General features: G+C 44.2%; 4 protein-coding genes and 1 pseudogene across 5 annotated transcripts in view; 4 read left to right on the top strand and 1 right to left on the bottom strand.

The window, feature by feature from the left end:
- The window catches only part of LOC100383081 (uncharacterized), an 8,266-nt gene extending 1,300 nt beyond the window's left edge, over nucleotides 1–6,966 (top strand). Inside the window, exons 2-3 of the mRNA NM_001175752.1 lie at nucleotides 413–886; nucleotides 5,837–6,966. Of these exons, the coding sequence (NP_001169223.1) occupies nucleotides 413–886; nucleotides 5,837–6,751 (1,389 nt within the window). The 3' untranslated portion in view covers nucleotides 6,752–6,966. The remainder of the gene's footprint in view (nucleotides 1–412; nucleotides 887–5,836) is intronic.
- Nucleotides 6,967–17,086: 10,120 nt separating this feature from the next.
- Nucleotides 17,087–20,225, bottom strand: LOC103630301 (beta-carotene hydroxylase 2, chloroplastic-like; annotated as a pseudogene).
- Nucleotides 20,226–21,737: 1,512 nt separating this feature from the next.
- On the top strand, nucleotides 21,738–25,439 carry LOC100283105 (acyl carrier protein). Its single transcript, NM_001156007.1, is given in 2 exon segments — nucleotides 21,738–22,050; nucleotides 25,050–25,439. Coding segments are annotated over 2 exon segments (384 nt in total). The 5' UTR covers nucleotides 21,738–21,843; the 3' UTR covers nucleotides 25,227–25,439.
- A 6,572-nt stretch (nucleotides 25,440–32,011) lies between these two features.
- On the top strand, nucleotides 32,012–33,583 carry LOC103630300 (gibberellin-regulated protein 6-like). 2 transcript variants are annotated; one of them, XM_035959825.1, is made up of 4 exons: nucleotides 32,012–32,703; nucleotides 32,851–32,973; nucleotides 33,052–33,094; nucleotides 33,212–33,583. In XM_035959825.1, exons 1-4 carry the CDS (start codon nucleotides 32,614–32,616, stop codon nucleotides 33,391–33,393), a joined length of 438 nt encoding a protein of 145 aa, XP_035815718.1. In that variant the 5' UTR covers nucleotides 32,012–32,613; the 3' UTR covers nucleotides 33,394–33,583. The 2 variants fall into 2 exon arrangements, with proteins under 2 accessions (XP_035815718.1, NP_001288532.1); NM_001301603.1 differs by having other exon boundaries at nucleotides 32,556–32,703; nucleotides 33,212–33,558.
- A 20,594-nt stretch (nucleotides 33,584–54,177) lies between these two features.
- LOC100192690 (uncharacterized) lies at nucleotides 54,178–63,244 on the top strand. Its single transcript, NM_001363270.1, has 14 exons — nucleotides 54,178–54,528; nucleotides 54,618–54,719; nucleotides 54,852–54,887; nucleotides 54,989–55,056; nucleotides 55,313–55,410; nucleotides 55,576–55,627; nucleotides 58,044–58,136; nucleotides 58,605–58,715; nucleotides 59,104–59,293; nucleotides 59,866–60,278; nucleotides 61,490–61,599; nucleotides 61,780–61,838; nucleotides 62,073–62,260; nucleotides 62,783–63,244. Exons 1-14 carry the CDS (start codon nucleotides 54,471–54,473, stop codon nucleotides 62,969–62,971), a joined length of 1,767 nt encoding a protein of 588 aa, NP_001350199.1. The 5' UTR covers nucleotides 54,178–54,470; the 3' UTR covers nucleotides 62,972–63,244.
- The last annotated feature ends 8,430 nt before the right edge of the window (nucleotides 63,245–71,674 follow it).

The raw sequence follows: 71,674 nt of genomic DNA, 5'->3' as shown, positions 1-71,674 counted from the left end.
ATGTATCAGAACACAAATAGATCTTCTCTTGTAAACACATCACATATTTTAGGCTATATGTTTGGTTAAATGAAGTAATGAACTTGAAATTTGAAGGGTACAACTTCAGCTGTTCATACCTTTCCCCCCCACCAATGTCACTATTGTCCGGCAGTTGATACTGGAACTATGCTAGTGATCCCTTGTATCAAGGTGCTTAGTATAGAATGAAATGTGCACTTGGTACCTAGTGGATACCAACAGTCTTTTCAGGCTTCCTTAGTTGTAATTTCAATGAAATGTGATTTTGTACATACAGAATTGCAGGCAATAAGACTATTGTCAATTTCTTTTTTTGCTCCTGTATATAAACAGGACTGGCGTCCCTAAAAGCTTCTGTTGTTTTAACAAAAATAAAATAAATCTTGTGCAGGAGGGTGAGCCTCTTATAACAGAGAGAGTTTGGGATGCAATTGTCAAGGCCTTTGCAAGTCAGATGAAGACTACCTTTACGGCTTCAAGCTTTGTGAAAGAAATATTTACTCTTGGGTATCCAAGACTGTTTTCGATGGTTGAAAACCTCCTTGAGAGGATTTCAAGAGATACTGATGTAAAGGGCACCCTTCCAGCTCTCACTCCTGAAGGAAAAGATCATATGATTTCAGCCATTGAGATGTTCCAGACAGCCTTTTTGGCTCTGTGTCATAGTCGGCTATCTGATTATGTCAACAGCATATTTCCAATGTCAAACCGTGGAACTATACCTTCAAAGGATCAGATCTCAAGATTGGTTTCTCGCATACAAGAAGAAATCGAAGTAGTGAGAACTCATGGGCATTTGCTTGTTCTTGTTCTACGTGAAATTGGAAAGACCTTGCTTCTTTTAGCACAGAGAGCAGAATATCAGGTATCCATTTGCTACCTTTGATGATCTAGCCAAGTTATTTGTATACGTTTTCTGTGTGGATTTTGTATGCTTTCTTCGTTAGCTATGAGTAAATGTAGTCCTTGTGGTAGGTTTAACTAGTAATTTCTGATGTAACATTATGACTTGAAATTTGTGTATACCATATTCCATTACTGTTTTTCTCTTTCTGTCAGACTAGCTTCACTGATTGTAACCAAATATTAGTTGAAGCCTGACCAATGTTTTTTTGGTGATTCTAGTTGTATCTGTTAGCTCCATATATTAAGTGGGACGATTCTTCATAATTCTTTGAGTAATTGATTTGCATTTCACGCCTAAGTCCTAATCTTAGGCATACACAGTTTTACTAGGCAATGTTTAGTTCCTTTTACATTGCAGTCTGCCTAACTTCTTAGCCACCTTGTGTCATATATTCTGATTTCTTGCCTAATTTTGCCTAACCTTAGGTGTCTATTTTGTTGCCACAAAAGTGTGGCAAGACTAAGGTTATCTGTACAAGAACAAGCAAATGCTCATGAGTTTTCAATAGGTCAAGATTGTGTGGCAACATTAGTTGGCAACCAAACATAATCTGCTGCATTAGAATCTGTCTAACCATGTGATTTTAGTTACGTTGAGTCGCTTGCAGTGGCAGTCCTGAGATTTTAGGGACCCGGGACAAGATTTAAAATAGAGGCCCTTCTAATTATTTTATATATATATATATAAATGTAACCAATATAAACCCTTAAGACACATCTAAAAATATAACATGTTTAGATATAATCGAGCTGTGGACATATTGTGACCGCCAACTCTTCGACACTTCGCTGTTGAGCTATTGTGTCATAAAATGATAGTCTGACCACTGAATATATACTATGAACTTGGGGACCTAGGGCGGCCGCCCTGCTGCCCCAACCTCAGGGCCGGCACTGGTCACTTGTTTCCTTTGTTTTCTTCTGAAGACCTTTGCTAGCACCATGCTTACTCTCCAACACCAAAAATACGCTGTGCAAATTTGGCTCAGTTCAGTGATTTTTGGACTTCACTGAGTGACACCTGTTATCCAATATGGTGTACCTAAGCTTGTGTTTTATTCTGATTTGCGTGTGATAGCAAGATAATTGCTGTCTATATTGATTGATTGATAGTACAGGCGCACATATATATAGAGGGATAGAGAGGTGGGAGATCTCAGGTTTATAGAAACAGTACCCTGAGATCTCCTGGAATGGAAGGAAACAATCACTGCCCCTAAATGGGAGGATTGAATCCATATCTTCCTATATGCGGCTGTAGCTAGAAAGGCAAGGATGCCTGCACATGTATGGTAGGGTATCCTGCGCCTATATGGTAGGAGACACAAGTCTGATATATCAGCTAACACGCCCCCGCAGTCTGATCGTCGGTACCGCAGACGTTCAGGCTGGATCTGAACTCCGTGAAGACTGTAGAGGGAAGCCCCTTGTGAAGATGTCTGCATACTGGGAGGTAGTAGGCACATGGAGAACGCGGACATCGCCGAGAGCCACCCGATCCCGAACAAAGTGCAAATCAATCTCAATGTGCTTGGTGCGCTGATGCTGGACCGGGTTTGAAGACATATAGACTGCACTGATGTTGTCACAATAGACCAACGTGGCACGACGTAACGGGTGACGAAGCTCGGCCAGAAGCTGTGTGCAGCAGGGAGGCACAGGGGGTATAGGGGCCCGGAGCTATTGCACCTGACGATCACGTTCCGAGATAGTAGATCCTTCACAGAGCAACCAGAGGGATCAAATTCAATGGAACAGTGATTATCGGTAGTAAACTGGCGAACGGAAATGAGGTTCTTAATAAGTTTAGGTGACACAAGAACATTGTTGAGATGTAAAGAATTATGTAAAGTAGTGGAGCCAGTGGAAATGACAGGAAGAAGGGAGCCGTCACCGACAATAATGGAAGAAGGTGCAGTAAGGGAGGGAGTTGAAGTGTTGGATAGAGTACCGGCGTTGGAGGTCATGTGGGAGGTAGCACCTGTGTCGAAGTACCAGTCAGTCTGCTGGGGCGGAGTCAGGGACACAGTGCTGAAAGCGGATGCAAGGGACTGAGCGTCCCAAGATGGAGTAGTTGGCGGAGCCAGCATGCCGTGGGTAGCGCCTCCCTGCAAGGGGCCGGTCTGCAGAGTGTGTTGCAGGGGGGTGCCTCCCTGTCCTTGAAGAGCACCATGAACATATTGCTGGGTCTGGTGGGCCAGCAGCGCCTGGTGAGGGGCGATGGAGACAGGAGCAGCATGAAAAACCTGCTGTTGCTGGGCCGCCGGAGGCAGCAGGGCCTGGTGCTGCGCCAGGAGACCTTGCTGCTGCTGTGGGGTTGGCGCCCGGGGGCCGGGCCACATCTGGATGGCCCCAGTCCAAGGGTTTTGGAGGGAGGGCCACAAGCCGGGACCAGTGCCAGGGAATGGAAGAATACCCTGGCGGCCTTGGCCACCCCTCTTGCTGCGACGGTTGGGGTGGCCGGAGCGAGGAGCCGAAGGCGCCTTGTTGGAAGCAGTGGGAGCCTTGTTGGAGGCCATCGAAGTCCCGCCTTGTGGAGGTTTGGTGGAGGTAAGCAGGGCGGCGGATGGAGAAGACGCACGATGGGCCATCGTGAGTTCCTCCAACAGGAGAGTGGCCCGGACGTCGTGGAACGTCGGAAAGGGGCGACCGAGGCGAAGATGACGGCCGATGTCGGAGAACCGGTCGCTGAGGCCGCGCAGAACATTGAGGACCAACGTCCGGTCGGTGACTGGTTCACCAAGATCACCAAGGGCATCTGCCATGGTTTTGAAACGGCGACAGTAATCGGAGACAGGTAGATCACCTTGGACAAAGTGTCGGAACTGAGCGTCGAGGTGGAGGGCGCGAGTTTCCCGATTCCCGAGGAACTGATTCTCGAGAGTCAGCCAAGTGGTGCGGGCAGTGGCGCCGCGTTCCATGGCCATTTCAGCAAGATCCGGGGAGATGGAGCCGGAGATCCAGGACTTGACAACGCAGTCCATGCGTGCCCAGTCGGGGAAGTGATGCGCGGGAGTGTCGTCGAGGATGTGGCTGTCCAGGGAGTATTTGCCAGTGACGAGAAGGAACTCATCACGCCAGCGAGTGTAGTTGTTGTTGGCGAGGTCGAGGACGACGTGAACGAGACTCCGGATGTTTTGCACAGCGACGGCCTGGGAGTGGAGGTTGACGATCGCAGCAGCCTCGTGAAGGAGGATGGCGTCGTGGAGGCCCTTGTCATCACCACCCGCTGGATCAGAGTGGTGGGACTGAGTATCATCGACAGGGCTGCCATCGGTGGCAGTCTGAGCAGCAAGGGCGCGCGCATGGGCTGCGCGCTCGAGAGCAGCGCGAACCCGGGCGGCAGCAACATCGCGCTCCTAGGCCGCGGTGGCCGCCTCCTGCTCTGCCTGAAGGGCTTGGGCGAGAGCAGCATCACGCCTAGCAGCAGCTTGGAGGCGAGCTTCATGCTCTGCTGCGGCCTGGGTCGCGGCGTCGTCGAGGAGGGGTGGCTGTTCCAGACCAGCCATGGCCAGGGGAGGGCGCTGCCTGGATGGCGCGCAGAGGGAAGGAGAGGGCGCAGCCAAGACGTGGCGCGCAGGGGGAGGAAGGCGGCGCAGCTAGAGGTCTGCGCGTGAGGGCAGCGGAAGGAGGATGTGAACTTGAACTCGTGATACCATGATAGCAAGATAATTGCTGTCTATATTGATTGATTGATAGAGTAGTACAGGCGCACATATATATAGAGGGATAGAGAGGTGGGAGATCTCAGGTTTATAGAAACAGTACCCTGAGATCTCTTGGAATGGAAGGAAACAATCACTGCCCCTAAATGGGAGGATTGAATCCATATCTTCCTATATGCGGCTGTAGCTAGAAAGGCAAGGATGCCTGCACATGTATGGTAGGGTATCCTGCGCCTATATGGTAGGAGACACAAGTCTGATATATCAGCTAACAGCGTGAAGGGCCTCTAGCCTAGTGGTTAAAGGTTTCCGAGTAGCACCCTCAAGTCCTAGGTTCGATCCCCTCGGGGGTGAATTTCTGGCTTGGTTAAAAAAATCCTCTCGTTGTGCCCCGCCCGCTCCCGGGTTACGTCCTGCGCCCACCCTCCGACTGGGTCGTTGCAGAGTCGGCGGTGACGGCCCGCTAGTGATGGGGGGCTAGGGTTCGGGGATTTTCTTGGCCAGGACCATGTTCCGGTCTCTTCTCAGCCATCAGTGGGTTGTGTGTGCCTTGAGTGCCGGCCAGGGGCGAAACCAAACAATAAAGTTATTGGGGTCAGTTTCACTAATCATCATTAAATGCACTAGATAACAATCTATTTGTATAGCATTTTCCAAATTTTATAGGGGTCAGCTGACCCCAATCCCAACAAAAACCCCTGGCGCCAGCCCTAGGCTTTATACCGGGAGGGCAGTCTTTCCCTCCCCGGCCGAGTTTTTGTTTTATTCTGATTTGTCACCTATTGATATTTATTGCAGAAGTGAAGAAAAGAAACCATGGTTATCTAGCTTGTACATGTCATGGCAAAATACAGTTCAATTGTTATGCACTCTGCTGTACACATTTCTACTGTCTTGTGCATAACTTGGCTTCACATTCAAGTCAACAATATGAACAGTGTAGACATTTTTTTTCCTGTCCTGCACTCTTCACCTGAGGAAAGGCTGGATTCTTATGCTTACCCTTCAGTAAAATAAAAGACCCGTATCATTGCAACATATCATTACCATTTACATGGACTGTATACATCCTTTTGATTTTTTGCCAATTTCTTATTGACTGTTCAATTGTCTAGCTAGCCACTTCACATGCATAAATAATAACTTTTAACTTTGCTCCATTATTTCTTGTATATTGGTTGCTAGACTAGACACTGATTTAGCTTTCATCTTCAGTTGCTAACGTATGTTTTCCATAAATCTAGATCTCTACTGGCCCCGAAGCTCGACAAGTTACCGGCACAGCGACTGCAGCCCAACTAAAAAATTTTGCTCTGTGTCTTCACCTTCAGGAGGTTCACATGCGCATTTCTAGCGTCTTGTCAACACTCCCAAATGTTGCTTCTGAAGTCCTTTCACCCTCCCTTGGTGTTGTTTATGGTGTTGCTTGTGATTCAGTGACTTCCCTGTTCCAAGCGATGCTTGATCGTCTCGAGTCATGCATCCTGAAAATGCATGAGCAGGACTTTGCAGGTCAGGGAATGGATGCATCAATGGATAACAATGCATCAGCTTACATGGAAGAGCTTCAGAAATGTGCTGTCCACTTCCGCAGCGAGTTCTTATCGAAGCTGTTGCCTTCATCATCCTCTCGATCAGAAACCATATGTACCATCATGGTTAGAAGGATGGCCTCAAGGGTACTCATATTTTTTATAAGGCATGCTTCTCTTGTCAGGCCACTCTCAGAAGCAGGGAAGTTGAGAATGGCACGGGACATGGCTGAGCTGGAGCTTGCTGTTGGTCAGAATCTGTTTCCAGTGGAGCAGCTGGGGGCACCATACCGGGCACTACGGGCATTCCGTCCTGTCTTGTTCCTGGAAACATCTCAGCTTGACAAGTTTCCGCTCCTTCAGGACTTGCCGCCTAGTGTGATCCTCCACCATCTGTATTCTCGAGGGCCTGATGAACTGCAGTCGCCATTACAGCGCAACAAGCTCACACCTTTGCAGTACTCTCTGTGGCTTGATTCACAAGGCAAGGACCAGATCTGGAAGGGGGTCAAAGCAACCCTAGATGACTACGAGATGAGGGTCAGATCTCGAGGAGACAAGGAATTCAGTCCGGTGTATCCTCTCATGCTTCAGATTGGATCTTCATTGTCTCAGCCCAACACCTAACATGTCTCTGGTTCAATCTTGCATCTGTATCATCTTGTAGGCATTGATTTTTGAGGGGTCGGGTGAAGCTTCGGCATAGTCTATACACATGAAATAGGGGATTTGTGTTTGTTCCTGAAAATAATGGTTAGCGTACATTGTCTTGATGTTCTGCTAGTTTCTGTATCTTTTTGTAACTCTGATCCGTGAAATATTTGAAAAAGGTGTCGTTTCACAAATACATCAGCGTCGTGGAAGGAGGTAAATATAGAGGTTAAAAAAGGCGAGAAGACCTCTTGTGATCAACTTCATCCAATTTCGTATTTTTTTTGCTAGACATAGTTGCTTGATTCGAGTAGGACCATACAATAAAACAAAACTAGTTAGTTGTTAGATGAGTGCTCTCTTTCTAGATAGGTTTAAATTCCAACAGATGTATATTTTTTTAATATTTTCCGCTACGTGGGGAGGGGGGGGGGGGCGATTACAGATCTTCAAAAAATATGAGTTCTCAATTATTCTTTAAATATATGTTGTCGTTTTATTTTGAATTTATCCACGTCAAAAAAAGTCATAAATACCAACAACCATTTTCGTTGCCTACATAATGCAGTGAGTTTTTTTGTTTAGTGATTTTTTGTTAAGAGAATCGATAAATGGTGCCAAATGTAGAAAGAAATTAGGGTTAGATAAGAAATGACTAAATTTAGCAAGTTTATTTAGGGTATATTTGGTTGGTCTGTGGCTGAGAAAAAAAACTGTTGTGGCTATGAATTATAAAAAAATTGTTGTGCACTGTGAGATGTTAAAAAGCTAAAAAAATATCTGGTGAAAACCATTAAAAGCCGCTAAAAGTTCACCCATATATATTTTTATAGTTCTATCTGAAAGCCACTGAAAGCAGGTCTAGGTGCTTTCAGTTTTGCAATGCGATAAAGTGAACTTTTAGAAGAAAAAAAATCTACTTACGGGATCCAGCTCTTTGATTTAACTCTTGGATTTTATACTAGCTCAATAGGCCAACTATTTGGCAAGTCAAAGCTAATTTAGCTGGTCATCTAGTACTATAGCAGCTCCAATAGCCCAGCCAAATTACATGGGAGGAGAGAGAACCGGCAAATTCCTCTGAGAAGCAACCGTCAGTTCTAGCCATTCCTTCCTCTCAGAAGCAACAATTAGTTTGGACCTCGCGCGAGGGAATAGGCGGGCAGCGGCTCCACAAGATCTAGGTGCAGTCCTTCTCGGCTGAGTTGTAGTGGTACCTAGATCTACAATTGAACCAACTATGGCCTCTGATTCATGCTTCCCTTGCTCTAGCTGAAGCCGTTTTTATTCGATTAGATGATGGCATGCTGCAGCCTATAGCAATGTGTGTGTGGCTGTGATCTAAAACGCCAGTTCGCTTGTTGCATTCCATTTTGCTTGCTATATCATGTGGTTAAATAATCATGAAACCCTGTCTACTTGCTTGCAGTTATGAAGTTTTGGAGTTGTTTAAGAAACAAAAAATTGTTTAACAAATGGTACTCTCATTATTTCAGGATGGACAACCGGTTCAACTCCGAAGAGTGGTCGCTCCCTGTAGCCTCACTTGTTCTCGGTGGCCGCAAATGTCCAGACTCATAAACAGAAATCAATAAGAATTATTCTCGATAATCTTGTGGACCATGTCAAGGAATAAAGACTTCCTCATTCTAAATCTATGCATGAGAAAACAATATGTTAGCAATTACTTTATAAATTTTTTACATATTGACAAGGGCATCAACAAAGGGTAGCATAACATCGCCGAAAGTTCTCTTTGCTGTACAAAGGATCATCAACAAAGTAATCTCTCATGATTTGTGCAAAAGCTGCTTCTTTATCGTGACGTATAAATTTATGTCCTAGAATCGAACCACCCCTCCCACGTTTAGAAGGTTCCAAAGCCGCGATAATTGAAGCTACCATGCAGTGTTCATCTTTCTTCCGTTTATTCTGCCTAAGATGCGAGTCTTTCAGGTAGGACCAAGCTGTCATGTTCGAGAAGTCTTAACAACACATATTACGCATACATTTTATTATGCAGATAATACAAATGCTTTTGTGAAATCTGTGAGGATTGAGCAACATGTGTAACCTTACTAAGCTCTTGATTCGGCTGTTGATGGCCTGACTCAGAGGCTCTATATGGGAGGGATGGAACCCTAGACCATGCTCCAAAATCAGAACCAAATGTTAGCGTCAAGGCAATTACATGCTGGAGTTGAAGGCCGTACGAAGAGCTGTAGGCTAGAGGTTGTGAATCTCTTCTTTCACTAGCAATGCACTGTGTCATGTTGGGATACGACAACAACCGCGAGGAAGACGAAGGTACGCGATTTTGGGCGTCAAAGCGAGGGAAAACATGATGTCTCGGTGATTTGGCGGGAAAGCAAGTTGGCACGTCGAAGCGAGGGAAAACAAGATGTCTAGGTGATTTGGCGGGAAAACAAGTTGGGCCAACGACCACAGCCAATTTGGTTGCTTTGTTGCAAACAGCAAGCCCGTCATGGACCAGGTAAAATGTAGTGACAGAAATGGTTGGGCAATATGGGTGCCCATTGTTAGAGTTCGCAAAGAGCAAAAGCCAAATCAAACACACACTTAGAGAACTGTTGGAGAGGAGCTTTTCGGTTAACTATCTGAATCATTGATCTAGAGAGTCTGTTATTTGGAGGAGAGAGACATGCATATTTTGTGAAGATGCATGGCAAAGCCATTCTCCAAATCTAGGCGGACTTGCTCGTTCCACTTGATACAAGCTCTTGAATGTGAGTGCATGGGGAAAACGTGCATGCATAAATGAGGTCGTGAGCTCTGTTTGCTAAATCTAATTGATCTTTCATTAAACCTTAAACATTAGAGCTATGAACAATAACATAGTATATCTTTAGGGCTAGAATTCGCCATTTGGGCCAGTGTTCTTCTCTAGTAACAATGAGATGAGAGCGATGGGTTCACACGGGATAGTGAACTTGGCAGCAGCTTTCTCTTCACTGTCGCAGGATCAAAGTAAGATAGGAGTGTGGAGAACGGGTGCGACGGGGAACATTGGTTCTCGTATCGATCCCATCTTAGCATTTATCTCCATAGATGAAAGGGAGGGTCACAACTATTACGTGTTGTTGCACCTTCGATCAGGGTGTATACGATTAGGATAGAAAAGGATAGAAACAACTCGAATAGAAACTGAGCCCATCAAATCAACCCTAACATTCTTCTCCTTGATCTCATATATTTTCTAATCTTACTTGTTTATACTTAGGAATTACTTTCTTAATTACTTAACTAGGTCAGTACCCGTGCGTTGCAACGGGAACATATAATACCATGATAACTTATATACAAAATGTGTCTTATATTGTTATAAGAAAATATTTCATAATCCATTTGTGATCCTAGCCATACATAAATTTTGTTATTTTAATTTAGTTGTTTCACTACTACATTGCAACCATCAGTATCATGCAGACTTCGATATATGTCATGATTTGCATGGTCTCATTATTGGAGAGCACGTGCCACACCTGTCGGTAGAAGTTCCGTCGTACATCGTTAGTCATCAGGCACGCACCACCATACACGCTTGCTTAAACAAAAAATGCAAGTGTGTGTTTGCGAAGAGAATTAAAGGCAGGCCGACACAAAAGGTACCCCGACGATGGCGAGTGGTCATTGTTGTCGGTCCACCTCTGCTCACCTCCGGTATCGAGATGACGCCACAATCCTTTATATAATAGTCGTCGAACGCGCGCGATATGGTGAATACCGATCACTCTTGGCTGGGCTGCCAAATGAAGTGCACCCCGGGCTAATCAGCGAGGTAGTACACCTAGTCGTTGCACCACCGGATGTCCTACTCCTCTACATACATCTTGTTCGAGGACACTCACACAACAACAACAATGGTCATCATTCCAGCGCACAAGAATTCATGGTCGGTCAGTAGCGACTTACGTGGCAGGTTAGGCTTCAGGTGGATGATGAGCTAGACGGCGTGATGGCATCGTCGTAGGTTGCGATGCCCAGAACAACCCGAGAGTCGTCGACATTGACGACGACCATGAGGTCCCCATGTTTGACGATGGACAGCGCGGTGCAGCCGCTCTGGACCACGTCCAAGCGGCGGCTGCGCCGGAGCTTGCCGTACACAGCGGCGCATGGGCCATGTAGGACTGCTTCCAGAGTTCGAACTGGCAGTCGCCAAGTTTCTTCTCGTCGTCGGTGAGCGACGCCAACGCGAGCGCCTCGTGCTAGTGGTGTTTGTTCGGGGTTTCCAAGTAAGAAACATGGATTCATCTTTGGCATTGGTTTATGAAAATGATTTATAAGTTAGATCCATGGAAAAATATTATGGAGAATAAATGTTACACATGCAAAAAAAAGTATTTAAGTTGAAAACATTATTCAAACAAAAGAAATTGCATGCAAGGCTCTTCTTTAAATACTACTCTCTCAATCCAAAAATATAATTTAATAATCTCAGTGATACTTATCTACTACTACACATTGTGCAAGGGTAGCAGGTGGGCTTCGGGAGAGATGTATTATATGTTTTTACTATAATAGATGTAGACATAAACACATATGTGGTGTAGTGGTAGCTACAAACACATTTATTTGAGAGGTCGCGGGTTCGAATCCCCTTGGAGCCTGTTTTTTTAATTTAATTTTAGCTAGGCGTGGGATGCACGTGGGAATGGGAATAGGCTTTGTGGGAGAGGGAATGAGAAAGACACGTGATAGCCGGGAATGGAAATGTGAATGGGCTTTGCAGGGAGAGGGAATGAGAAAGACACGTGATAGTCGGGAATGGAAATGTGAATGGGCTTTGCAGGGAGGGGGAATGAGAAAGACAGACAGCTGGGAATGAGAATGGGCTTTGCAGTGAGGACGGAATGGGAATGGCAGAACACGGAATGGGGCAGCCTACCCCTTACCGTCTTAATAGGTAGTAGAGATTTCTTAACTTGGGGATCCCACTTCTCAATAGACCAAGGTATTACAAACAACTTGTTAGATGCTACTAAACACAATGATTACAATACATCTTTCTATCTCAAAGTGGAGAACTTAATACTTGATGGAGATGGTTGCATTTTCACGATCCCGGTCCAGAATCATAGGTGCTCCATTAAAGCTATGTCAGCTATGTCTTTTCTAAACAAGTTAAGTGGAAGCCCTTTAGTGATCCACTCCACAAGCATTTGCTCTTTAGATATATGGTTTGGTTCTAGGCTCTCTCATGTACAACATAATACTTAATATCAATGTGCTTGGCAGCTACACTTAACTTGTTGTTATAGGAGTAACATATTGTTGGTTCACTATTACAGTATAATTTCAGTGGTTTTGATATGTTGTCTACCGCTTTTAAACTAGGTATAAATTTCTTAAGCCAGTAGTCTACCCTTTTGCCTCATAACATGCAATAAGCTCAATATAAATTGTGGATAATGTATTGAGTGTTTGTTTTGAGCTTTTTCTATATATAGCTCTTAATGTGAGTGTGAATATATAACATAATATGGACTTTTTACCTTTTTCACATCATCCCGCACAATCTGAATTCGAGTAGGCTATAATTTCAAGGCTACTTGACATTCTGTATGTTAGCATGAGGCATTTTGTTCCTTGCAGATATCACAGTATTTTTTAATAGCTTTCCGGTCTTTTATTTTTAGATTCTTCTCAAATCTACCAAACATCGTGGTTAAAAATACTGCGCACATAGACATATATGGAGAAAGAGATGAGGAAAGAGAAATAAAGAGTTGGAAAAATATATTGTCTTACTCACACGCGTGGGTTCACATATAAAGGGGATATGTGTTTCTCAAAATGCTAAAGTAGATGTGCCGTATGCCCTATTATCTGCTTTTTCAAACCCATATAATAGATTTTCATGGAAAAAGAAAAAAACTAAATTGCTTTGAATCCTCTACACTACATCCATCACAAAATAGTTATCCTTACGGTATTTGTGCCAGCCAAATTTTCCCAAGTTTAACTAGATTTATAGTATTAGCAACGTCTATATCTACAAATAAATTTTATATAAAAATAAATTCAAAGATCTATCTACTAATGTCCATTATTTATTACAAATATCAACATTTTCTTCTATATAACTAGCCAGTTATTCGTGTTTTGCTATAGTTTTTGTATATCATATAAATATATATTGAGATATTTATTCAAATATAATTATTGTTTATTTCTAAACACTAAGGTACATGTGGTTTGGTGGTTAGCGCTAATTTTTTGGAGCCGGTTGTTTGTTTCTAAACACTAAGGTACTTGTGGTACAGTGATAGTTGCACGGACGATGTTGGTATAATTATTGTTTATTTCTAAACACTAAGGTTGATAGTTGTATGGACGGTGTCGGACGTTGAACAGGCACGTTAACTGTCAACGCGGAGTGTGAAGCTGTTGTACCACGATATGTACATATTAGGTTTTTAGAGCATATTCAACAGCTTCATAAAATATATCTCCCTATAAAGAAAAATTGAGACACTCTTAAAATCTTCTACTCCTCAAAGAAAAATTATACTCCACCAGTTCCTTTAATTTTCTTAAAATATTTGTTAAACCTGGTACATATTATCCAGCTGCCTCCCGTTCACACGCTCGTGGCATCACTGACCCTCTCGGTCCAGATGCCTCCCTGTCCGAAGGAGCAAAGTAGGACATGACCCTTCGCCTCTGTCCTTAATTTTTAAAACCCTTTATATCTAAGGTTAAGTATAAAAAATAGAAAATTGGATGAGCCAAAATAATCATGTACGTCGGGGTTTTCTTGTCAGATCAACTCAGTTCTACTGACTCTCGTCTTCAGTCCTAGGTTAGTCCTCACATCTATCTATCCAGTTTCATTATTTTCGACATCACCCAAACCAATCCGTCCTGACACCTCGCTCTCGATGTTGCCCCGTCCTGATGTGCGATGTCGTGTGACACCGTCCCTTCCTGGCTCCATTCTTTCCAGAGATTGAATATTTGGATTAAATTAGAATATTCAATTTTAATTGTGAATTGGAGATTGGATAAATAGTTGATGATTATTGCTTCTCTTTATTTAGATAAATAAGGAGGTTTTTTAACAAGTTTTAAGGGGTTCCACGACCGGTGGTTAGGACAATACCATTTTGAATGACTCGTCTATTGCACAAATAAGAATTTTAGACAATCAAGTGTTGGAAGGGCATTTAATCTAGATGAAATAGTTACTATCGGAGAGCAAATCTCCGGCCGGGTGACGGAGTGCACCCGTCCTAAATCCTAAGATGAGGAGAGGCCTAGGCGTTTTGCTTGTTAGTTGGAAAAGTGGGAAGAACACAAGAACACACAAGGATTTAGAGTGGTTCGGGCCGCTGGAGCGTAACACCCTACTCCACTGTGTGATGTATTGCTTGAGAGCTTGTATGAACTTGTGAGACTAAGATTGGGTCTAAAAGATTGAGCTTGTGTGTAACGTCGCATACCTCCCCTTTTATAGCTGAAGGGGGGCATGCACAAAGGTACTGGGCCCCGACATGTGGGCCCAGGGACATAAGCCATCAATGTTTGCTGCTGGGGCAATCTTCTCGTGCCCTGACGCCCGAGATCTCTGTATCCTTGACGTGCAGGGGAAACTTCTTGTAGAAGGGACGATGAGTACTATGTGCCGCTCGGCACGGGCGCACTGTTCCCCAACAGACTGGTCAGGCGTGCCGTCTGCTGGGTGACCCTGACGCCGTCTGCCGGCGGATTGGACAGGACGCATTAAATGCTGAGAGGGCGCGTCGCCCGTCAGCGTAGTGGCAGGCGGCGCGTCCTCTCCACAATAAATGCAAAAGACTGCACAGCCGTATGGGCCTTACGTCAGGCTCGGTCCGTTGGCTTATGTCACGAGCCACAAGCCACGTGGCCGCGGCGAGTTTTCGCCTGAGCGGGGAGCGTAGGGCAAGGCCTGGACACGTGTCGGCACCGGACCCTTGCTTGTACCCGGGTCCTCTCCGTCTCGGGACCTTGCTAAGGCCCGAATTCTCGGGGGACCCGACATGTCTCCTCGGGAGCTCCGAACTCGTACTCACAGGGGTCCGGTGTTCCTCTGCGGAGGTCCGGACCCAACGATGCTTCCTGGGATGTATTATCCTTCCTCGCCACGTGGTGCCCTTAGACCTGCCTATGTGGTGGGGTCGGGTGCCGCTCTCTGTGTGACCTGGAGGTGTCGTACGGGTGCATCGTCTTCATACTATAGAAGAGGGTAGGTACCCCTGATTCAGGGTACCAGAGTTACATATCCAGTATTAAGAACACAAATTGATGCTACAATTATTATTCGATGATCGATGATGAGAACAACATTCGACGATTTTAATATCTCAAAACTAGAATAATATATTTGCCTCAATCAGCAAGAGTTTAACGACATGTTTGCTTCTTTTGTTTACGTAGTTTATTTCTTTGAATTTACGTGTATTGATATCAAAATCCAATGTAACAGTAGTCTTGTTTAATTTTGTCTTATGGTTTTCTGGAACCCATGAGTTCTCGTCGTCCGCCACTACTGTCCACACGCAGACACGCTGCCCGTCGAGCGTCCACAAGCTCCCAGTTTAATTTCCTCCTCCCCGTCCATACGCTCGCCGGCCCCGGTTTCATGCCTGCTGTCGACGGCGTCAAAGGCGGAAGCCATCTTGCTCCTCCCCGTCCACACGCTCGCTGGCTCCGGTTCCCATTCCTACTGCTCGACAGCGTCTACGGTTGAAGCCGTCTTCCTCCTCCCATCCACACGCTCGTCAACCATGGTTGATGATTCCCCGTGCCTGCTGCTCGACAGCGCCAGCGGCGGAACAGCAGCGGGAGATGCTCGTGCCGGGGATTGGAACTAGAGGCTGGGGCGAAGATTTACGAGCGCGAAGGGCGGTATTTTTCGCGTGCGGTAGAATTAGGAGGTCTGATACGGATCTATTGGATGCCTGTATTTTCATTACCCTGAATTAAGGTTTAGAATTAAGATTATTGAGTTCTACAGATGTGTGCCCGTGCGTTGCAACGGGAGTACGTTGGGATGAGCATCGACACATATCTGATCGGATTTTATATTTCCTTGGGAGTTTGAAGAAAGTTTGCTCGGAAGCAAAGAAAGTTTGCTCGGAAGCAAACTTTCTTCAAACTCCCAAGGAATTAAGGATTGTATCGCATGTTTGGCTTCCGAGCAAATTTTCTTCATACTCCCAAAGAAATATAAGATCCGATCAGATATGTGTCGATGCTCATCCCAACGTACTCTCGTTGCAACGCACGGGTACACACCTAGTATACATATATATACAACACTATTAAATTTCTAGTTAATTACAAACCAATTTAACAACAAAAAATAGTAATTATACTCATAGTTTCACAGATCACATCAATGCAACACCAAATTAATACAACTATTACTCATTAGTTCGTCATAAATTTATATTTCACACACATTCATCAGTTTAACCTATATGCATAGTCGTATAGACCAATTGAATACATAAACATAGTTCATCAATCACCAATTTAACTTACAGGTCATAGACACCGCACATACATATAACATTTTCAGTGGTGGACCCAGGATTTAGAGATAACCTAGACGATATAACACTGCGATCCTTCGTGCCTATACTTTTGCCCTATACTTGCTTCTATCTATTAGAACTCGCGAGGTAGCCCATGCCACCACCTAAGGTGTTGGGTCCGACCCTGAACATGTTCATCAATTCATGCATAAATGTATTTTGTTGAAATGCGATAGCACGTTGAGCTGGCTCGTTAACAAACCAAAATAGGATTTCAGACAGTTTGTGAAAAAAAATCAATCGAATCGATCCGAGCCAACCACGAGCCGAACGAGCCGTGATTATTTTGTCCAGCCATGCCACCATTCCACCAATGCTCTATTCTTGTCTTCTATTTCGAATATCACTCTGTGAGCAGCACGATATGTATTGAAAGAAAATATTTTATTTGTCCATATAGCTGATCCAGTAACGAGCAGAAAAACAACAAGATAAAGGGAGAAATTAGCAAATTACATGCATTTGGGTTAAAATAAGATAGCCTCTTCTACTACTTGCACCGCGAAACTGTTTGCATCATCGTTGTTTTTTAAAGACTGTTGCATCGCCTTCTTCTCCCTCTACGTGGCTACAACTTTAAGTTAAGGCTGGCTAATGGAACTATTGTGTAACATTGGTCGTCGTGCCCTCGTTGCGCTAGCGCCTCTGAATGTGAAAGGAGGAGCTTCTGTTTTTTCAGCGCTGTTTCCAACCACCAAATTTTTAGCTTCATTGAGCTGGTGGTTCATAACATGTCTCTACAAGTTATATACAGAATCCTAGCCATAAGAACAGTAATACAGGGGCCAGAACGTGCGACGTCCCCACAAATAAAGACGCCGGCGTGAAAATGTCAGGAAAAGAAGAAAAGAAAAGTAATTCCATGGCACCAGACATCTCCAGGTACGAGCTGTGCCTCCACAGACCATCCGAAATGCAGGTCAAGATCTACGCTCGCGCATCCAAACCAAATCCCTTCTGGAGGTTCTGGTCGTCGGCTCCCCAACCATGAGGCTGCGCCGGAATCACGGAGCGGAGCGGAGATCGCCGCGCCGGAATCCAGACGAATCCATCAGATGGTCTGGCCGATTCGCGCGAGCTCCTTTTCCAGCTCGTCCAGGCCACCGACCTCCTGCAGCTCCTGAAACCACAGCCACGAGTGAGTAGTGACCATAGAGCGGATCACAGAAAAGGTGAGGACAAACGAAGGGGCACCACTCGCTCGCTCACCTTTGGTCCCAGGAAGAGCCCATACGGGACGCCCTCAAACTTGTCCATGTGGTGTATCTGCTCGCGACGTCACCGAGGAGGTAGATGGCCGGCACGGCGTTGACGATGGCGAACACGTCGTTGAGCTCGAATGGGCCCTCGCGCGGCCGGTGGTGCGACTCGTGCATGTGCCACAGGGAGGCGTGCAATAGCGCCTGGTGCGCCTACGCGCCCAGAACTCCATCCCGACCTGCACGGACGCGCCCAGGGAAGTCAGCCCAGTTTCACGTCAGGAAAGGAAAAAAAGTTGGAGATAGAGCTGAGCTGCCAAGGACCGCCGCGTACCGCCGCGCCGACGAAGAGCGCAAACGTGCCGAACATCTCGCTCACCGGGACCGCGCCGCCCTGCAGTGCATGGAGAGGCGTAAAATTCCCAGCATTGCGCTTCAACCACTGGCACACTCGCGGGGCCACGTCATGGCCACATACTACTGGAACAACTCTACCCATAGCAAATAAAAGAAGAGGCAATCAGTAGAAAGTTTTTTTTAGACTGTCACCGGGGGGAGAGGATCCCCACCTGATTTTCATTCAGGTCTTTTTGCCCAGAGCGGCTAGAGTTTACACCAAGCTAGCAGCATTGTAGCTAGCATAGTTACAGGGGGAGGGCGAAGCAAAGATGAGATTACATAATAGGATTAGAGAACACCAACAACCAAGCACCTAATACTTGTGCCTCTTTCCTGTTGTGCCTGTACGCCCAAGCTTTTGCTTCAGAAGCGCATGAATGCAAAGTGACCGCAAGAGTGGCATGATCCTGATGGAAGACGACACCATTTCTGCGTTTCCACAATTGCCAGCAGCAGAGGAGGACAAAGGAGTTGAATTCTGCACCCGGAAGGCGATCAGGGCGACTGATGTTTGGCAGGTCCTGGGTGCCCAGATCATCAGCGACAGAGAATCCGATGGAGCTCCAAAATTGGCGTGCAAACGGGCAGTGGAAGATGATGTGCGAAGGAGTTTCACTGTCTTGGTTACATATTTCACAACAGTCATCATCCACAATCCCTTTTTTCTTCAGGTTCCATTTGCACTGAATTTTTCCTTGCATAAGCAGCCAACAGAAGAATTGTGCCCGCGGGGGGGCTTTGTTACCCCAGATGAAAGTGGTGCTAACATCACCATGCCCCAAGGACCCTTTAAGCAGGTTGTAGAGAGTAGAGGTCTGAAAATTACCAGTGTGATCCGCAAGGAAGCAATGTCTGGTATCTGGTCGATCGGCGAGGCTTGTGTTGTTTACTATTGTTAGCACAGCTTCTAGTTCCTCCTGGGCTTGTGGCGTGAGGCGCGGGACTAGGTGCAAACCCTGCAGCACCACCTCTCTCACGCAGACCTTTTGCCTGATGCAGTGCGAGTATAGGGCTGGGAAGGCTGTAGACAGGTCGTCAGGCCCAGACCAAGCGTCATGCCAAAAATCAGTGCTGCAGCCATCCCCAACCTGAGACGAACTGGTCGCTTGATAGATGGGCAGCAACGCTCTCAGAGTATCCCAATGGCACCCCCTGATCTCGCCCTCCATTGTTGCTAGTTTAACATTCGAGCGCACCCAGGCTGCCCAAGACGACAAGGCCGAAGAGTGCAATCTGTGAATGAGCTTGACCAACAGACATGTGTTCTGGATGTGTAGGTCCTTGATGCCCAAACCCCCTGCCTGTTTCGGTTTACAAACATTTTCCCAAGCAACCAAGCAGCTCGATCCAGAGCACCGATCTTCGCCAGTCCAGAGAAAGGATCTTCTTCGGCTGTCCACCCTGGAGAGAATCCCAGGTGGCAAAGGCACAGCGCACATGGCATAGACGAGCTGAGAGTCAAGCACCGAGTTCACTAGGACTGCCCTGCCAGTGGGATTTAACAAGGCTGCTTGCCAGCCCGCCAAATATTTGTCAGTCTTGGCGATTTGGGGAGAGAAGGTCGTGAGTCTGAGCGTTGTGCTGGACAGAGGCAACCCGAGGTACGTCTGCGGGAAACCTTCCTGCTTGCATCCCAAAACTTGGAGCATTGGGGCCAGATCCTGAGGGTTAACATGCAGGAAGAGATACGGGGAGAGGGGGTCCTTGCCTCAACCCGCGCCTAGTTACCTCCATTTGCCAGCTGAAGCGATAGTACACGGCGGCGACGGCCATGGACGTGACCCCGAGGCTGGACATCACGGCGACCACCAGGTAGGTGCGCCGCTCGGACCGCTTTCGCGCCTTCCTCTCCGCGATGCGTCGCGCCGCCGCGGCCCTGGCCTCATCGTCCAGCGCCGTCTCCGGCACGGGAGCGAGGAACCTAGAATCCCAAACTAAACATTCCTCTACCGGAATCCCGCTCACCTAATCCGCTGCAGCCGAGCAGACGATCGGCGCAGATGATGTTCACGGAGGGCCTCGATGAGTCGGCTATCTACTGGATCTAGCAGGGAACAGACTCCCCAGCCCCCGCACCCGCACCGCCATGGTCGCCGTTGTCGGAGCGTGCCGCTGCTGGGGCAGGTGGTGGCGGCGTCGTGGAGCACTGCTCTGCACGCCAGTTCGGGCAGGGCCGACGCAGGCGTCGTGGGTGAACAGGACGCACCACTTGGGCCTGCTCGGCTGCCAGCGGACGGCCAAAGAAGACTGCTATTCCTGCTGTCGCGCGACTATGGGCCACCCCAAACCTAGCTAGAGTATGGGCCGCACCAAAAAATCAGCCCAAAACGCCTGCACTGCTGTGTTGTTGTATTGTCTTGCAAAAACTTATTACCATACTGCCTAGTAAAGGAGACATGGAGCGGCTTATAAGCGTTGGCGCAGACTTAATAATAAGAACTCTGTTGGTGGCTGAACTGGTCAGGTTCAACTCGCGTGGGCATGATAATTTTTGCTGGACACCTGTACTATTGCTTACTTAATAATCTAGTATAGATTGGTTAAAGCTAAAAATAGTTAACTCCTCGCTAAAACAAAACTAAAGGCAGAATAAGTCAATGACAGACTACTATTGCTTACTTAATAAGTAGTATAGATTGAAGATGATCTTAGTAGTATAGATTGGTTAAAGCTAAAAATAGTTAACTCCTCGCTAAAACAAAACTAGTACCATGGTTGTGTGTTGCAATGACACAAAATTTGATCGAGGTCTAGTTGTAAAACATTTGTATCGAGGTCCAGTTGTAATACAGTCCGATGGACCATCCAAAAGAATAAATTTAAAATTAAGTAAACCCTCCCTATAAAAATAAATTTAAATTTAAATTAGACATGTAACCATATACTAGATATTGTTGTAGATACTATACTTTTATCTTAGCTAAAAGATTTAGAAGAATTCAATATACTTTATCTTAGCTAAAAAGATTTAGAAGAATTCAACTATTTTAAGACGGAGGAAGTGTTAGATTCTAAAGGTACAAGGAACGTTTTTTAATTAAATATAGGTTATTTCTATTTTTTTAGAAAATAGGATTTTTTAGAAAATATAGGTTACTTTAAAAACTTTAGCTTTAGTTTTACAACTTCACTATAAAACAGCTCCAATAAATTGTTAATATGGGTTCCAGAAGCGTTTGGCTTGCATATGGACTTCGGCTTCTATAGTCCAATTGATTTGTGTGAGTTTTCTTGATTACCCTTAATTATTAGTGGGTTGTCACGAGATAGAACAAATGTAGTATGTTGCATAACCAGTGACATGGTGTGTAATTTTCGTGCAGCTTCATGAGTAGATATAAAAACAGTGTTTTTGAAGCACCCTCTAAGGATATTCATGAATTTCATGAAACTAGTCTGTACTTTCGATTTTTTTTAAAGCTGAAGCTCGTGGAGCTAGACTTGTATGGATGAAATAAGTTTGAACGAAGTTAAAATTCTTGAAGTGAAGCTCTCTAAACAGGAGAGATTCTGATATTTGCCATCAGCAACAAACAAGTTTGTAAAATTGCCATCAGACCCACATTTTATAGACCCAGCTGGACCCACAATTCATAGACACAGTGTTAATTATAACGAGAAGACAACATTGTGAGTGGCAAAAATCCAATTATCTCCTCTAAACAGGGCCTTAGTGGTAGGCAAATCTCAATCATGCCTTTCAGTAAAAGGAGCCCGTGAATTTGTTTGAATGGGCTACCTGGGCCGCAATTTCAGTCTGAACAGGATTTGTACCAGCCTGTATGAACACGAGGTCTCCACTCTCCAGTCTCCACGTTGCCCTTCTCTTCCCCACTCGCCTCCGCTCACCTTGCCTCGATCGTTCCAGGAGTAATAAAACACTAAAATGGCGATGGCGGCGGCGAGGAGAGCGCTCCTGGCCCACCTCCGCGTGCCGGTGGTCCACCCTGCAGCGGCGGCAGCGACCATCCCCGCGGCAGGGCGGCTCCTGTCGTCGACGACGGAGACAAAGGGGTCGTTCCTCGACAAGGGCGAGGTCGCTGACCGTGTCGTCTCCGTCGTCAAGAACTTCCAGAAGGTTGAACCCTCAAAGGTGAGCGAGATCTATCTATTCTCGGCGGATGCCTGTGCTGCTGCCCGTAAGTTTTGTTAGGTTCGCGGATCTGGATTTGTGCTGGATGGTTTAGGGTTTTGAGCGTGCGTGTCCTGATGCTGGTTTCCTGTTACGGAGTGATTTAGGCTCTTCACGAAAAGCTGGGCATAAATGTGTAAGCGATTGTAAAGCGTTAGTTGAGGGATCAAATTGTCTACTTTTGCGTTTGTTTTTTAGTTGATGGTGGAAGCCTTAGGGAGTAGAATGATGATGGAATCCTTGTGTACAAGGGGTATAGGACAACAGGAGTTCCGTACTTTATGATTCAGTGTTATAGTTGTCAATGTTTGATTCAGAAACAATGAAATTCCTTTGTTACTGGTCAATTTGGTATTCAGTGACATTGGACAGTGAATGACGTTTGCATCAATACATGGGCTATTTAATATTTTCATGATATTGGCCCTGTTTGGAACATTTTACCGAAGAAGCTAATTATAGAAAAGCAAGCTTTTGGCTAGCTGCCCACACAAGCTGCTTATTGAAGAAGTTTAAGTAGATGTTTGGCAGCCTGGCTTGTCTACAGCTTTTCTTAGACACTGACACACAAGACCCATATGGCAGTAGCACATGGTGGCAAGGACGTGTTTGGCGATGGGAAGGCAAGCGGCAAGGAGGTAAATGGTGGCAGACATGCCAGAGGGAAAACACTAACTGATGGGGGCATGAGAGTGGGAGGACAGCCACCAGGATGGATATTTGGAAGGGATTTGGCCAGCCTAGTCAATCTTGAAGGGGATCTCAACTACCGGAGGGGGCATGGTGGAGGTCGACAAAGCACCCAAAGGTAGATCAGCGGAGGGTTGTGATGATCTCAGCAAAGGGTGACGACGAAGGTGGAGGTTAGTGTGGCAGGGAGGTCTAGAGGTCTGTCGCTTGGAGGAACTGGATACTGGAGGGATGCTGCTCTCTGGCCAAGGTGAAAGGAGGAGACAGGAGTGGTGCAGTAAGCGAGCGTGGGGCGGAGGAGATGCATGTGCATGGACGGGTCAGAGGGGGGAGAACCGGGGAAGCCACTTGCGCCTAGCGTCTTGCTTCTCGGCTCTGCCTGTTCATCTTGAGAAGCACTTCATGAAAAGCTACAGAAAAAACAGAGCATTTAGCATTTTTTCAATATAAGAAGCTGGTGGAGAAGTGGAGCCAAACGGGGCCATTGTAACCTTAAGCCTCTTTGTTGTACTAACTGGCAAGGTAGCAATTCAACTTCTCCATCTTGTTGAGATGTCTTGGCTTGTCTGCTACCTTGTGAGTTGTGTCTGGCTTTTATTTCCTAGTTCAGTTTGAAATATATGGATATAGCCTTTAGCTTAGTTGTCCTATTTTATTTTTCAGAATATCATTGTGGCCAAATATCTTGCATTTTGTGGAATGCTTAAGTGGGGATTGGAAGTTTGAAACAATGGAATCTACATTTAGATTTCCGCTAAAGCTTTTGTCTTCCCTATCAGAGCTTAAGTTTCTTATTAATAATGATAGGGTAATTCTATTAGCACGATCACCAAGGTTGTGTTTGGATTGGGGACTTAGAGGATGGGATGGTTCCATTCCTGTTTTTGAGGATGCCTTTAGTTTGGTTGAGAGGGTCTGAATGGTGGGGTAAGGACTCCATGATGTGGTCTTATCGTCTTATTTCGTCCCTTTGTTTATTGGGACAACTTAGACCTGATCTAGAGGGAATATTGACAAAGTGGTATATCTCTCTTAGTGCCTGTCTTGTTCCCCCAAACAAACACTACCTGCATGTAGTATAGCAATTCTCACTTCTTCCGATCACAACATAAGTCTAGTAGGGCATGGACAAAGTCTCTGGTGTTTTTCTCTTTTCTTGCAATATATATATATATATATATATATATATATATATATATATATATATATATATATATATATATATATATATAAAATTAAATAGAAAGACTTACATGTTGCGAAAGTGTTTTACATGATAACATTAGTAATATCTTTGAGTTGGTTAGATGGTCTGAGTAGCACTCCTCAGGTTCTGAGTTTGACTCCCCGTGGGAGTGAATTTTAGGCTAGGGTTACAAAGACCCTTGCCTGTCCCATGCCAAAACACGGGCCTAAGGCCCGGCTTTGGCCCCAGTCGTTGCAGGGGTTCAGTCCTTTTCTCGACCTGTGTGATGTCTTCTTAATATAATGCTCGGGGTTGTCTTATCCTCCGCAGGTCAAGTTTTTTTAATACCTTTGCTTTCATTGTTTTAGCATTACTTCCACTTTGTTAGTGTCTGTTCCTGCATGTAGTGGGCTGTTAGATGGCAACGTCCCAGTAGATGTACAAGTGCTAGTATGATCTGATATTGTTTGTATATTTTTCTTTTATTTTACCCTCTATTCTTGTTATGTCTTAGAAGTTAGAATACCTGTTAGAAAAACAAATAATAGTATCTTATAGGAGTGCATTTAGACAACCCCCCTAGAATTTATTCCTAGTTTGCACAATTGCATCTTTTACTTGTTGGTTGTCAAAGCTAAAAAAAGCTTGACTTGGACAAACCAAGATGGACTTATATTTGTGATTGGAGGAAGCAGCTGTTTCTTATCAATGGAAAATCTATTCATGTTGTGTTTTATGAAATAAGTACCCTTCTTAAATAATGTTTCTCTGTCCTTTGTTGTTCAAGATCAGTATGACAGTTCTCTAGCTTATGCTTAATGTCTCTCACATGCAACTAAGATATTTGCCAATCATTCGATCTATTGGCTTAGTACCCTGGGCTCCTGGTTGTATTTCAAATTTAAACTATATGTTGTATGCTTGCTCTGATTCATTTTTGCATTGCTTCAGTAATCCAGTTCTATAATCTGGGGCTTAACAAAATGGACATTAGTATTTGCATTACTTCTATGTTCAGGGATTATAAATTCATTGCATTGGGCCATCGTCAGTAACCAGTTCTTGTTTCTCCATCAAATTGCAGGTGACACCTAGTGCTCATTTTCAGAAGGACCTTGGACTTGATAGCTTGGACACTGTGGAGATCGTGATGGCGTTTGAGGAAGAATTTTCCTTTGAGATTCCTGACAACGATGCAGAGAAGATTGACTCCATCAAGACAGCGGTTGATTTCATTGCTTCGCATCCTCAAGCAAAATAAGAGGATTTCTTTTTTTTTCGTATTTCAAAGTGTGTTTTGCACTTTTGCATCCAGAACTTTATGCGACACGGGACTAGTTTTATCTAGCTTGCCGCAGTAGATAGGAAGTCATTTCTTTACCTTTCTGAATCCGCGTGTACCAAACGATTGTTGTGTTCTTGTGACCTCATTGGTACGCTAATCCATAAATCCATTTGGACTTCCTTTCTGCTTCATTGATGTGTAAATTCGTAAGGGTGAGATATATTTCTCAATCTCAGAGTTGCATATCAGTTGAATACTTGAATTTGAAATGCTAAATTACAGAAGTGGGCAACGGGGACACGATGTTTTATTAACTGTTAAAACTGTATTTCTTCCGGTGTAGTATTTGTTGTTATTACGGTTGAATAAGTATAGTGTAACAAAATACCGTCTTTTTTGTAATTTAGTCCTTTTGAGTTTTATTTTTACAAATACGTCATTTTCGTTTCATTTCAAAAAATAGACTCTTACCTCGGCGTCATCACTATTGGCGCCTACGTCAAACGTGTAGGCGCCAATTTAATTGGTGCCGCGCGTAAGTGACGTGGCGAGATGATGTGACAGAGCTCGGTGCCATGGATCTTGGCGCCGAGCTCGGCGCCATGGATCTTGGCGCTGAGGTATTTAATACCGGTAATCATCTCCTTCCTCCACTTCATTCGTCTTCCTCCATCTCCACTACTGTCGCCGCCTGCGCTCGCCAACCTCTCCTCGGCCCCTCCATCCTGCACGCCGTCGCGCCGCCGGCCCCTCCCTGCCGGCCGGCCAGCCCGCCGCCTCTTCTCCCGCTCGCCCGCCGCGGCCGCTCAACTGTCCGCCCCAGCGGCCCAACTGCTCCCGCCGCTGCCCGCCCGTCCCGACCGCCCCCGTGCGGCAGCCGCACCGGCCGCTAGCCGCCCCCGCCGGCGGCCTCTCTCGCACGCCGCCGCCGGTCTCTTCTCCCGCCCGCTCGCCAGCCGCCCCCCGGCCGCCCGGCCACCCCGACTACTCCGCCCCACCTATCTCGCCGCTCGGCCGTCCTCGGCAACGCTCTCCATCGTCCGGTAACACATTCTCCATCCTTTATTTATTTGTAATTATCATTGATAAATTGTTAGTAGTTAATAGTTCGCTATTATTGGTAAATTGTTACTTCACCGCGGTGGTATTTTGTAGTTAGGTATTAGTTAGTCATTATTTTGTATTATTTTATAATTACTTATTAGGCACTAGATAGTTTATAGTTAGTCATAGTGGACGGGGTTATCCACTAACCATCGCAATTGGTTATTCAACGTTGAATTTGTATTTCAAATAGATGAACAACTTTTTGGGCATATACCATGGAGGCATCGTTGAACAAGATCGTTATGGAAATGTTGAGTTCGTTGACATGCAACGTGTGGCTGTGATATTCGATGATAGACCTTTCTTTAGTGAGGCTGTTGCTACGGCTAAGGAGAAGATTGGTTGACATGATGTTGATGACATTAACGTTGATGTGGTGCTAAACGTAGGTCCTCCACCCAACGTGCAAAGACTTATCATCCCAATTAAGTGTCAGCGAGAGTGGGATAATTATGTTAAATCATCTATGAAGACACAAATGTAAGACATGGAGGTAGTGGTACACTATACTTATTCAACCAGAATAACAACTAATACTACACCGGAAGAAATACAGTTTTAACAGTTAATAAAACATTGTGTCCCCGTTGCCCACTTCTGTAATTTAGCATTTCAAATTCAAGTATTCAACTGATATGCAACTCTGAGATTGAGAAATATATCTCACCCTTACGAATTTATCAATAGTACTTAGGGACCCACTACACCAAAATCATACACTTCCTATGGTTTTTTAATTTCCTACAGCTTTTATAACAAACCGTAGGAAATAAATAACTTCTGAGATGCAACTGCTAGCTCTAGAAAATAAACATAATTTTCTACGGTATTTTATAAAAGTTGTAGGAAGTTAGTTTTCACATGCTGACCCGTGTGTGCGGTCAAACGAGCCGCTAACTTCCTAGAGGCAGTCGTAGGAAGTTAGCATGGGCAGCTAACTTCCTACGACCGCCTCTAGGAAGTTAGTTGTCCATGCTAACTTTCTACGGTCTCCTCTAGGAAGTTAGATATCAGCTTTTGACCAGTCAAACGAAAAGCTAACTTCCTAAGTACATGTACAATTTCTAAGAAGTTAAATAACTTCTTACGGCTTTACTCTAGAAAGTTATATTTTTTTATCTTAAACCCTACTCAATCTTATCCTCTTCTCACTCTCCTTTCTCCCGCCTGTGTCTTCCACCAGGACCGAAGTTGTAAATTCTTGTTTGGGCAGAAATGCAGATAGAGCAGCTTGGTAGATTTATTTTCTATTAGAATTGTAGCCTGTAGTCGAGAAGCAATGAGATGTATAATACAAAGATATTCATTCGTCCGCTACATTAGTGCATGATTTGTGCATATAATAATTTTGTGTCGCACTTATTTGCCCTTCCCAGAGTTTAGCTAACTTTCTAGAGTTTAGCGATAACTTCCTAGGGTTTAGGCTCTAGGAAGTTCACTATTTTGGTGTAGTGACCGTTCGGATCTATTTATTTTGGAGTATTGGAATTTACTAAATAAAGTAGTTTATTTGGCTTGGAATTTGACATTCCACCACTTCTCAAAGCTCGGATACAAGTCTATCTCAAATCCATAGGGTGGAGTATGAGAAATAATTTTATGTATCAACGGAATATGTTTCTACTGTGTAACTTATAAGACGTTCTTCGACTCACTCCTCTATACATAGTAAAAATATAGTGCATAAATATCTCCCACATCTCTACTACTTATTAAGACTGCAATAGTAGTCTGCCATTCCATGTTCTGCCACCATTCCTGTTCTGCCATTCCCGTTCTGTCATCATTCCCATTTCTTGTTATGTGTTTCTCATTCCCACGCCATCATTCTATGTTCTGTCATTCTCATTCTGCCTCCCCTCAAAGCCCATTCCCCCGTACAGCCCACGTCTAGCTAAAATAAAAAAACACACATGTCCTCAAGGGGATTTGAACCCGTGACCTCTCAAGCAAAGGCCAAGAGTAGGTACTGTTACACCACATGTGTGTTTATGTCTGTATCTATGACAGGAAACACATCTACTACATCTCTCACCAAGATCACTTGCTACACTTGCATAATGTGTAGTAGTAGATAAGTATCACCGAGATTCTTGAATTATATTTTTGGATGTAGGTAATATTATTTAAAGAAGAGCTTTGCATGCAATTTCTTTTGTTTGAATAATGTTTTATACTTAAATTCCCTTTTTGCATGCGCGACATTTATTCTTCGTAATATTTTCCATGGATCAGACTTGTGAGTCATTTTCATAAACCAACGCCAAGCATGAATCCATGTTTCTAACTTGAAACCCTGAACAAACACCATGAGCAGGAGACACTCGCGTTAGCGTCGCTCATCGATGACGAGAAGAAGCTTGGCAACTGTCAGTTCGACCTCTAGAAGCAGTCCTACGTGGTCGCATACGCCGCTGTGTACGACAAGCTCCCGCGAAGCCGTCGCTTGGACGCGATCCAGAGCAGCTGCACCACGCTGTCCATCGTTAAGCAGGGGGGGCTCATGGTTATCGCCAACGTCGACGACTCTCGGGTTGTTCTAGACACCGCATCCAACGACGACGTCATCACGCCGTCCAGCTCATCGTCCACCTGAAGCCCAACCTGCCACGTAAGTCGCTACTGACCGGACATGAATTATTGTGCGCTGGGACGATGGACGTTGCTGACGTTGTGTGAGTGTCCTTGAACATGATGTATGTAGTGGAGTAGCCCATCTGGTGGTGCAACGACTAGGGGTACTACCTCGTTGATGAGCTCGGGGTGCACTTTGTTTGGCAGCCCAACCAAGAGTCATCGGTACTCATCATGTCGCGCGCGTTCGACGACTACTATATCGAGGATTGTGGCGTCATCTTGGCGTTGGAGGTGCGCAGAGGAGGATCGACAACAGTGACCAGTTCATCATCCTCGCCACCGTCAGGGTAGCTTTTGTGTCGGTCTGCCTTCAATTCTCTTCGCAAACACACACATTTGCCTTTTTGTTTAAGCAAGAGCGTATGGTGGTGCGTGTCTGATGACTAACGATGTACGAGGAAATTTCTTCCGGCATGTGTGGAACGTGCTCTCCAATTATGAGACCATACAAATCGTGGCATATATCAAAGTCTGCATGATACTGATGGTTGCAATATAGTGGTGAACCAACTAGATTAAAATAACAAAACTTATGTATGGCTAGGATCATAAATTGATTATGAAACATTTTCTCATAACAGTATAACACACATTTTGTATATAAGTTATCGTAGTATACTGATATTGTATATCACCGTTGCAACGCACGGGCACTCAGCTAGTATTGTTATAATAGTATACTAATATATTTTGCATAAACCATATTAGCTTAATTGATCTTTATCTAAATTATTATTATTAGAATGAAATTCAATTCCATTGATTCAAACGAGGGCGTTAAGGCTGTCCGCACTCAGCGCCTGTATGCTCTACGCTATCGTGGAGTAGCGTTGAAATCAGGTGCAGCGGCGGACTGGATACCTCACGCTATTGTCCAGTAGAGCAGCTGAAACGCTGAACCAAGCGTTGTACGATCTCAACCCTATCTGCTGTCGCACGTCCTTACATGCTCAAATAAAATAACAACACACGGTAGTTGAAGACGGTTGATAAAAATAAATAATAGAATATGTGGTAGTTGGTATAGGGTAGAGATTTAAGGTGAATATGAGTGCGGAAGATTGTAGGATAGAGTAGAGAATCTCGCTGACCAGGATGAAATATTCTTTTTAGGGTAAAAATTTAGAGTTGCATGAGTGCGGATAGCCTAAGGGCGTTAGAGAAATAAAATTTTTTTATCATGTCTAGAATAGTACTGATATCGGTCAAAGTTCTAACAATACCATTATGCGCCTTAATTTGAACATATCCAGTTCCAATAATATCGGATGGACTATCATCACCCAGTCTAACAAGTCATTTACCTCGGACAGAATCATAGGTGACAAACCAATCTCTGATAATGCATATATAAAACGAAGCAACATAATAAATAACAAATTCATCACCACTATCTACACATCCAGCCAAAACCATCTCATCCTTAGATTTACCTTTCACTCTATATCTGTCAGTTCTCTTCTCTTTATTCTTTAATTCATGACACTTGCTGATAAAGCGATTTATCATTCTTGTAATATCTGTAGAATTTATTTTTCTTGTTTTGACATTTTTGAATGGAATTTTAAAGCATCAGATTTATTTTTTTGCCTCTCTTGACATTTTTATTTATTTTCTATATATCCCTCCTACGAATAGACAACAGTTCTCTATTAAAAGCGTAACCTTGAGACAATATTTGTTTCATTTTTTTCTTAGAAAACCATTCGACATTAGAGTACCATTATTATGTAATAATATATGTATGTCTAAAGTCTGTTTTTTTAAAAAAAAAGATAAAGAGAGCACAATAAAATAAGACCTAAATTCTCGTCTACGTACACACTCAACAATACATGTGTCTCATCGAGAATGGCGTTCGAATTCGCATGATACGCCACACCGGAGTGTGCGGAAGATGTTGGATTTCTAGTGGCAGTGCATGCAGATACTACAAAGGTCACGGATGTGCACGGGTGCTCACGGGAGGGGAGAGGGAGACACGTTCCATTTGTTGCCGGCCGCGCGTGCAGGAGGGAGCAGACACGTTCGCTGCATGGATGCGTGGCGTGGCACACATGCGATGCGACAGCCATCGATGGATCCTTGAACTCTGCATGCGCGAAGACGGCATGGAACGGGCCCATGAATTTGTTTCTGTTCGTCACCCGTGCCGCGATGTGCCAAAAAAGCTCGATCCGTCCAACTGTGGCTAGCCTAACCGCGGTTCGCATGATCGCATCTAGGGGTGGGCTTCGGGTTACTCGTAAATTTCGGATCGGGTAATTCGAGTTTTTTAAATTTCGGGTTTTGGGAACCAATATTCGGAATTACAACAGGTTTTATAATATCCAAAAAATCGGGTAACCAGAATTTCGGGTTCGGGTTCGAGTATTCCCGAACTATCCGAACTATTGTGTCGGCTTCATAAAAACACATATCCCCTATTAAATTATTATAAATATATAGTTTGAATAATGATATACATGGACATATAAAACACAAGCAATCTACAATCACGAGTTATGCACACTTACGCATAATTATAAATGTACAAATTAATAATTAAGCATAACATAAGTACATGACACATGAAAGTTCGGGTATTTCGGGTTCCCGATTGTAATACTCGAAATACTCGAAATAAATTCTGGTTTTGCAAGTTGTTATCCGAAATTCCCGAACAAAATTCGGGTTTCGGGTATTTCGGATTCAGATTCAGTTATTCCGGATTCGGATTTCGGATTTTTTGTCCAGTCTTAATCGCACGTACCAGCTGCTCACCACGTACACACCCTGGCCTGGACCCTCTCCCTCTGGGCTGGAGCGGGACGGCCGGCTGGGGGCGACCAAAACTGCCAAGCATTGTCCCGATCCAACTGCTGCAGTGCTGCTGCTTGGCCATCCCCACTCTCCTGGCCGGTTCACGCCACACAGTTGCCAAGTATGTTCCTGTTGAATTATTAGGCATTTTCAGATTAAATTCCGAATATAAATTATGACCGTTAAATTATAAGATGCATCAGACATATTGGTAGATAAAGTCGAAGCAGCGGGCTGATGAAGTCGAATTAGCAGGGTCGACGACAAGATCGCGAGCAGTCGTGTGAGAACGCTTCTCAAAAACCTTATTCGCCATCTCCCGGTGCAGGATCTCGAAAGCGAAGGGTTCCGAAGACTAACAGTCAAACAACCAAAAAATAAAACGGCAAAATGAAGTCGTTTCACGCGTATGTCGTACGCCCGCGCCTTCGCCCCGGCGAGGTGAGGCGAGTCCACACTCTTTTCTCTCATCTATGACTTAGTGAGTGAGTATATCCTCCATATTTAAACTAGTTCCACTCTAATTAAACTAGCAATATAATACTAAATGTTCTACCATTCCCTAGTCATACTCATATATAGACTTTTAATATCTTTCTATAATTTAATTGAATTTCTCGATTAAGCCTAGCCCAGGAATCCAACGGTTCCCTCGGTCACAAGCCAAACAGTGCAACAGTGGTTGCTGTGCAATCAGCTAGTAGCTAGGTAGTCGAGGTTCTCCTTGCCTCTCCTTGGCTCCTTCCATCATTCCATCGTCTTTGCTCGAGGAGTCGAGGTTCAGGTTCCACGGTGCGGCGAGAGCTAGCTCGCAGCCATGGAGAGCAAGAGCCCATGGTCGCTGCGGCTGCTAATTTGCTGCGCGGCAATGGTGGCCATCGCGCTTCTCCCCCAACAAGGAGGCCAGGTCGATCTGTCCCTCTCTCGTATTGGCATGGCACAAGAGATCGAGCACATTTGTTTCTTGGTCTCATCACATCAATAGTTCTACCGTAATTCGCAGCTGTTTCTTGCTCATGTGCGGTGGGTTTCTTTTCCGGACGTTCATATTCAGGCCGCTTGTTTCGTGCCGACGCCGGGTCCAGCTCCGGCACCGCCCGGCTCCTCCGCGACGAACACGAACGCCTCCTCCGCTGCTCCTCGGCCAGCCAAGCCCAGCGCATTCCCGCCCCCAATGGTGAGTGAGTACTACCGATAGTACAATCAAACACAGTATCAAGACTGATCCAATGAATGTGCCTTTGATTTTCTGCAGTACGGTGGTGTCACCCCCGGCACCGGCAGCCTCCAGCCCCACGGTCCGTACCGTACGCGACTTTAGCTAAAAGAGAGCAGCACCTCTCTGAAGTCTGAACCGCACGGTCGTCGTCAATTAATAAAGGTTTCGCTGTGCTGCGTGTGCGTGTTTGCAACAGAGTGCGGCGGCCGGTGCGCGGAGCGGTGCTCGGCGACGGCGTACCAGAAGCCGTGCCTCTTCTTCTGCCGCAAGTGCTGCGCGGCGTGCCTGTGCGTGCCGCCGGGCACCTACGGCAACAAGAACACCTGCCCCTGCTACAACAACTGGAAGACCAAGCGGGGAGGCCCCAAGTGCCCCTAGTAGCCCTCCCTCTCGGTCTACTTGATGAGATCTTCTGTTCAAAAAATCAAAAGGAATAAGAATCTGTTTAACTATCTTTAGATTTCACAAATAAAACAGGTTTCAATTTATCTTTGTAGTGAAACGCTTGCAGCTCATGTGTGAATCTCATCCAATATTAGTGTCAGATCCCTAGCTAGCTGATTGATTACTAAGGCCATGTTTGGTTTCAATTAGTCTTAGGACTAAACTTTAGTCCTAAGACTAAACTTTAGTCTCTACTTGTTTGGTTATAGGGACTAAATAGATTCTAAAGTCATTAAATACATTGTCCAAAGACTTAAATGCCTTTGGAATACACTCATGTGGGCTTTTAGTCTCTTTTAGCACATATGTGAAGGACTAAAGACTAAATCATTTTAGTCCATGTTTTAGTCCTAGTGTTTGGCAAAAAAAGACTAAATAGGACTAAAAACTAGAGACTAATCTTTAGTCCCTCTAACCAAACATCCCCTAATATTGATGTGATAGGCTAACGAGAGTTCAAACTTCAAACCACCTGCCGTCCTGACCAGCCATATCTTAATAAATACTACCTCTCCGTTCGCGAGACATAACTTCGTAACTCAAACTGTTCTTATTGAAGCTAATTTGATGTTCAAGTAATTGTGTCGGGTATCTAGGAACAATGTACCCAACATGAGGCATGTATACCTTCTTGACGACTAAAGTCTTCCTATCGAGCAAGTCCGCGAGATGAGCGATTAACCAGGTCCATGACGAGCAAGTCCGCGAGACGGAGCAATCGATCATGTCCCTACCAAGAAAGTCCACGAGGTAGGGCAATCGACCAGGTTTTTGCCGAATAAGTCTGTGAGGCGCAGCGGCCGACCAAGTCCCTGCCAAGAAAGAGAAACAAGGCAGAAACCTAAGTCAAACGTCGCAAAGTCCACGCCGACCGAGACAAAACATGACACCATAGGCTGTGGCCAGTCACCCGAATGGCGGACCGAGGGCACGCCGAGTGACCACTATCGACATAACTGCACCTCCCTAAGTACGGTCCCAGACACGCTCTCACAGCCTCGACCTCGTGGGCCGGACGGTCCTATGCATAAATTACCTCATCGTCGGAGCTTCTACAATGACCTGAATACTAGGTAGTGCACAACAGAAACACCATATCGGGTGTACGCCTACGCACGCCAATGAGTGACACATGCTCGTGATGACAGGCAAGACCGCACGATACCCACCTACTCCATATGACTGACTTGCGAGACCCACCGCACACTACCACGAGAATGTCGCGGAAGACCAGCTAAAGAGACCCGTACGACGAGTGTACGGGACAATACGCCATGATGGAGTACGGCTACGCACGACCCTACGGACAACATCAGATAAACCATGTTGCCTAAAGCCCACCGGCCAAGCTCCTCCCCGCATAATACAAGTCCCCAGTGTAAAGTCCAGCCCTTGAACTATAAAAGGAAAGGACCCCCTCTTTTCCGAACACAAACACGCCTGTTGTAACACGCTCCATGGAAATACTACGATCAACACTACATTGTACTAGGGCGCAAGCATGGACCAGTATAACCCACTGTCTCAACTCCACCACTCGAGTCACTATGACTCACCATTCGGAGCGAGTCCACACTAATCTTCCACCGAACACAAAACTTACGGTCCCTGGTTTCTGAAACCACGACAGTTGGCGTGCCAGGTAAGGGAACTTTTATCGTGCCAAAAGACACCCATCACTCTGATGGCCCACGCATTGACATTCACCAGAGGCGAAACCTTCGCGTCAGGGAGCCACAACCCACATCATGTTCGGCACCCTTGACTTCGTCGCCACCGCCACTGGTGATCTCCACCTCGCCACCCTCGACATGCATGTCACCACGAGCACACGACACGCACGCTCCACCAGGAGCAAGGCGGAGAAGCGACACATGAAGAGGCGCATCGCCGCCTTGAAACATTGACTCAACAGGCATGCTGACGCCATCAAGAAAAAGGCAGCGGAAGCTTCACCGTCAACTCTAGTGGCCATCATCGGTCGCTAGCTAACGTCCGTCCTCGACCTGCTCGTGGACGATTCGAGCCACGACTCAATCGGGACCAACTCTGACGTCGATGAAGCATCGGAAAGGGCCTGCTTCTTGGCAACACTGCCATGGAACGACGACGGTAGGGAGGACGATGAGCCCCCTTCCAAGAGGAGTATCGGTGCCAGCGCTAGGCACGCATCCTCGCTCGCGAGAACGCCCTCCGACAATAGCAAGAGGAGCTCGACACTCTTATCTATAAGCTCGATCGAGTTTACAGCGACATCGAGTAGAAACACCCCCAGCCGAATGGCCCCAGCCGAAAAAGATTTACGACCAGTTTGCCGAGAGCAACGATGGAGCACAATACTTCCTCAACCCCAAACAGAACATGGTGGCAGCAACCATGATGCTTTGGTCCATCCCCGAGCCCGATGAACCAGAGGCAAGGGTGATGTACCGAAACCTCCGCAACCTGGTGGAGAAGGCTGCGGTACAGCAGGGCGAGATCGATCGGTAGGCTCCCACCGATGCGAATAGTGATGACACGCGCACGACCTCATCATAACGACCAAGTTCGTTGACGCGGATGACGCAACAGGGGTAATTTTCTGCAAGGGAAAGACTCGTGCGACATCGACGAACCAAGCAGCAAGAAGAGGGAGCGTCGGGAGCACCCCGACAGGCGCTGGAGGAACCACCCCCAATAAGACGATGAAGAAGTCGCCACCGCAGATCGGCCACCTAGGCCACCATCAAAGAACGACGACAACCACTTCCAGAAGTTGATGGACTCGCCGTGCCAAAATCACGGCTTCCCTGCCCGCCACAAGCTCCAGGAGTGTGAGTTCCTAAAACGTTTCATCTCAAGCCCCCTACCAAGAAAGCCAAGCTAGAGGAGCCGACCAAGCCAGTGGAGCAGGAGGATCCCACCGAAGATTTCCCTGAGCCAACGGGGTGCCTCATGATCTTTGGCGGGGCCGAAGCATATGGCGACAAGCACAACCTCAAGGCGGCCCACCGCGAGGTGCACATAATTGAGCATGTTGTCACGCACGAAGGTGCCTACCCCCTCATCGTCGAGCCCATCGTGGGCTCAAAGCGCCTCTCCAAGGTGTTGATGGATAGAGGGAGCGACCTCAATATGACGTATATTAAGACTTTAGACGACATAGGAATCACACGCTCCGCGCTGCGACCTAGCTCGTCGCTTGTTGGGGGCCTTCGGTTTTCCGAAGGTCCTCAAAAACATAACTTGGCAATGTTTTCCAAGTATGCGAGCAAGTATCTTTGGAATCAGGTTGCGGGTATACAAGACCATGGTCAAGACGAAGCTTGACTGAAATGGAAGACGATCATGACGAAGGATGAAACGATCACGAAGCTATGTGCAGAAAAGCTTCGGCATGACAGCAGAAAAGGTGAACCGACTTAAAGATGAAAAGCCAAATTAGACCTCGAAGAATTACTATAGAGTTATTGATAAAAGCAAAGGGCATTAATGTAATTTTACATGGGCTACGTCATGTGCCTATAAATAGGTGAACAGTACCCCTGTACTGTTCACGCTGACTTGGCATTAGCATCACGCTTGTACCCTTACTTTCCTTCTAGCTGAAGGTACATTTGTAATTTGTTGTTGTTTATATAAGTAAAATAAATAGAAATACAATAATAATAATGTTCCAAGTAATCATGTTATTTTCTGTGTTTTATGTATAAATCTCTTTTACTTTTTATTATGATTATGAAAGTGTGACCTTCATAACCTTCGTCCGAAATCCATTATAGCCAAAAGGAAATAATGCTTCGAAGGACGAAGGGCTTTGATATTTAACATTTTATGTTGCCTTGTTCTTAATTCATAGCATTTGAGAGCAAGTCCCCAACATTGGCGCCCACCTCCGGTGAACTCACTTCCATTTCTTGAGCTTTGAACACCTTCGGCAAGCATCACCTTCGTCATGCCGCCGAAAAAAGCTTCAGCGACAGGGGCTACCACTCTGCAGCCGTTGGACCCCAATCAGGACGTCCTTTCTCTTAGGGAGGCCCGAAGCCAGAAGAGGAAGGCCGCCAGCCCAACGCCTCCGGAGGACGATTTGGACCAGGAAATCCAAAACATGGAGACGCTTCATCAACAGGTGCAACGAAAAAAGGAGAAGATGGTTCGTTTAGCTGACCTTCAGAGGCAAATAGATGAAGCTTCAGAAGAGGTTCGTCATCTTGCTCAAGATGATCAGAACCGAAGGCCTCCGCGCAGAGAGCTTCATCAGGAAGGCTTCTACAATGAGGACGACTGGTATGAAGATTTCCATCATGGAAATTTTGCTTTTGATGATGCTTCTCCTCTATCAACAGAATTGCAGGCTACACCATGGCCCCAGTCTTACAAGCCACCCTAGCTCCCCATGTACGACGGTCATACAGACCCGAAGCAATTCTTGATGAGCTATGAAGCAACCATATCTTCGTATGGTGGCAATACTGCAGTTATGGCAAAGTCTTTTGTCATGGCTGTCAAGAGTGTCGCTCAAACCTGGTACTCCTCTCTTCGGCCAGGGACAATCACCTCATGGCAGAAGCTGAAGGATATGTTGATAACCAGCTTCCAAGGGTTTCAGACGAAGCCAGTTACTGCTCAAGCTTTATTCCAGTGCACCCAGGACCACGAAGAATACCTTCAGGCGTATGTCCGAAGGTTTCTGCGTCTGAGGGCACAGACGCCAACAGTGCCCAATGAAATTGTCATTGAGGCCATGATTAAGGGACTTCGGCCGGGACCTTCAGCGCAATACTTTGCCAGAAAGCCACCACAAACTTTGGAGAAGCTGCTCCAGAAGATGGACGAGTATATCTGAGCTGACAACGACTTCCGCCAAAGAAGGGAGGAGGCATTCAGGTTCTCTAAAATGACCAGGGGCTTCGGAGGAAGATTTCATCCGAGGCATGTCAGGTCAATTCATAACTCCACTCAAAGTGATGATAGAGGGAGCCAACAGCAAAGGCCACAATACTCTTCGCAAGCTTCGGGGCAACAGCAAAGCTCTGTTCGGCCGCCAGCGCCAAGGGGCAGAGGCGCCAGGGGCTTCGGGGGAAGATTTGGGGATCAGCCAAGAAGAATTTACTGCCTATTCTGTGGTGAAGATAAGGGCCATACCACCAGGATGTGCCACGTCACCATCCAGAAACAAAAGGAGATAGCAGAAGCTGCAGCACAACAGAGTCAGCCGAAGCAGGTCATGCACACTGCCTCGTACCATTCGCCTTACATCCCAGAATATGTAGGCAATCACTCTGCAGCTTCTGTTGCTTCGGCAAGTCAACCCCAAGCATCTTGGCAACAGCCTCCACCGCCACCACCAACGCAGCGAGGTCAGCAACCAGAAGGGAGTCAACACACTCACCTTCAGAGGGACTTCAGAGAGGAGTCCGAAGCTCGCACAGTCAATAGCACTGTGCCAGAGTCGAAGCATATTTACTGACATATATCCTACCTCGATAGCAGTTTTTTCGCATTTTCACATTCAGTATTACTTTTTTATTAATAAGAAACAATTATGGGAAGTCTAAGTGTCCTTTATCGTTTTTCAAATTCTTGTAACAGTTTCGCCTTTTGCCATAATGAAAATATATCTTCTCCATAGGTTTGAGTCGCCGAAGCACAAGAATTTATGGTGGCACGAAGGACCTTTGAATTATCAAAAATTTGTTCTAAGGAACACAGTGCAATTTATTCGAAACAGTAAAAAGTCGTTCCTAAGGGGGCGCAGTGTAAGTTTTCTGAGCCTACAGCGAAAAATAAGCGCTGATTCCGCTGAAAGTAAAAGGCGAAGAAGCTCCTAAGGGAGGCTTACAGCGAAAAATAAACGCTGATTCCGCTGAAAGTAAAAGACGAAGAAGCTCCTAAGGGAGGCTTACAACGAAAAATAAACGCTGATTCCGCTGAAGTAAAAGGCGAAGAAGCTCCTAAGGGAGGCTTACAGCGAAAAGTCAACGCTGATATAAAAAGATTGTGTGCTCTATTGCAGGGATGTGTGTATCTTCGGCACAAATATCATTTTGCATAACATGACATCATTACATCATTTTGCATAACATAAGCATCATACAGCATATTGCATGTGGAACAAGAAGGGGATACAATATTGATCTTCGGAGAATGTTTTGAAAAAGAGAAAATCGTGCTAAGGCACAAGATAAATTGAGAAGAAGTGTAGCTTCATTAGAGAGACAACATAAAACTTTTTTATGGCTTCGGAGAATGTTTTTACGAAGCTTGGATACTCTTCATCAGAGAAGTATGAAAATTCTTGTGATATATAAAAGATTTTCTTCACGAAGCATGAAAAGAAGGGAAGGTGTTTTTTCGCCGAAGGCTCAAAAAATGGTATGTATGCAAAATTTCATGCATCGTAAAGAATTGAACCATAAATAGATTATATATTACATTCAAAGTTACAAGGTATTACACATGTTACATTCCAAATATTTTTACAATAGCATTTAATCTTCCCTAAGAACTACTTCTGCAGCTTCGTTCAGTAGTTGATCGACAACCTTGTCCATGATGGCTTCGGCCATTTTTCTAATTTCGTCGTCCCCCTTCGGGTGGGGCCCCGGAGATGCCTCAGCAGGTTCTGAGGGAGGAGAAGATACAACTATATTACTATTACAAACAGCGAACAAAGTCTGAAATCAAAAATTACAACAGAATAAAAACCACTAGTTAATACCTATTTGCCCTTCGGGCTCTTCGCTTTTCTCAGCAGCCTCTGCTACTTTCCTAGCATGATGGATGCCTTTTTCGCTTTTTTGAATGATTTCTTGAGCCATTTCTCGGTCGCCATTGTCCCAGATGTCGGTGAAAATTTTTCCACCAACCTGGCTTGCTTCGGCCAAGGGGTCCTTTATATCTTCGGAAGACAAGGCAGTTTCAGATTGCGCTAAAGATTTCACATGATCACAACCTCTTCTTTCCAAAACAGTAGCAATCCCCCTGGCGCCTGAAAAAGCACATATGTCTCCGCGGCTATTCAAGATTTCCTCGAAGGCCTCAGCTTCGTGACTGATCCATTCAATCGGGCCTTCTGGATTACCTCTTGTGAAATTTTCTTCGCTAGAGAATGTGCCAACGCTGGCGAAGCTGGATTTTATTTTCTTAGCACATTCTATGGATTTGTCATAGCACCTTTTCTTGGATGCACGAAGCTCTTTAACACTTATTTCCAAATGATTTGCCCATTGATCACTAAGTTCTCGTTTTGTCTCTTCAAGTATGCGTTCTTCTTTAGCTCTAGCTAGATGTTTCCGAAGATCTTCAATCTCGCGCTTTTGGGCTTCAGCTTGAGCTTTAGAGGTAGCTTCGTCTTCTTTTATTTTATCCACCAATGTAAGCAAAAATTTATCTTTTTCCAAAGCTTCGTTCCTCAGCTTAATAACCTCTGTTCGTAGGTTGTTGAAAGCAATATTGTATCTCTCGTCTTCGGCATTCTTTTGCGCTCTCAAAGCATTGCTCAGTATTAAACCCTATATGAAAAAAGAATTAGTATAAGGGTAAAAGAATGGTTCAAAAATTATAAATTTCCAAATATACAATTCTCACACCTTCAGACTATTATAGGCAAGGCTATCCGCAAGATCGTCCTTCGTCATAGCGCAGAGTCCAGCTTCAAGCTTCGGAAACCCCATACTTCTAGCCATCTCCCGACAGACAGATAATTCTTTGTTGTCTGGGAGACAGTATATGAAGTCATCTTCGTCTGTCCCATTGAACACTAAGGCCCCCTTCGGATACTTTAGTTCTCGGGCATAGTGATTAGCTTAAAAAATCTCTTCTTCAGATAATTTCTTCCCCGAAGCATGTCGTACAATATAATCACGTATTTTGGAAGATGCTTCGGGGGGTGGCAGTGTCAATTTCTTCAACCAAAATTGGCTCTGTCATTTTTGTTTCTTCGGCTTCCAAAGGTTTTACCTTGGTGGGCTCTGAAGGCCCAGCTTCAGTTTCAAATTATTGTTTCGAAGCTTCAGCAACAAAGGCTTCAGTAGACACTTCAGAAGTTTCAACAGTTTTCTTCGGAGTTATGCTTGAAGATTTAATTGTCTCCAAAACATTTAACACATTAACCATCCTTTTTCTTTTCGGGGTCACTGTTGGACCCTTCTGGCTTTTTCCTGTCTCGATTTTTGCTGAAGGACTTAAAACTTCTAATGTTTTTGCTTCTTCAGTCCTTGATTCTTCTATCTTTTTTGTTGCTGGCACTTCGGCCAGCTCTTCGATTCTTGGCAACAGAATTATTAATTCTTTAGCTTCGGGGGCCGAAGAGGTCTCACCGACGAACTCAGGCACTGTGGCCAGTTCAATATAACGTGGCCGATGTGTGAGAACCTTTACCCTTTTCCTCTTCGGCACCGGGTCACTAGGAGCGACTGAGGTAATTTCCTTCGCAGAGGAAGTATTCTTTCTTTTTTGACCCTGCACTGGATAACGGTAGTCAGGGTAGACAAACCCAATTGCGTCAAATACTCGGTTGAGTCTCTTCTTCTTTCGGCCTCCGAAGGCCGCTGATAATGCAGTATCTTCGGCCTTTGAGTATACGCCAAGCAATTCATCACTTACAGTCTCAATACTTTTTAGCCAGTCATCATCTGGCTCAACGAATTTATCTCCGTACTTGAATGTGTATTTTAGCCTGACTAGTCCACCTTTGTCAGGATCTTTAACGGTTTCCTTCGGCATTTCCCAGTTATCTGCAAGTGGCCATACTCTGAAGGCAAAATGTTCTTGCATTAAATCTCTTGTCCCAATAAAAGAGCACACTGCGTCGAAGGCTCTTTGGCAGTCTTCAGCCGTTTCATCCATCTCCACCTTCGGCCTCCGAAGGCCGAAGCATTGCCAAACAGGGCGCATAATGATACCTTTAATATCTTCCCGGATTTTTAAATCATTCTTCACATAAAACCATTCTGTCATCCAGTTGCCGGGCCATCTTTTCCGAAAGGTTGGCACGGGGCAACTTGACCCAGATCGGGCGCCGAAGCTGTAGCAGCCAAAATTGTTGTGATACTGCTCTTTACCCCAAGGTTTCGTCTCGTACAATAACTCATGTATGTTGCAAAAACTTTTAGCATTCGGTTCTAAACCTTGGCTCTTCACGGCCCAGACGAAGATGCCCATCCTTATGATTGATTCGGGAGTGAGTTGGTGAAGGTAGACTTCAAATACCTTCAGTACTTCCACAACAAAACTGCTTAAGGGAAATCGTAGTCCAGCTTTCAAGAAGCTTCGGAATACCACGACTTCATTTTCTTCGGGAGTAGGCACAGTTTTCTCCCCAATATCCGCCCTCACAATAGACATGTCTCGAAAATACCTTCCTTTCATGGTATCAAGATGACTCTGTTTAATGCTCGATTTGCCGAAGACTGTGTGACTTGGTCGCTGAGAGCACCTAGAGGGGGGGGGGTGAATAGGTGATCCTGTAAAAACTTCAAACTTATAGCCACAAAACTTGATTAGGTGTTAGCACAGTTTATGCCAAGTGGCTAGAGAGGAGTCAAAACACAATAACCACAAGAATCCAATCAAGCACAGAGTGACACAGTGGTTTTATCCCGTGGTTCGGCCAAGACCAACGCTTGCCTACTCCACGTTGTGGCGTCCCAACGGACGAGGGTTGCAATCAACCCCTCTCAAGCGGTCCAAAGACCCACTTGAATACCACGGTGTTTTGTTTTCCTTTCACTATCCCGTTTGCAAGGAATCTCCACAAATTGGAGTCTCTTGCCCTTACAAGTATATGATCACAAATGAAACACAGAGTAAGGGAGGAAAGCAACACACACAAATCCACAGCAAAAGCGCACACACACGGCCAAGAATCGAGCTCACAAGACTATCTCAGAGTTCTCACTTAGAACAGAGCTCGAATCACTTAGAAACACAAACGAATGCGCAGAGACTTAGTGTGGATGATCAAGAATGCTCAAAGGTTGCTTGTGTGTCTCCTCCATGCGCCTAGGGGCTCCTTTTATAGCCCCAAGGCAGCTAGGAGCCGTTGAGAGCAAATCCGGAAGACCATCCTTGCCTTCTGTCGTCGGGGGCACCGGACAGTCCGGTGCACACCGGACACTGTCCGGTGCCCGATTTGTTTCCTTAAACGGCAAAGACGACCGTTGCAGACCGTTGGCAGATCTGGCGCTGTTGGCGCACCGGACATGTCCGGTGCACACCGGACAGTCCGGTGCCGTCTTCCGACCGTTGGCTCGGCCACGTGTCCCGCGCGGATTGCGCGGTCGACCGTTGGCCCTGGCCGACCGTTGGCTCACCGGACAGTCCGGTGCACACCGGACAGTCCGGTGAATTTTAGCCGAAGTCGCCGGCCAATTTCCCGAGAGCGGCCAGTTCGAGTCGCGCCAGCCTGGCGCACCGGACACTGTCCGGTGCACACCGGACAGTCCGGTGCTCCAGACCGAGCTGGGTCTTGGCAGCACACAGCCAAGTCCCTTCTCCTTTTCTCTATTCTTCTTCTTTCTGTTTCTAACACTTAGACAAATATATTAGTACTTAAAACCAATGTACTAAGGCTTAGAAACATACCTTTACTTCATGATTTTCACCTTGTTCATCCATGTACATAAATTCACATTTAGGCCCTTGTGTTTGCACTCAATCACCAAAATACTTAGAAATGGCCCAAGGGCACATTTCCCTTTCAATCTCCCCCTTTTTGGTGATTTATGCCAACACAACATAAAGCAAGTGGAACAAGTGCAAAATCACTTCAAATAAAAACTCAAATTGGTTTTGATTCAATTTTGGCATATATGGATCATCCTTTGCCACCACTTGGTTTGTTTTTGCAAATCAAACTCAAATCTCTATCTCTAAGTCAAACACACATGTTGAAGTATAAAGAGAGTCATTCCAAAAGAGATTGATCAAAGATTTCAAAAACTCCCCCTATTTCCCATAATCAATACTTCTCCCCACAAGAAGCCAACTTTTGACAAGAGAGACAATAAAAGACAATAAAAGCTTTTGACAAAACAAAAACTCTATTCTCTCAAGTGGTAGCTGATCCATTTATCACTTTGGCCTTTATTTTCTCCCCCTTTGGCATCAAGCACCAAAACGGGATCAATCTTGGCCCGTTAACCCCATTGCCTCACCAAAGTCTTCAATTAAGAGCAAATGGCAATAAGATTTCATGAGATGAACTTGGAATTAGTTACCCTCTCATCGGAGTGCAGTGGAAGTCTTTCATGGTCCAAGTCCACCTTTTCCCTTTCAATCCTCCTTCGAGACTGAATTATCAAACTCAAGCACATGGTTAGTCTCAAAGGGTCAAGTTGTAACACATCTCCCCCTACACATGTGCATCACTTTGCAACGGACTTGTGAGGTCCAGGGAGTGTTTGTACAACTTGAGCACCATAATAAGCAACATAATGCAAAAAGGAACATGATCAAAAGCATAACTACATGTATGCTACAATTCAATCCAGGTTCCGCGAATCTAAGACATTTAGCTCACTACGCAACCTGCAAAAGGTCTTCTCATCTAGAGGCTTGGTAAAGATATCGGCTAGCTGGTTTTCGGTGCTAACATGAAACACTTCGATATCTCCCTTTTGCTGGTGGTCTCTCAAAAAGTGATGCCGGATGTCTATGTGCTTTGTGCGGCTGTGCTCAACAGGATTCTCCGCCATGCGGATAGCACTCTCATTATCACATAGGAGTGGGACTTTGCTCAGATTGTAGCCAAAGTCCCGGAGAGTTTGCCTCATCCAAAGTAGTTGCGCGCAACACTGACCTGCGGCAACATACTCGGCCTCAGCGGTGGATAGGGCAACGGAAGTTTGTTTCTTAGAGTTCCATGACACCAGGGACCTTCCTAAGAATTGGCACGTCCCCGATGTACTCTTCCTATCGACCTTACATCCAGCATAGTCGGAGTCTGAGTATCCAACTAAGTCAAAGGTAGACCCCTTTGGATACCAGAGCCCGAAGCAAGGCGTAGCAACCAAATATCTAAGAATTCGCTTCACCGCCACTAAGTGACACTCCTTAGGATCGGATTGAAATCTAGCACACATGCATACGCTAAGCATAATATCCGGTCTACTAGCACATAAGTAAAGCAAAGAACCTATCATTGACCGGTATGCTTTTTGATCAACGGACTTACCTCCTTTGTTGAGGTCGGTGTGTCCGTCGGTCCCCATCGGAGTCTTTGCGGGCTTGGCGTCCTTCATCCCAAACCGCTTTAGCAGATCTTGCGTGTACTTCGTTTGGGAGATGAAGGTGCCGTCCTTGAGTTGCTTCACTTGGAACCCAAGGAAGTAGTTCAACTCGCCCATCATCGACATCTCGAATTTCTGCGTCATCACCCTGCTAAACTCTTCACAAGACTTTTGGTTAGTAGAACCAAATATTATGTCATCAACATAAATTTGGCACACAAACAAATCACCATCACATGTCTTAGTGAAAAGAGTTGGATCGGCCTTCCCAACCTTGAAAGCATTAGCAAGTAAAAAGTCTCTAAGGCATTCATACCATGCTCTTGGGGCTTGCTTAAGTCCATAGAGCGCCTTAGAGAGCTTACACACATGGTCGGGGTACCGTTCATCCTCGAAGCCAGGGGGTTGCTCCACGTACACCTCCTCCTTGATTGGCCCGTTGAGGAAAGCGCTCTTCACATCCATTTGGAACAACCTGAAAGAATGGTGAGCGGCATATGCTAGCAAGATTCGAATTGACTCTAGCCTAGCCACAGGAGCAAAAGTCTCCTCAAAATCCAAACCTGCGACTTGGGCATAACCTTTTGCCACAAGTCGAGCCTTGTTTCTCGTCACCACCCCGTGCTCGTCCTGTTTGTTGCGGAACACCCACTTGGTTCCCACAACATTTTGCTTCGGACGAGGCACCAGTGTCCAAACTTCATTGCGCTTGAAATTGTTTAACTCCTCTTGCATGGCCAACACCCAGTCCGGATCTAGCAAGGCCTCTTCTACCCTGAAAGGCTCAATAGAAGAGACAAAGGAGTAATGCTCACAAAAATTAACTAATCGAGATCGAGTAGTTACTCCCTTGCTAATGTCACCCAGAATTTGGTCGACGGGATGATCCCTTTGAATCATCGCTCGAACTTGGGTTGGAGGTGCCGGTTGCGCTTCTTCCTCCATTACGTTATCATCTTGTGCTCCCCCTTGATCACACGCCTCCTTATGATGAACCTGTTCATCGTCTTGAGTCGGGGGATGCACCATAATTGAGGAAGAGGGTTGATCTTGCTCATCTTGTTCCTGTGGCCGCACTTCTCCAATCGCCATGGTTCGTATAGCGGCTGTCGGAACATCTTCTTCATCTACATCATCACAATCAACAGCTTGCTCTCTTGAAGAGCCATTAGTCTCATCAAATACAACGTCGCTAGAGACTTCAACCAAACCCGATGATTTGTTGAAGACTCTATACGCCTTTGTATTTGAGTCATAACCTAACAAAAACCCTTCTACAGCTTTGGGAGCAAACTTAGAATTTCTACCTTTCTTCACTAGAATGTAGCACTTGCTCCCAAATACACGAAAGTAAGATACGTTGGGTTTGTTACCGGTTAGAAGCTCATACGACGTCTTCTTGAGGAGGCGATGAAGCTAGACCCTGTTGATGGCATGGCAAGCAGTGTTCACGGCTTCCGTCCAAAAGCATTCGGGGGTCTTGAATTCTCCTAGCATCGTCCTCGCCATGTCAATGAGCGTCCTGTTCTTCCTCTCTACCACACCATTTTGCTGTGGTGTGTAGGGAGCGGAGAACTCGTGCTTGATCCCTTCTTCTTCAAGGAACTCCTCCACTTGAAGGTTCTTGAATTCGGACCCGTTGTCGCTCCTTATCTTTTTCACTTTGAGCTCAAACTCATTTTGAGCCCTCCTGAGGAAGCGCTTGAGGGTCCCTTGGGTTTCAGACTTATCCTGCAAAAAGAACACCCAAGTGAAGCGGGAAAAGTCATCAACAATAACTAGACCATACTTACTTCCCCCTATGCTTAGATAGGCGACGGGTCCGAAGAGATCCATATGCAGCAGCTCCAGGGGTCTTGAAGTGGTCATCACATTCTTGCTGTGATGCGCTCCTCCCACCTGTTTCCCTGCTTGACAAGCTGCACAAGGTCTATCTTTTTCGAAATGAACATTGGTTAGACCTATCACATGTTCTCCCTTTAGAAGCTTGTGGAGGTTCTTCATCCCCACATGTGCTAAGCGGCGATGCCACAGCCAGCCCATGCAAGTCTTAGCCATTAAGCATGCATCTAGACCGGCCTCTTCTTTTGCAAAATCAACTAAATAAAGTTTGCCGTCTAATACACCCTTAAAAGCTAGTGAACCATCACTTCTTCTAAAGACAGACACATCTACATTTGTAAATAAACAATTATATCCCATTTGACATAATTGACTGACAGATAGCAAATTATATCCAAGACTCTCCACTAAGAAAACATTTGATATAGAATGCTCATTAGAAATTGCAATTTTACCTAGCCCTTTTACCTTGCCTTGATTCCCATCACCGAATATAATTGAATCTTGGAAATCCTTATTTTTGACGTAGGAGGTGAACATCTTCTTCTCCCCCGTCATATGGTTTGTGCATCCGCTGTCAATAATCCAGCTTGAACCCCCGGATGCATAAACCTGCAAGGCAAATTTAGGCTTGGGTCTTAGGTACCCAACTCATGTTGGGTCCTGCAAGGTTAGCACAAATGTCCTTAGGGACCCAAATGCAAGTCCTGTCTCCCTTGCATTTTGCCCCTAACTTCCTAGCAACTATTTTCCTATCCTTTCTACAAATAGCAAAGGAAGTGTTTAAAGCACAATAAATTATAGAAGGTTCATTCACTACTTTCCTAGGAGCATGAATAACATTCTTTCTAGGCACATGAGCAATATTTCTCCTAGGCATATCCCTATCATGCTTATAAGAAGAACTAGAGGCAAACATGGCATGAGAATCATAAACATGTGAATCAAAATCATTATAAGCATTTCTAGCATTTCTCCTATCATAATACATAAAAGCATGGTTCTTTTTAGCATTACTAGCCATAGGGGCCTTCCCTTTCTCCTTGACGAAGATGGGAGCCTTATGGCTTGTTAAGTTCTTGGCCTCTCTCTTGAAGCCAAGACCATCCTTAATTGAGGGGTGTCTACCAACCGTATAGGCATCCCTTGCAAATTTTATTTTATCAACTTCATTCTTGCTAGTCTTAAGTTGGGCATTAAGACTAGCCACTTCCTTATTTAATTTGGAAATTAAAACTAGATGTTCACTACAGGCATCAACATCGAAATCCTTACACTTAGTGCAAATCTTAACATGTTCTACACAAGAATTAGATTTATTTGCTACTTCTAACTTAGCATTTAAATCATTGTTAACACCTTGTAAAGTAGAAATGGTTTCATGACAAGTAGATAGTTCATAAGAAAGCATTTCATTTCTTTTTACTTCTAAAGCATATGATTTTTGTGCCTCTACAAATTTATCATGTTCATCATACAATAAATCCTCCTGCTTTTCTAAAAGCCTATCCTTTTCATTCAATGCATCAATCAATTCATTGATTTTATCTATCTTAGATCTATCTAAGCCCTTGAACAAGTATGAATAATCTATGTCATTATCACTAGACTCACTATCACTAGAAGAAGCATAAGTGGAGTCTTGAGTACTCACCTTCTTCTCCCTTGCCATAAGACATGTGAGACGCTCGTTGGGGAAGAGAGCCGATTTGTTGAAGGCAGTGGCGGCGAGTCCTTCGTTGTCGGAGTCGGAGGAGGAGCAATCCGAGTCCCACTCCTTTCCTAGATGCGCCTCGCCCTTTGCCTTCTTGTATTGCTTCTTCTTTTCTCTTTTGTTCCCCTTTTCCTGGTCACTTTCATTATCGGGACAGTTAGCGATAAAATGACCAAGCTTACCGCATTTGAAGCATGAGCGCTTCCCCTTGGTCTTGGTCTTGCTTGGCTGCCCCTTGCGACCATTTAGCGCCGTCTTGAATCTCTTGATGATGAGAGCCATCTCTTCATCGTTGAGTCCGGCCGCCTCAATTTGTGCCACCTTGCTAGGTAGCGCCTCCTTGCTTCGTGTTGCCTTGAGAGCGAGAGGCTGCGGCTCGTTGATCGGACCATTCAAGGCGTCGTCCACATATCTCGCCTCCTTGATCATCATTCGCCCGCTAACAAATTTCCCAAGAACTTCTTCGGGCGACATCTTGGTGTACCTGGGATTTTCACGTATATTGTTCACCAAGTGAGGATCAAGAACGGTAAATGACCTTAGCATTAGGCGGACGACGTCGTGGTCCGTCCATCGCGTGCTCCCGTAGCTTCTTATCTTGTTGATAAGGGTCTTGAGCCGATTGTATGTTTGCGTTGGCTCCTCGCCCCTTATCATTGCGAACCGTCCAAGCTCGCCCTCCACCAACTCCATCTTGGTGAGTAAGGTGACGTCGTTCCCCTCATGAGAAATCTTGAGGGTGTCCCAGATTTGCTTGGCGTTATCCAAGCCGCTCACCTTATGGTATTCATCCCTGCACAAGGAAGCTAGAAGAACAGTAGTAGCTTGTGCATTCTTATGAATTTGTTCATTAATGAACATGGGACTATCCGAACTATCAAAATGCATTCCACTCTCTACAATCTCCCATATACTAGGATGGAGAGAGAATAGGTGACTACGCATTTTGTGGCTCCAAAATCCGTAGTCCTCCCCATCAAAGTGTGGGGGCTTGCCGAGTGGAATGGAAAGCAAATGTGAATTTGAACTATGCGGAATACGAGAGTAGTCAAAAGAAAAGTTAGAATTAACCGGTTTCCTTTGTTTGTCGTAGTCGTCGTCCTTTTGGGAAGAAGAGGACTCATCACTGTCGTAGTAGACGATCTCCTTGATGCGTCTTGTCTTCTTCTTCTTCCCATCTCTTCGCTTGTGGCCCGAGCCCGAGTCATTGGACTTGTCATCCCTTGGCTCGTTGACGAAGGACTCCTTCTCCTTGTCGTTGATCACAATTCCCTTCCCCTTAGGATCCATCTCTTCGGGCGGTTAGTCCCTTTCTTGAAGAGAACGGCTCTGATACCAATTGAGAGCACCTAGAGGGGGGGGGGGGGTGAATAGGTGATCCTGTAAAAACTTCAAACTTATAGCCACAAAACTTGATTAGGTGTTAGCACAGTTTATGCCAAGTGGCTAGAGAGGAGTCAAAACACAATAACCACAAGAATCCAATCAAGCACAGAGTGACACAGTGGTTTTATCCCGTGGTTCGGCCAAGACCAACGCTTGCCTACTCCACGTTGTGGCGTCCCAACGGACGAGGGTTGCAATCAACCCCTCTCAAGCGGTCCAAAGACCCACTTGAATACCACGGTGTTTTGTTTTCCTTTCACTATCCCGTTTGCAAGGAATCTCCACAAATTGGAGTCTCTTGCCCTTACAAGTATATGATCACAAATGAAACACAGAGTAAGGGAGGAAAGCAACACACACAAATCCACAGCAAAAGCGCACACACACGGCCAAGAATCGAGCTCACAAGACTATCTCAGAGTTCTCACTTAGAACAGAGCTCGAATCACTTAGAAACACAAACGAATGCGCAGAGACTTAGTGTGGATGATCAAGAATGCTCAAAGGTTGCTTGTGTGTCTCCTCCATGCGCCTAGGGGCTCCTTTTATAGCCCCAAGGCAGCTAGGAGCCGTTGAGAGCAAATCCGGAAGGCCATCCTTGCCTTCTGTCGTCGGGGGCACCGGACAGTCCGGTGCACACCGGACACTGTCCGGTGCCCGATTTGTTTCCTTAAACGGCGAAGACGACCGTTGCAGACCGTTGGCAGATCTGGCGCTGTTGGCGCACCGGACATGTCCGGTGCACACCGGACAGTCCGGTGCCGTCTTCCGACCGTTGGCTCGGCCACGTGTCCCGCGCGGATTGCGCGGCCGACCGTTGGCCCTGGCCGACCGTTGGCTCACCGGACAGTCCGGTGCACACCGGACAGTCCGGTGAATTTTAGCCGAAGTCGCCGGCCAATTTCCCGAGAGCGGCCAGTTCGAGTCGCGCCAGCCTGGCGCACCGGACACTGTCCGGTGCACACCGGACAGTCCGGTGCTCCAGACCGAGCTGGGTCTTGGCAGCACACAGCCAAGTCCCTTCTCCTTTTCTCTATTCTTCTTCTTTCTGTTTCTAACACTTAGACAAATATATTAGTACTTAAAACCAATGTACTAAGGCTTAGAAACATACCTTTACTTCATGATTTTCACCTTGTTCATCCATGTACATAAATTCACATTTAGGCCCTTGTGTTTGCACTCAATCACCAAAATACTTAGAAATGGCCCAAGGGCACATTTCCCTTTCAGTCGCCACGGTCGATCTTCGGAGTCTTCGCCCCCACTTTCTATATCATATCTGTCACTGTCATCAGTATCTTCAGATAAACCCTCCAAAATTTCTTTAGTAATTTTCTCTGTATTAGTCTTCGACATTGATTGAAGAAAGCCCAGATGCATCTCCTCAGAAAGACTCAGCTTCGAATCACCAACAACTTTTTTATCTTCAGACATCCTTGCAAACGCTGAGAAAATGCTCTCGAAACCGAAGGTTAAAAAATCCAAAAGGCCAAACAAGTGTTGTTGCGCACAGGCTAAAAGTTGGGTGAGTAAAAACAGTTGGCAAGAGAGCGTGCCAAATAAACCCGTGATGAGCTCTTATTTATACGCCCAGTGCGCTGAAACTGGAGGGTCCCACTTGTCACAGACTGTTGCTATTCTAGCAAAGAGAAGGTGTTTTTTCGGACCTTCGGCTTAAGGCCTTCGTCCATATCGCAATATGAATTTATCATTACAACAAATTAATATTGCGAGGGGCTACTGTTGGGGGCCTTCGGTTTTCCGAAGGTCCTCAAAAACATAACTCGACAATGTTTTCCAAGTATGCGAGCAGGTATCTTCGGAATCAGGTTGCGGGTATACAAGACCATGGTCAAGACAAAGCTTGACTGAAATGAAAGACGATCATGACGAATGATGAAACGATCACGAAGCTATGTGCAGAAAAGCTTCGGCATGACAGCAGAAAAGGGGAACCGACTTAAAGATGAAAAGCCAAATTAGACCTCGAAGAATTACTATAGAGTTATTGATAAAAGCAAAGGGCATTAATGTAATTTTACATGGGCTGCATCCTGTGCCTATAAATAGGTGAACAGTACCCCTGTACTGTTCACGTTGACTTGGCATTAGCATCACGCTTGTACCCTTACTTTCCTTCTAGCTGAAGGTACATTTGTAATTTGTTGTTGTTTATATAAGTAAAATAAATAGAAATACAATAATAATAATGTTCCAAGTAATCATGTTATTTTCTGTGTTTTATGTATAAATCTCTTTTACTTTTTATTATGATTATGAAGGTGTGACCTTCATAACCTTCGTCCGAAATCCATTATAGCCAAAAGGAAATAATGCTTCGAAGGACGAATGACTTTGATATTTAACATTTTATGTTGTCTTGTTCTTAATTCATAGCATTTGAGAGCAAGTCCTCAACATCGCTGTTTCACGGCGTCATCCCTGGCCACCAGGCCTACCCGCTCGGATGGATCATCTCTGCCATCATGTTTGGCGACCCCTCCAACTTTCGCATTGAGTGGCTGCAATTCGAGGTGGTGGATTTCCGGGGTCCTACAACTATATACTCGGAAGGCCATGTTATGCCAAGTTCACAGCTGTATAAACTACACATACTTGAAGCTGAAAATGCCTGGGCCACACGGGATCATCACGACTTCTACTTCATTCAAGGCCGCGTACACCCGCGAGCGAGCTAAGTGCGAGCTCGCCTCAGCACTTGCCGATCACCAGGAAGTTGTCCCCCAGAACATTGATGGCAACGGGGGACCCTCCGACTGACACCACGGATGACCCCAAGCGAGCGCGGTGACTATCTCCAACGACTTGTCACAGATACTCAAAATAGGAGGCTCACGCTCGCAAAATTAACAATTATTTCTAGCAGCTCGTCGCGGATATCATTGTGCGCAGTGGTGAAGCTAAAACAAAATTGAGGAGGGTGTATTTGACCTTGTGAATGTGTATATTTTTTCTATGAGTACATATATGGTGAAATTTTAACTAACATCTATAAAATATGTATTTTTTTAGGTGCATTTGCATTCGCTAGGTATAAACTAGCTTCACCCCTGCATGCTGGGGAATATCAGGGTCGTGGATCCATAACAAAAGAAACTAATGGCGTGTTTGTTTTCCTTCTAGAGTATATAAGTTAGATTATGATGAAAGAGTAGTAGTGTATCACTTTGAGACTACAATAAGCTGAAATAAGCTAGCAAATAGATAGCTTATTTTAGCTTTATTTGTAATTTCAAATTGATATTTTATCCTCGTACCTTTTTACCACAATCCAACGTATATAATCTAGAAAAAAGTAAACATAATAGGTTTTGTTCGGAATTATAATCTGACACAGAGAAGGTGTTTGTTTAGAATTTGCTTAGATTCTAATTTGAATTAAAGTTTAAAATCTAGGCAAATTATAATTTCAAACAAACAACCTCGATCCTAAGCTGTTGAAGCATCATGTTTTGCGCGACGGGCTCCAGCTCGTGAATATACTGATATACATGATGTTGGTGAAGGCTGTGCAGTCCACATGTGCGAGTTGATGGACGCATAAACATTAGCCATTTCTTACTTAGTTTTTTCATCCGCGGTGGCATCCACGAGTTGCTGAAGCCAGCCCATAAAATCCATCCTGCGCGCGTGCGGCCTCTCCATTTTCCCCGTCTTCCCGCCACCCCGAAAATTTCCGCCCGAATTCCATTTCAACATTCTCACATTTCGCTTCCCAGTTGCCACGAAGAACTCGAAATCCAATCCCCGGCGTCCTAGCTCCTCCAGATTCCGCAGACCCCGATCCATCCTCGACAGCGACTGGCATAGCAGATTCCTTCCCAGATCAGATGGGGAGACCGCGGAAGACCAAGGCCGAGCCGGAGCCAGCCCCCGCCTTCCCGATCGGTGCGCTTGATCTCCGCCCACGTTCGATCGTGTTTAACTCCTCATTGCCTGGGTTTTCTTAGAAGCCCATACACGTCTTGGTTGGGCAGGCAACTGCAAGGTGGAGATCCGTGGGAGCGGACTGCGGTGCGAGACGACAGAGCAGGGTCTGACAATCTCCGGACCCAGGGGCGCCAAGGTCGTCGTCTCTGGTACACTGCTTCTAGGATGAGGAACACTTTATTTGATCTCGCAGTTTCGTGCAAACTATTGCCTCATTTACTCTTCCGCTCACACTCACACTTCCTTTTTTGGGGTTGTCACCTATCACGACGCTTGTGTAGTTTCTGGGGATCAGAAGGGCGCTTCGAATGGCGTCGGTGAGTGATTGCTGGAGTGTCCGCGGTCCTGTGATTTTGATTTGGATTCAGTGGTGATTCTATTCACTGCTCTTATCTAATTTTGTATAGTATATGTGTAGGTGAGGGCTCTCAGTTCATCCTTCTCAATCCAAGCGATGCAGATAGCCAAACCAAGTCCTTGCTTGAGGTAATCAAGTTTGTAACGTTTGTTTCGCCATTCCGGTATCATGAATTAAGAAAAAGGTTGTACCTTATCAGAATCACATTCGTTATGTCTGCCTGATTTGACAACATTTAGAAAAAGGGAAAATTGTGACCATGAGTTTGTTACACATGATATGCGTGCCAATATCTGACCGCAGACACAAGTTATAGTCGTTAGTCCACCATTTTTATTGCAAATGCACGATAGCTCATATCTATTCTTCCTTTGATATTTACAGGAAGTGCTAATGCTTTATAAGAAAGAACTTCCTACTATGGACTATGCTGCAGACACTGGGAGAAAGTCAGGGTTTCTTGAAACATGCACAACTAATGGGTGCAGACTTATCTTTCTTTCTTCTTTCTTTATTTAAATTTCTATAATGTTGGGATGTCACTTGTGACTTATGACTCATGGTATTACTAAAATAGTTTTTACTGGAGTTTTGCCTTATGAGAGTATAAAAAATCAATATCCTGATTTTATGTTCATGTTGGCCAGGAAATACAAGACTCTAATTCTGATGTCTAGCTCTGCAGCACAGCATGAAGAGGTAAACATCTATACCATTTTACCAACATGCAGTTCCATTTGTTTCCGTTGCGTGTAAAAACTATTCAGGACCTTTTTGTCTGATAATTTGTTTGGTTTTTATTAAGTATATAATTAATAAAACTTTCTAATATCTTATTAAACATATATTTGCCAAAAACTAGACTGAGAGATCGAAATTAACATGCTGTAATCAAGCAGAGAGTTCATATATTGTAGAGTCCAACGTTATTAAGCCTTAGTCGACTCATCAAGTGACTTGTCCACTTGGTTGCCTAGTCAACCAACTAGTTCGATGTAGCCTCAGAAAGTGCACATCATGAAATTGTTCAAAGAACCTATGCATCCTGTATATCATGAGATTAAATTATTAAAAGGATAATGACATCAGTGAATGATGAGTTGGTTGCTTAACTTACTGGTTTTAATTGAACATATAATTCCTGCTCCCTGGGCCCCCCCTAGTGAGTTTCTATGCTTGAAACTGAGGCAACACCATGTCATCTGTACAGTGACCCACGATTAGTTGCACTAGTTGATAATTAGTTGCTTGTTTGTTCACTAGCTCCCTTAATAGAGCTACTCTTTCCAGTTATTGCTCATGCATTCCGAGATGATTAATCATGGATTCTTCAACAGCTCGAAACATTGATGGAGTCTACAAACCAATTGATCTTATGCATTAAAATTTGATCGGCGTTACCTATTCGTCTTCCCTTTCCACAATGTATTAATTATCCTACTTTTATGCCGCTTCTTTGTTAACTTTAGCACAACCTTTGTTGCATGCAAATTTATGTTTCGTGTGTGTCATTAATTTTTGAATGTTAACAACCTAACTTTCTGTGGATATCTTTGAAGAACTATAAATTAATTAAGTTACTTTACCATGGATTTTGATTATTGGTATGTTTCTATTGGAAACTTGTTAAAAGAGGAGCCTTTGTGCTAAAGTTAACTCCTTGTATCCGTCTTTAACCCTTGTACTTACTCAGAAATCAAGTTAATTCCTTCAGGTGGGGACCGTTTGCCCCTCCCCCAGTCCCCCACCCCCACCCCCTGTTGCTTGTAAAACAAATAGGAGCCTTTGTGCAGTGGTAGAATTGCTGCCTTGTGACCGGGAGGTTGTGGATTCAAGTTGTGGAAATATCCTCTTGCAAATGCAGAGAAAGACTGCGTACTATAGACCCAAATGGGTCCGACCCTTCCCCGGACCCGCACAAGTGGGAGCGCATGCACTGGGCTGCTTTTTTCTATTGGAAACTTGTTATAAGGTAACTAGTTTTTTACCTGAAAAACATAAGGGAAAGCCCCTATCGTTAGGATTTTATTAAAGAAAAAAAGACCAACTGTACAACAGAAATAGAACAAAAAAGGAAAGCAACAACAAATGAAACATGAGGCCTGATGTAGGCTAGACCAAACTATTGTACAAAGCTCTGCCCAAGAAAGGAAGGGAACATGCTTGTTTTCAGAGATCCTGTGAGCTCATAGGCAAGCTTCAATAAACCCTGTTCTCCAAGCAAGGAAGGATGATTGGCCTCCACTAAAAACAAAGTCGTTCCTTTGTTTTCAAATTTGCCAAGCACTGATGATGAAGACTTTCATGAAAAAAGGGTGTGAGAACCCTGTCATGGGCATCATAGGGAGCGGTCATTCATGTGGGGCCGCACCTATGCGTGCCAAAAGCGAGAGGCCGCAGGGGGCGCTGGCAGCAGCGCGCGCAAGGAAGGCATGACAAAGGAAAGCGCGTGCAAGGAAGGCATGGCAAAGGAAAGCGCGCGCAAGGAAGGCATGACAAAGGAAAGTGACTGATTTGGTGGCTAAATTGATAGACCTAAATTATAGGGAGATAATTCCAATTAGTCACTTGCCTAATTAGTGGTTGCCTAGTTGGTCAACCGATGGCCTATATATAGGCCTGTACGCAAGAGACAAAGGGATAAGGAATATATTATCAAACCAATCTCTCTCTCTCTTGCAATGACTCTCAAGCGCCTAGGGCTGCTACCCTAGAACCAAGCCTGCAGCAGAGGGGTATAACCTCGCCGGAGAAGACAGCTATCCCCATGGACCGAAGGTCCATGACAAACCCTTGCTTCACTTGCAACAGCATATGAAAGAAATCAATCACAAGGTTCCACTGAACACCAAGGTGCTGTCAACAAGCCTGACTAAAAGGACATGTGAAGAAAAGATGAACTGTTTCTTCAACATTCTGATTGCACAGGACACAACTGTAGTTGTGTCCTTCCAGCTCCTGCTTAACTAGTCAACCCATAACCGCGATTCCTATCATTCTCCTCATAAACAAATTGTACCTACCATGGATAATATGGATAAATAAACCAAATATTTTTTCTAGATGCTTTTACTCAAACTATCATGTCAGGTTTCACAACTACTCTTTCATGCAGGTCATAGCTACTGTATCGTATCAGATTGTGCCAGCTGACACTCAGTATGCTGAAATACCTCTGGCAGTTGTGAGATCATCTTATCAACGTGTGGTACGTGTCCTTTGCAAGTTTCATTAAATCTTATTTGGATTCTTTATTAAAGGTCAGTGTTCATTACAAGGAACTGTAACACATCACTGCACAGCTCGAGATGTTTCACATATTTGTTTCTTCTGTTTAAAATTTGTAGGGGTATTGTATGTTTATAGAGACAATAATGGATGCTTTCCTTTTACTTCAGAATTTTAAATTCATTTCAGTAAAACTATTTTACATGGTTAATGCCGGGGAGAATAATTTTACTTGAATACCATTTGGTACGTTATCTTAAATCGAGATTTCAGACTCTTTAAATGAACCTCCTGCAAAGCTCAATTTGTTTGATGCATTACCAGTGTGAACTGAAAATTATGGTATTTATGCAAGAAACAGAATATTGTTTTGCATGCATGCAGTTATCCACTATTTCGACTTGAAACATTTCAGGGCTGACATTGGTTGATTTGATGTTCAACCCAGGGTATTGGCAAGCTCTTATATAAGGAACTATCGCAGAGGCTTCAGAATGTTGGTGTTACATCCATTTTCTGCTGGGCAGATAAGGTCTCTGAGGGTTTTTGGCTAAAACAGGCAAGTAAAAGAGTTAGTGGATAAACCATTCCCCCCCTCTTTAGGTGCATAAAACTATTGTGATCTGCAGATGGTATTACTTAGCAATTTAGTGTTTGTGTTAAATTTAGGTTTAGAAGAGAAATGAAGCCACCTTTTCCAATTAATAAGTATCAAATGTTTGGCACATTTCAGACAGGGTATTCAGGCAGGGTGACATGGCAATCTGATGGAACCAAATACTTAAGTTGTTATGTTAGTGCATGCATTCTATTAGTCTGGAGTATGTACAAATTGAATGCCCCTTCATGATAAAAAAATTTAAAATCTGTTAGGCTCCGACTATCATATTTCCTTGAGTATCAGTTGTGCTAATGTGACTTTGTTTTGTACCTTGAATGTGCTGCAGGGTTTTGTATCTGTTGGAGAAGTGAATACTAAAGGTAAGATTCGAAAGATTCCAGTAAGGGCTGATATAAAGAGAGCATTATGCTTTCCAGGAGGATCAACACTTATGGTTGCCCACCTTAATAAAGAATTGCCAGTCATGCAAACATGGGAGAAACCCCAGACATCACTCCATACTGTAGTACCAGATAGTAAGCCTACACTCCATACTTATTATGTAACGTTTTAGGTTTTTGAATCACAAATGTGCTGTTTTTGAAGCCTGTGTCATGGCAAATGTAAGTTTGATGTAAGGTACATCTTGCAAGCTTATACCAACTTTTAGGTCTATTATAATCAGGGCCATCCTTTTTTCGTTTTGTTATTTTTCAAATTTATCTGTGATCAGTTATCAAAGTAAACACACAGCTTGAAAAATAGCTACATTATATGCATTGCTACAGGACATACTAGTTTGAAAAATAGCTACATTTTTGTTCTCTTATTGCGATTTGAGAGTAACCCAATGTGATGATGCATTTGCTTGAAGGAAGCTTTTTTTGTTATGGAGAACCATTTTTTATTTGCTTGTGAGAGTGAAGTTTAATTATAGTCAATAACAATCTTGTATATCACTGTTGATCATTATTAAAGAAAATAGACATATGCAGCCTTAATAACTTACCAACTTTGGTACAACTGCCAACTCAACACTGTAACTTTGGTGCATTTTGAACAAATTCAGTTTCCTATGTTTTCTACTATTTTACAGAGTTCTTTGCAGGTATCTCTCCTGGTGATACCAATGTCTCATGTGAGAACATGGTCCTCCAAACATATAAACGTCGTGTTGTTAGAAATACTGCAAAGGTGGCAACAAATGAAGTCAGCAATGCTTATAGTGAAAGTTCATTATCTGAGCAAGAGCCAAAGAAACGCATGTACAAAACATCGTCATCATCACTAAAGTCAAAAAGAATAAGATGTAGCAATCATGACGACAATTGCCAAGACATGAATCAAATTGGTGTGCATGACAATAACTTGTGCAGTTCCCCTGAGAATTCACTGCATGTAATTCTTAAAGAACATCACATTCCTAGCACTGGAGCTCATATTTATTCTAATGGTAGTGGAAGCCCTACAATTATGCTCATGAATATTGCAGACGAACAAAAGAAGGCACGCCTTACAAAGGTACTATACATGATATGTTAATGTAATTCACATTATGCTCAAATAAGCTTAATAAATATGGTCACTGACACAGTAAAGTAAATTGCAATATTCTGGTTGAAGCAGCTGCATACTCTTTCATCAAGTAGGATTTTTAACTACACCATTATAAGAGATTTAAACGTACATGAAGTTGTGGAGTTGGTACATGTCAATAATTGTTTTCAAACTTTTGTTGTGATTACAAAAATTTGCATGTCTATTTTTTCCCTTGAGCCCCCATCGTTTTCTTCTTTCATCAGTACAACTGTCATGGTCCAGAGGTTGGTTAGGTAAAGATAAGGCTGGTTTTGGGATAAGATTAGAATTAGTATCTAGGAGATTAGTTGAGATCATCTAGTAAGATTATCAGTTAGTAGTTTGTTGAGAGTTTTTAGGAGAGTTTTAAGGAGATGAGGATTTCTAGCTAGATAGAGACGGCCAGCCAGCCGCCCTATTTATGTAATCAATTTATGAGAAATAAAGTGGCCAAGGATTAGAAGGGAGAAACCTTCCTCTTGCTCGGCCGTGGGCAGAGGCCCTCGACCGGCGTTCCTGCCCATCGACCCCCTCTCCAATCCCCTCTACGCATCTATTGTTCATTGACGGCTACTGTTCACGTGCCTCCACCAGCAGCTCCAACCCCTCACCGATCTAGCAACCGTAACATCTGGTATCGGAGTCATCGTTAGGTTGCAGCCCGAGGATGACTTGCTTGTCTAGGAGGGGTGTAGTGTCAGGGGCCAAGGGGCCCGCTACAGTGCCGCTACAGTGACGACGCCCTTAGGTTGGCTAGATAAAGATAAGGCTGGTTTGTGATATGATTGAGATAAGATTAGATCTAGTGCTTAGAGGTCAATTAACCCTCTCTATATAAGGAGAGAGATTGCATCAATTGAAGATAAGCAAGAGATTAGAAGGAAATCCCTTCTCTCTTGCCGGTCGTGGGGAAATCCCTGTGGCTGGCCTCCCCAGCGCCACTAACCCTAGCCGTCACCCTCAAACCCTCGCAACACATCAAGTGAACAGTACCGCGTCTCCCCAGCCAACATCCTGACGACGCCCAAGCGTCAGGGTCCTGGTCCTAGACTCCAAACTTACCACTTGTACTACCTCCGTAACCTAGATTCATAACAACAACATATTTCCATTTTCTGTCTCTGAAATATAATAAGCAAACCATTATGATACAGGTTGTTGAAACACTTAGGGGGTTTGTTACTTGCGATGGACATTCATGCACACATGTTGTTACTGGAAAAGCTCGCAGGACTATGAATTTCTGTATTGCTTTGTGCTCTGGGTATGTATCCTTATCTTCTGTTAACCAAATAACCAGCTTGTTTTAACCTGTAACAAATCATGGTATCAATTCTTGACCGAGATCTGGTGGGAGTTCAATATGGTGTTTTCACCCTCATATATTGTAATTTTCCTGTTTTATGGTTATTTAACTATTTTAAACTTCATATGCTCCCTGCAGTGCTTGGATAATTTCCCCAAACTGGTTAAAAGAAAGCTTCAGAGAAGGGCAGTTTGTAGGTTAGTTCAAAGTCAACTATACAGATAAATATCATTGCGAATTTCTGTACATTGAAGAGAAAATATGAATGGTGTTGTTTCTGCCTTTCTGGTCTTCGTTAGCCCCTGGGTTTCTGTTGGAGCAAAATATTTTACTATGTTCTTGTTTTTTGGTATAAGAACATTAGCTCTTAAAATGGACAAAAAACACAATGGACCCGTTGCCTTCTCTTAGACTTTTCTGTTGGTTTGCAGGAGAAGCACAATATGTTCTGGAAGATGAAGAATATAGGATGCAATATAAGTCTGAACTTAGAGATGCAGTTATGAGAGCTAAAGAAAGGCCTAACTCTTTATTTGCTGGTTATACTTTCTGTCTGTCAAAGTACATCCAGCCCTCTTTTGATGTTCTCTCAGCCATTATTAAATCTACCGGAGGCAAGGTAAACACATTTATATTAATTGGCTCGCTCTATTATAGCATCTTAAATGCGTGCATATATGTTTTAAAGAGTGGTACGAATCAACAACTTATCCAGAATTCCAGATGACTTGCGGACTTGAAGCAGTAACCCAGTAGGGCCATACCGCTCCATTCAATTCCTAATATGTGAGACATGGATTTGCGCTATTACATACTTAGGGACTAAAATGGAATAAAATGGAGGGACTAAAAATTAGTCCCTAGAAACCAAACACCCCCTTGGTCATGTGTTTTTTTTGGGTGAAGGACAGCTATGTTTTTTTATGACACTAGAAAATGGCTCTTGGACATAAAGAAGATTCATAAATAAATGTATTGACTTGATATGAATTCGTATTTTAATCAGTCAGCATTCTTGCTTGCTTAATTCTCTAGTAAGAAGCATGATTAATACACCGTTTCATTCTAGACTATCTTTTAGAGTTCAGTTATTAGCGTCTGTATGTTCTTTGAACGAAATTTATGTCTATATGTTTCGCAGATCATAAAAAAACTGAGTGAGTTAGATGAGCTGTCCCGGACAATCTTTTTGGTGTGTGAAGAGGAGGCAGAACTTGCATTGGTTGCAGCAAAAAGTGGCATCAAAACATTCAGCAGTGACTGGTTCATGAGCTGTGTCATGAAACAGGAACTTGACCTTGAGGCCCCTCAGTTTATTGTATCTCTATGATGTGCCTACAGTTCAAGTCCTCCTAACTCCTAATATATCTCTTTCTTTGGTTGGGATATAAATTGTTTCTCCTGGTTCTTCGTGGATATACAAATTTTCTCATTTCCTTAGTTACAAAAGCTGAAGTAGTGTCAAACTAGTTATCATCCTGTGACGATGATGACCTGTTTAAATGGAAAAGGTTGCGGTGGAGCTATTCCAATTTCTGTATAGGCCCATTTGATTCCCTTCATTTTGAGTAAATGGAAACTAACTAATGGAGTAGGTTATTTCTTTTAAAATGTGTCATTCCATATCTTTCCAAAGTTTATATATAAGTCTATCTTAAATTCACCGTGAGATGGAAATTGATTCTCTAGATTTACATACTATTTTTTCTAATGTACAACTTATATCACTCTTGTACTAGCTTTTCTATAGCATAAGTGTAGTATATAACTATCTCTCTCATGATTTAGGATATTATACAAATATATTACATATACAAATCTATTAACTTAATTAGTTTGTGTCTAAATTATGATTATTAGAATGGAATTCAATTCCAACGAAACAAACGGGTATATGTGTTTTGTATGGAATTTTGGTGTTCAATGGAAGGCAACACAATGTTAGAAAGTAGAAGCATTTGTTCTTAGTGTTATCTCTTTGAGATAACTACTCAAGAACTAAGGCGGGATGTAATCAAATGGAATACACAAGAGTATGACAAAGATATGAGAACTCATCTTATGTGCCTTAGCATTTCATTTCTCTTATCATATAAAACAAGTTTGCAGTCATATCTTCGGGTTCTTGATGCAAGATAGCATGAACAAGTTTCGGAGGCTGAGCTATGCGAAGTGCCTGGCTAAAGTGTACTTTATGCAGGGTATTGCTAATCTATTTATAGGGGAGATGAACCGACCTTGTATGGATTTACAATAATACCCATCTATTTCTACATAAGTCATTTACAAATAGTATTCGGGCAATAATGTACTTTTCTTCGTCTTTGACTATGAGTTTTAGCCTTTGCCACCTAGCCACTTCTCCCTTTCGTTTTGTGGCTGAAGACATTGTCTTCGGTCATTGTCTTTATTGCTTGCATAGACGAAGCGTTTTTGTATGTGGCTCTTTGTCGAAGCTACAAGAGCTACAGTCATTTTTGGCGGCCAGGAACCGTCGAAAATAAGATTTTTGCTGCCGAAAATAAGCTATTTTCGGCGGTCTTAGGCTTATTTTCGGCGGTTCCTGGCTGCCAGAAAAAATTAGCCGAAAATAAGGCTATATTTTCGGCGGTCAGAGTCTAGCCGTCGAAAATAACCTATTTTCGGCGGCCAAATTCTAGTCGCCGAAAATAACCTATTTTCGGCGGCCAGCAGACAACCGCCGAAAGTAAATTGTTATTTTCGGCGGCTACTACCTAACCGCCGAAAATAGTCAACTTTCTGCGACTCGCCTCCTTTCTGCGACTCGCCTCCTGGCCACCGAAAATCCACGCCTGCCGAAAATAGTATTCCTTATTTTCGGCGTCCAGAGGACACCGCTGAAAATTAATAATTTTAGAGCAATTTTTTTTTGAAAAAAATACAAAAAATAACAGCAAATTCATCAACAATATAATCACAACATAAAATGACAGCCCATACAACATCCATAATACAGAAACATTAAATCCACAATTCACAAATAATCCACAACATAAAATTGGAGTCCATTACAACATCCGAGTTCACAAATAGTCCATACAACATAAAGTCCATAAATAGTCCATTACAACGCACAATTCGGCACAAAGCTAACACCATCACATATCGGGGTCGTTGGAGTTGTGACCACTACCTACAGAAGCGAAAAACTCGTTGACAAAGTCATGTAACGGGTTTGGATTCTAAATAAAAAAGAAGACATTAATAATGACATTGGTTACATGCATGACCACTATTCAAACAAATTGTTTGTCAAACTAACCTCTCCTGGAGTAGCTCCCTCCCCTGCATGAGCTCCTCCTGGTGCTGGTATCACTGGTGGTGGCGTGTTGTGGCCCATGACCCCAGATCCCTACAAAATCAAGTTTAGTAAAGTTTTAAAAGGTTGATACAAACACCAAGTCTTAACTAAACTGAAGCACCTGAGGTGGAGGTGGCGGAGCATGTAATCCCCACTGAGGCATTGACGACTGAAATTGAGGGAAAACAAATGGTTGCTGCTGTGCCTGCTCTGGAAACCAAGACTGTTGCAAATATAATATATTAGTTATAGAACCAATATCGACCGTGTTGAGAATAAATAAGACACTCACGTTCATTGCTTGTTGCGCCTGTGCATTGTAAGCAGCCATGTACTCTGATTGCTGTTGGAGGAATGTCATTTGTTGTTGCCGCAGCTCTTCACGAAACTTTTCTTGCTGCTCCCTCATAGCATCCTCCATGCTAGATACAGAGCGGCGACTACGGCTGCTACTACCACAACCTGTCTGCGACGAAAAGCCGCCACGAGAACGCAACTCCGTCGAATCGATAACACCGGTAAACATAGAATATCTTGAAAAATAAGAAAATTAGCTATTCGGTCATAGTTCCAATATTATTGAAAAATTTCACAAGTTCATACCGTCCATGCGCCTTTCCTCCAATAGAATGCACAATTTCAGCGTCGATGGTTGGCGCTCCTCGCCAATCGTAGTCTTCTCCATACTTTCTAACCATCTTCTGCCCGTATGTCTCCTGCAATACAATATGAAGGTTTAGCCCACATGTAATTTATAGCTATATGGCAAGAAAACATTAATCCTAACAACAACTAACCATACGCTCAACGGCCGCTTGACTACACAGCTCATCGGAGATTTCACTGTTTTTCGCTCTATGCCCTCTCCTATAAACATCGATTGGGCTCGGGACAACTCCAGTTTAAGCCTCCTGCAAATATATGAGTTTAATTCAGTTTCATTTCTGAGTAAAACAGAATACTACATACTCACCATTCGCTTCGCCAACTGAATGTGTCCATCAGCCCCATAGATATGGTTCACTATGACCTCATCATCGTCCTCGTCCTGCTGATGGCGCTGCCTATGTCGATTCTTGTTAGACTTCTCAATCCACTCGGGCGAAGCCCATATCTCACACAAAGCCTTGTAAGCCTGCGGCCGGTGTTCCATCCATGGAAGAGTTATCTGCATCTAAAGCGTTAGCTCAAAATTACATTCACATCTGAATGAGCTGCTAAATTAGATTTTTACCTCCATGTAATGGTCTACAGTTAAGTAGACATCTAAATATTGTCAAAAGTTGTTGATAGAATGACCTCGGCGCTTCATGTACGCGTTCACAACCTGTAGACGAGCATTGGAAAATGCATCCCTGCACACCTTCTTCACATTTTTCTCTGATACTCGGTCTGCATGCTCTTGAGACTCAGGTTCCACACGATAGCGTCTCTGTCCAACATCGAAAATAAAATTAGTTTGAAAACAACTAATAAATGTTAGTTTGAAACATTACTCTTACCCAAAAGTCGTGCTTGACAGCGCCTTGAGCTATTCCATATGTAGCATGTGGAGCTAGTGCGAAGTGCGACCAACTAGTGCAAGGAACCACCACACCTTTTGGGTCGGTGACAATTCCTGGATTATGTAGACGACAGAGGTTACCTAAGACTTGATTAACCTGTCTATGGTGACCTCGGCCGTCGAAAGACGTGTCATCCCATTGGCTGCATGACAAAAAAGGAAGTCATGTCATATTTATATAGTGTACAATAAACAAATAAGTAAGAACAAAGTGGCCAAACGTGAGTACCTATCACCAACCGGGATGATCAGTACCTGAGCTTCAGCCATGCCTGACCTGCATGATAAAAAATCCTATTCACATTTCCTCTCCAACTGCTTTGACCTGCAAGAACCGGTTGGGTACTACCTCACCATGATGTTCCCCCTCATATCCGGGCATAAATCCAAACTGACAAAGATCTAGGCTAACTCTTTCCTTATTAAGAAATATACTGTTTTCGTGCCGCCTACAAGGGCATGTGATAGTGCCGGTTAAGGACAAGGAGAATACGTGGTCCACAAAATCTTTGGTCTTAGCTACCCAATCATCAGAATGACGTCCATTCCTACTCCAGCCATTGTACATCCATGCACGGTCTTCAGCCATGCGTGAGACTGTTAAACCGAACCATATCGTGAAAACATTATTCAATTTCGTCAAGGGTATCAGTCCTACATGTATAGACAAGGATATGTTCTAAACCACAGCAAGCTAGCAGGACCCAAAATAATTTCAGCAGCATAACCTCACTGCTACTAAACAATATATTACTTATATATAAAACAGAGAATGATATACTATTAAATCAAATCAAACTAAGTACCACATACACTAATAATGTAACTATTCTACGTACCAATACAATATACTATTAAAACTATAAATATAATAGTACCACATATTAATATGAAATTAATGCCTAAATACAATATACCTCTAATCACTAAACCACATATACCACTAATACATTAACGAAATCGAACTAAACAATAATACTAATCACATAACTAATCAAACAAACACAATTACACATATATATACTAATTTCGACGGCAATTAAATAATGGCCGACGAAAATATGGAATAAAAAACGCAAAAAATACCTTACGATGGTGAAGAGCTTGGCGACGACGGCGGAGTGGTTGCACGACGGTGGCGGTCGACGGCGGCTCGGGGCGGCGGCGGGCTCGAGCGGGCATCCCGCGCAGGGGGAGCTGCGCGGCACCGGGGCGGCCGGGGAGCGGCGGCGCGGCGGGTGTAGGGAGCGCAGCGGCGGCGCGGTCAGGCAGAGAGAAAGAAACAGAGAAGAAAGAAGGGTCGGGCGACCGTTTAAACGTTTAATTTTCGGCGGCTAGGGCTAGCCGCTGAAAATAAGCTGTTAATTTCGGCGGCTGTGTCAGGGGCCGCCAAAAATACTCTTATTTTCGGCGGCTATCTCAGGCCACCAAAAATATGCAGTTATTTTTGGCGACCAACCCCTGGCCGCCAAAAATAATAGTGGCCGCCGAAAATGGTGCACAGTGCTGTTGTGGAAGCCTAGCTCGTACGCCTGTAAGGAAATTCCTGAAATGCACTTGTTAGTTGCCGAAGCCTGATGTTAGACAAATAATCTTCGGGATTCAAGTGATCTTCGACAAAACATTTCCTTTTACCCTTAAGGCAATTAAGTGACATAACAAAACAAAGGACATTTGACAATATAGGTTTCCAATAGTAGCCCTTTGCAGGATGAGTTTGTTATTTCATAACGAGTTTAGATTGCAATAATTTGTAAATGGGAGGCCCTGTAACGAAGGTCCGAAAACACCTTCCCGAAGCTCGTTATGAAATCGATTGACACGCATAGTGGGACCCAATGGTCATTGGGTGAGATAATTAAAGTGAGATGATTGCGCATATAAAGGGGGTGGTGCTCAACGTTATAGGGTATGACTTTTGCTGCTTGTGCTCACTGCTGCTAGTGCTCACTCTGCCTTCGAAGTTAGTTTCAAACACTATCTGTTTGCTCTTAAACCAGCCTTAGCTAGTTTTCAGAGATCACTTGCTTTTTCACTTGGAGTGCTGCTCGAGATGTCTCTGACACCATTGAAGGACGTGCCAGAGGTGCAAGCTGAAGAAACTATTCCGGCAATGGGGCTACTGCTCCCTAGGCCGAAGCTAGCTCACTGAACCAATCTGAAGACAACATGTAATGGATTTTTTGAAGAGGACAACACGATTATTCGCCCTACGAAGCCCATCCATGTGGATTTCATGAAATCCAAAATAAAAAGGGCACATCGAGGTACTTAACCGCTTCGGCTATATTGACTGGGTGCGGTTAGGGGGTGATGAGTTAATATCGAGTCCGAGGGAGGACAAAGTTGTTGTGTTTCGTTGTTTCTTAAAGGCCGGTCTTAGGTTTTCCTTGCATAAGACGGTAGTTGCAGTGCTGAAGCGGTTTAACATTTATCTCCATTAGCTTACCCCAAACACTATAGTGCGTTTAGGAATTGAAAGTCGCCTAGAGGGGGGGGGGGTGAATAGGCAAGTCTGAAATTTATAAACTTTGAGCACAACTACAAGCCGGGGTTAGCGTTAGAAATAAAGTCGAGTCCGAAAGAGAGGGTGAAAACAAATCAACCAAAGAAATAGAGCGGATGACACAGTGATTTATTTTACCGAGGTTCGTTTCTTGCAAACCTACTCCCCGTCGAGGTGGTCACAAAGACCGGGTCTCTTTCAACCCTTTCCCTCTCTCAAACGGTCACCTAGACCGAGTGAGCTTTTCTCCTCAATCAAATGGGTCACTTAGACCCCACAAGGACCACCACAACTTGGTGTCTCTTGTTTTGATTACAAAGGTGTTGAGAACAAGAATGGGGAAGAAGAAAAGCGATCCAAGTGACAAGAACTCAAATGAACACGAAAATCTCTCTCTCACTACACACTAAGTGTTTGGAGTGATTTTGGACTTGGGAGAGGATTTGATCTCTTGTTTGTGTCTTGGAGTGAAGTCTTGAGCTCTTGTATTGAATGCAAATGGCTGAAAACTTGGATACCTTGAATGGTGGTGGTTGGGGTATTTATAGCCCCAACCACCAAACCAACCGTTGGGGTTGGGCTGCTATCGATGGACGCACCGGACAGTCCGGTGCGCCAGCCACGTCACCCAACCGTTAGGGTTCTGACGGTTTCGACCGTTGGAGCTCTGACATCTTGGTGCACCGGACAGGCACTGTTCACTGTCCGGTGCGCCTCTGGCGCCTGCTCTAACTTCTGCCGCGAACTATAGCTCTGTCAGGGCACTGTGCAGTCGACCGTTGCGCTGATAGCCGTTGCTCCGCTTGGTGCACTGGACAGTCCGGTGAATTATAGCGGTGTGCACCTGGAGAAACCCGAAGGTGAAGAGTTTGAGGTCGATCCACCCTGGTGCACCGGACACTATCCGGTGCGCCAGACCAGGGTCCTCTTCGGTTTCTTTTGCTCCTTTCTTTTCAACCCTAACTCGGATCTTTTTATTGGTTTGTGTTGAACCTTTGGCACCTGCAGAACTTATATTCTAGAGCAAACTAGTTAGTCCAAATATTTGTGTTGGGCAATTCAACCACCAAAATCATTTAGGAAAAGGTTTGACCCTATTTCCCTTTCAATCTCCCCCTTTTTGGTGATTGATGCCAACACAAACCAAAGCAAATATATAAGTGCAGAATTGAACTAGTTTGCATAAGGTAAGTGCAAAGGTTGCTTGGAATTAAACCAATTTATACTTTCATAAGATATGCATGGATTGCTTTCTTTCTTTTAACATTTTGGACCACATTTGCACCACTTGTTTTGTTTTTGCAAATCTTTTTGAAAATTCTTTTCAAAGCCTTTTTGCAAATAGTCAAAGGTATATGAATAAGATTTCAAGAAGCATTTTCAAGATTTAAAATTTTCTCCCCCTGTTTTAAATGTTTTTCCTCTGACTAAACAAAACTCCCCCTTGATAAAATTCTCCTCTTAGTGTTCAAGAGGGGTTTTACCAATTGAAAGAGGATCAAATATTTTAGATACCAATTTTTGAAAAACTCCTCCTTGAAATATAGATACCAATTGAGATAGAATTTCTTTGAGGAATATTAATTTGAAATATACCAATTGAAAACATTAAAAACTTTAAAAATTTTAAATTGGCATGGTGGTGCGGTTCTTTTGCTTTGGGCTAATACTCTCTCCCCCTTTGGCATTAATCGCCAAAAACGGAGTCTTTAGAGCCCTTATACTTTCTTCCCAATGGTACGAATGAATATGAGTGAAGATTGTACCAAAGTGGAGAGCGATGCGGAGTGACGGCGAAGGGTAAATGATACCGATAGAGTGGAGTGGAACCCTTGTCTTCGCCGAAGACTTCATTTCCCTTTCAATCTATGACTTAGCATAAGAATTTTCTTAAAAATACATTAGTCATAGCATATGATCAAAAGTATATAAATGAGCTATGTGTGCAAAGTATCAATCAAAATTCTGAGAATCAAGAATGTTTAGCTCATTTCTAAGTTTGGTAAAGGTTTTCTCATCTAGTGGTTTGGTAAAGATATCGGCTAATTGTTCTTTGGTGCTAACATAAGCAATCTCGATATCCTCCCTTTGTTGGTGATCCCTCAAAAAGTGATACCGAATAGATATGTGCTTAGTGCGGCTGTGCTCAACGGGATTATCCGCCATGCAGATTGCACTCTCATTATCACATAGGAGAGGGACTTTGCTAAATTTGTAGCCATAGTCCCTAAGGGTTTGCCTCATCCAAAGCAATTGTGCGCAACAATGGCCACCGGCAATGTACTCGGCTTCGGCGGTAGAAAGAGCTACTGAATTTTGTTTCTTTGAAGCCCAAGACACCAGGGATCTTCCGAAGAATTGACAAGTCCTTGATGTGATCTTTCTATCAGTTTTACACCCTGCCCAATCAGCACCTGAATATCCTATTAAATCAAAGGTGGATCCCTTGGGGTACAAAAGAACAAACTTAGGTGTATGAACTAAATATCTCAAGATTCTTTTCACGACCCTAAGGTGAACTTCCTTAGGATCGGCTTGAAATCTTGCACACATGCATACGGAAAGCATAATATCTGGTCGAGATGCACATAAATAGAGTAAGGATCCTATCATCGACCGGTATACCTTTTGATCTATGGAT

This window comes from Zea mays, chromosome 6 (assembly GCF_902167145.1).
Source record: "Zea mays cultivar B73 chromosome 6, Zm-B73-REFERENCE-NAM-5.0, whole genome shotgun sequence".
In the NCBI taxonomy this organism is placed as follows: Eukaryota; Viridiplantae; Streptophyta; class Magnoliopsida; order Poales; family Poaceae; genus Zea; species Zea mays.
This window is presented reverse-complemented; position numbering and strand designations above follow the sequence as displayed.

Bases quoted from the DNA above. Each gene is read 5' to 3' on its own strand.
- LOC100192690 (NM_001363270.1), top strand. From the start codon at position 54,471: ATGGGGAGACCGCGGAAGACCAAGGCCGAGCCGGAGCCAGCCCCCGCC. The intron at 54,529-54,617 runs GTGCGCTTGATC...TTGGTTGGGCAG, and splicing joins AGCCCCCGCCTTCCCGATCG to GCAACTGCAAGGTGGAGATC. The intron at 54,720-54,851 runs GTACACTGCTTC...ACGCTTGTGTAG, and splicing joins CGCCAAGGTCGTCGTCTCTG to TTTCTGGGGATCAGAAGGGC.
- LOC103630300 (NM_001301603.1), top strand. From the start codon at position 32,631: ATGGTCGCTGCGGCTGCTAATTTGCTGCGCGGCAATGGTGGCCATCGC. The intron at 32,974-33,051 runs GTGAGTGAGTAC...GATTTTCTGCAG, and splicing joins GCGCATTCCCGCCCCCAATG to TACGGTGGTGTCACCCCCGG. The intron at 33,095-33,211 runs GTCCGTACCGTA...TGTTTGCAACAG, and splicing joins CGGCAGCCTCCAGCCCCACG to AGTGCGGCGGCCGGTGCGCG.